Source organism: Talpa europaea (genome assembly GCF_964194135.1).
Source record: "Talpa europaea genome assembly, chromosome: 13".
NCBI classification, from domain to species: Eukaryota; Metazoa; Chordata; class Mammalia; order Eulipotyphla; family Talpidae; genus Talpa; species Talpa europaea.
The window spans coordinates 12546721-12618809 of record NC_140080.1 but is presented as its reverse complement, the minus strand read 5'-3'; the positions used below and the strand labels follow the sequence as shown (position 1 = coordinate 12618809).

The 72089-nt window shown below is 39.9% G+C and overlaps 1 protein-coding gene across 1 annotated transcript; it reads left to right on the top strand.

The window, feature by feature from the left end:
• Positions 1-16765: 16765 nt before the first annotated feature.
• TNIP3 (TNFAIP3 interacting protein 3) lies at positions 16766-47782 on the top strand (the record flags this gene model as incomplete). The annotated part of the gene is made up of 11 exons (XM_084252000.1): positions 16766-16843; positions 19836-19916; positions 21573-21638; positions 23707-23859; positions 27127-27255; positions 32828-32944; positions 34887-35012; positions 36482-36532; positions 37351-37452; positions 40227-40287; positions 47751-47782. Exons 1-11 carry the CDS (start codon positions 16778-16780, stop codon positions 47780-47782), a joined length of 984 nt encoding a protein of 327 aa, XP_084108126.1. The 5' UTR covers positions 16766-16777.
• Positions 47783-72089: the final 24307 nt, after the last annotated feature.

Below are 72089 nucleotides of genomic sequence, written 5' to 3'. Positions count from 1 at the left end.
ATATAATATACAACTGGATGAGTAGAAGTAATAATATTCTATTGTGTGCTTCAGTGACTAAAAGAGTAAATCTTAAATGTCATCAATCCTACTGATTGCCTCACAATATAACATTATTTCCCCTTTTAATCACTGAGAAATTGGATTCATAGACATGTGGGACTCACCCCAGATCCTACTGTTATGTTCACTCTATAAGCTGATTTTCTAGTTCCCACTGTGTGGCATCTGGAAAATGCAGTTAACAGTGGATTGTAATGTCCATTGAATGAGAAGATGCATGCAAATCAGCTGATTCATGGTGAGGGCTCAGTTCTTGTCACGATTAGACTCTGAAAATCCCGAAACTTGTCTATCTCTTACTCTATGACTGTACAAATATGCAAGTAAGTGAAGATGAGATTCCAGTGCTTAAAGTGCTCTTACGGCACGGACCAATGAGTGAGTACAAAGTGACAGTGGAGATTCTGGAGACCCTGGAGGGATGGCACCCACAAATACATACACAATGGCATACACAAGTAACATGTCCATGTTGCAACTCACTGTACCCTTGTATAGGTTTTTAAATATGACCTTTGTGAAATGTGACTTTCCCATGTGGGCAGATGTGAAAGTGTGGAGCTGGACAATAAAATCCGTGATCTGATCGGGAAAAATGGCTCTCCTTGCACAACAGCAGTCACCCCAGGGACCCTGCTAGGCAACAAAAACTCATGTCCTCTGAAGGTAAGAAAACACCTTTTATCTACTTTTTCTCAATACATCCTTCAACAGTTTGTAAACCAAGAAAAATGCATGGGGACAGTCCCCTAGTCACTTATAGTAATGTGCTTCCTTGGTGGCTGAGAAGATAATGCAAACCAGTATACAACTTCTTTTACACAATCACTTCCTGTTACTAAAGAAACCCTTCAGCAGACAGCTCTTTCCAGTTTAAAGTGTGGTATATCCGGCACCCGTGACTACAGGAAATCGAAGAGATCATGCTACCAGAATGTCTATTATAGTGACAACAACCCTTTGGGGGTGCAACCAAACTTATGTAAACCCGGTGCTCCCTGGTGGCGCAAGGGAATAAGATGCAGCCTATGATGCTATCTGCAGCCACTGCAGCACAAGTTTGATCCCCGCCAGGGTGAACCCACAGGGCCCAGCAGACCTCTCCTGACTTGCCTGCTGCTCCCCTCAGCAGTGTATTTCAGTCAGTCTGCCCATTCTGCTCCCTACTCTGTCTCTGGTGAATCCTCTCACTCTCCACACCTCTGGCCTGCACCCAGTTCTTGTATGCATAAACAAATAAATCTTTAAAAAACACCCAAATTTATGTTAATCCACTTAAACTGGATTACTAAAATCAGCACAACTAAAGTCATCTTTTTAGAGGAAAAAAACAAGGCTTTCCTGATTAGAGTTGTTTGCCTTTGAATTTCCTCTTGTTTCAGAATATTTGTCTATGATGCTTCATCCAAGCAAATAAAATTCAAGGGTAAGCTCCAGCTAGGAACTTTATGGATGACTTTCAAAAATTGTATCATAAATGACAGCAGAAACTCTTATGCATTTCTGTCCCTCCAATTAGAAGCCATGTCTAACAATCACTTCCCCTCACCCCGAAGCAAAGTAAGTAGATTTGAAAGCAGGGCTGACATCAAAAACAATTACAGAACTTTTGCTTTGACTTTGGTTTTTAATTCTTAAATAAAACCTGCTCCCTGTTTGAGAATTACACTAAGCACAGAGAAAACCATAAAAATCACGTCGACACAGATTTACTATGGAGCTGACGAAGTTTGGATTCCCCTAAACAAATATTTCCTTTTGTACCTAACTTGCATTCATACGTTGGTATCTTTTTCTCTTAAAGGAGGCTTTGGGATTATATAAACATCAGGCCTCATGATACCTAGATCTGCCTCGGAAATCTCAAAGCCCAAGACTCCTGCAGTGTTTCAGCCTCTGTAGTCTTGGTGTTCCTCTGTCACATGCACAGCACCCTGCTTGTAAACCCACCTTTTCTGCTGTTATAGGATACTCCTGGGCCTTTTTCTTGCATTCACTTAATAAAGTGTATTATGCATGTTCTGTACCTATGCACTTTTTCCTATATACAAACTCATTCCACACCCACCCCCCCCCCAAAAAAAAACCAGTTTTTCTTCGAAGTAGAAATGACTATTTGCTAATGCTTGGGGGTTAGAAAGGAAGGCCTCTCTTGCCTTCCTTTCTTCTCATCCTCACGCCCAACCTCCTACACAGAGCTCTAACTTCCAATAAGAACCTCTTCCTTCAAGGAAATGGGTGTTTTTCTCTAATGGGGCCTTCTTGTCTTTAATGGTGAGAATTTTAATTCCCTCCACTGCCCTGATCCTCATATTCTCTGTACATCAGCCCCCAAAATGCCTCCCCTCACTTCCTGTTCATTCTGTCTTCTGGGTTTCTCCTTACAGGGTAAAAACCTCCACATTTTCATTGTCATTTGCTCATTTTCTTATACTCCACATAACCAGGCAAAGGATAACATGTTCCCGGCTAATTTTTTTTTTTTTCTTGTGACATCTGAGATGAAGATATGAAGTGAGTTCTAGGGTTTAAGAAAATTGGGGAAGATGTGAGATGGCCCCTGGAAGATAGAGGAGGAAACAAAAGGAGTCACTGAGTAGCAGTGAAGACCATGTGCAGCCTGAAAGCCACTCCTTAAGAGTAATCACTAAACAGTGTCTGGGTTCCAGTATCTTCAAGACCTCCATCACCGCTCACCTGAGTAAAGCATGCTCCATTCCCCTCCACTTTTTTTTATTATAAATTTTATTTTTATATTCCCCATAGAATTGTGACCCCCTTATTTTGACCCCAATCCCTCCCCTCCCCGCCCCCCCCACCCCCCCATAGAGTGTCTCTGGTTCATAGTTGTTTGTTGATTTTGATTTTTACTTTCTTATAGTTATTCTTTTTCCTGGTCCCTTATTTAGGTTTTCTAGATTCCTGCTATGAGTGGGACCATCCGGTATTTTTCTTTTTCTTTCTGGCTTATTTCGCTGAGCATGATCCCTTCCAGCGCCATCCATGTTGCTGCAAATTGCATGTGTTTATCTTTTTTGCATACTGAGTAATATTCCATGGTGTATATGGACCACATCTTCTTGATCCAGTCATCTATTTTTGAGGAGGCCTCATGTTCTCTTATGTGAAGTGTTCTAATTCACTTTTACATGTTATTAGCCAAGCCTGCTGCTCACAGTGTTCTAGAAGTTCCCAACCCTTACCCCAGCACTCAGCAACTCTCTCCTGATAACTGCAATGGTCATTTCATACCCATGTTTGCAAAATGTCCTCGCATCTGCATTTTGACATTTTCACTAATTCATATACCTTACTCCACTGACATCTGTAATTGTAACCCCCACACACATACACACCTTTTTTTCTCTGATCGTCCCTTCTCACTCACCTTCCCTAGTTTGTCTTACATCCCCTGCCTGTTTTATCAGTGTTACCCAGGAATCTGGCTTTAGCCCTTGCCACATTAAACAAGATACAGGCGGGCCTCCCCTGGTGGTGCAGCGTTTGAGCACTGGGCTGCAAAGCTGCCCGCAGCCTCTGCAGTGGCAGTTTGATCCCCGGCCACCAGCAAGGGTCCCACATGGCGCGACAGACCTCTCCTGCTGCCCGCTGCTCCCCTCAGCAGTATATGTCGTCAATTTGCCTGTTCTGCTCCCCGCTCTGGCCCTGGTGAATTCTCTCACCCTCCCGCGCTTCTGACTGTACCCAGTGCTTGTATAAATAAATAAAGAAATCTTAAAAACAACAACAACAAGATACAGGCCCATGACTCCAGACACATTACAAAGCATGGGGTTCTTTTCTACGTGCATGTCAACTTCACTCAACACAGCCAACAGTGAGCTCACTGTCTTTTCTGCAAGAAATACTTGGTTCCTACCCCAGCCCTCTACCTCTCCTGCAGTTAGGACATACCCGGATTCCTCTCCCAGTGAGGACATAACAAGGATTCCTCCAGGACCACTAAGATATACAATCCCAGGGGGCACCATTCATGGAATGTTGGCACCTTTCCTTCACCTGGGCTCTCAGGGACTTACTTATTCTGTCATCTCACTGCCTTCAGACTTTGTTCTTTTCCTTCATTTTTTTTAAAGATTTATTTATTTATGCATACAAGAGCTCTGGTACAGGCCAGAGATGTGGGGGGGAGAGGATTCACCAGAGACAGAGTGGGAAGCAGAACAGGCAGACTGACAAAATACACTGCTGAGGGGAGCAGTGGGCGAGACAGCAGAGGTCTGCTGCACCATGTGGGTAGCTCCTTGGCCAGCCGGGCATTGAACTTGTGCTGCAGAGGCTGCAGATTTCTTCATAGTGCAGTGCTTAACCCCTGTGCCACCTGGGAGGCCCACCTTTCCTTCATTCTTACTAGTCTTTCTTAGCTCCGATATTCATTATCTCATTATTCATTCCCAATGGTCTAACTGGCTGCCCTTCCTTAGTTTCCTCTGCATGAATTCACATTTACCAACACAGATCTTGTTGATGCACAAGTGTCCAAAACCTAAAATAAAGCTTCCTTTACCTATATCATAAAAGCCAAATGCTTTGCTTGCTCTATAAAGCCCTCCATATTTCAGCCCCTAACTTCATTTAAAGCAAAACATTAGAAAGAGGAGTTAATGTTTGCTGGGCACCTGTCATAACAGGTAAGGAGGTAAATATTTTATATTGTTTGCTATCTACAGCAACACTTTAAACATAACCATTTTTATTCACAATTCCCAGATGAGGAAACTAAAGTTCATAGAAATATTTTTTTTATGCTTCCTAAAATCACCAAGTTGTAAAAATCTAGACTCGATATTGGATGTCAGACTTGTACATATTTTTCTTAGTGTCATGCTATCTTCTACATTTTCTGGAACTCCCTAAAATGTTCCTTGTATTTAATCCACCCCATAATCACTTAACAGACCACACAGTTTCATGTTCTGTGCCTTTTCACATTTCCTTTATGGAAATCCTTGCTTCCTTCCCCATTGGATGAACTGTCTTTAATGCCAACTCAAACCTTACATGGTTTGAGTTTAATTACTCAACTACCTTCTGCAGTCCCACAGAGTCACTGTGGTCCCTCTGTGCTCTGTCCTAAATCTTTACCTTCTTTATACTTCATCGGCTTTGCCACCTTGATTTTATAATTTTCTGTATATAAATGTATTTTCACCATTAGTCATAGACTTGAGGATGGGGTAGAAAATGTTATGTGAAGCTAGAAAGCATAACCATGTAGATTTTTCCAGAAGGTACCAGTGTTAAGCAATGTGTTTGACTTTCTAAGTCATGGTAATGCTAAACTTATAGTCAACTTGTCTCTAGAATCCCTCCACATATCATTTTGAAAGTCTCCAGAAGACCATCGAATTCACATGCCCAAACCCAGTCTCTCATCTCTTGTGGGGAAGCCACCACTTGGTCTTGCTCATCCTGGTCTCCTAAAGTGATTGACTGCAGTTGGCTTAGGTGCTCTCCTGCCACTACCGCTTCTAGACATCAGCCACACCATTCTTGGTACCAGAATGGCCCCACTCACTGTGCGAAGTATGCCCCAAATGTGATATGCCCTCCAAAGCCCCATATGCAGCTAACACTGTTACGTTCTCCACTTCACTGGAAGGAACTTTTCTTTCCCATCTGCAAGTGCACAGATTTCCCCAGTGCCACCTCATATCCAGTGTGTGGCAGAGATATGCAGAACAATCGCGCAGTTTTTCATTGTTCAGATATTAGCTGTCATCTATTGAGCAACTACTCTGGATCAGAACTTTGCAAAGCATTTCTCTATATTAGCTCATCGAACCTTTACCCTTCTGTAGATGGGGAAACTGAGGCTCAATTAATTTCATGATCCTACAGTTAATTAGGAATTGGGCGTGAACCATTTCCCTATACTTTCTGCTTTGAATGCCCCCTCGGACAAGGGCCATTTAGCCATCGGTTGGAAGTCAAGCTGGTATTAGGAAGGGGGCAGTTGGCTCCCTTTCCAGGGCTTACAGTATCACCCTTAAATCAAGCCACTATGCTTTTCCTCTCTTTCCAAAAGTAAGTGTTGCAGGAACAACCCCTGGGAAGCTCTCTTCATCCCAACAGACTCCTGGCATATACTCCTCAATTATCATCCGAAGATACCGTCAAATAGTTGATACCTTGAATAAACACAGCTTAGTTTCCAGCTGGAATCTCTGCTGAATTACTATTTACACAATAGCCCTCTGCAGAAGGAAATCCTTCCTTCAAAATAAAAGGTATAGTTTTACATTCTCACTGAGATAGTAAAAGAAATGAAAAAGTTACAGGAAAATTTCTTTTTTGGGTAAGACAAGGGTGAGCCAATGACAAGGGAGCCTGTGGAGAACATCTTTGATTTCCCCACTAATGAAGTAAGCAGAAGAATGGTAAGTAGACACCCTTTCCAGGAGAGGAAATGAATTTCTTTATGACTTTATGAGATGGGAAGAGGGTAGCTGAATAAATAAATACAATTTAATGAAAGGGCCTGAGACATATGTCAAGTTCCATTTTTGCTCAACTACCTTTGCCAAGAATAAGAGGGAGAATTACTACAACAGAAAATAGACAGAGTGACTCATTACTTTGAGGAAACAGAAAAATATTATTGATGAGCATGAGGAAGTCCATCAGTATAAAAGAATGCTTTAATCATCTGGGAGACCTTAAATAGAAAATTGGGGAACAGAGGGCATTGAATGTCTTGTAGGCAAAGGAAATAATTGTCTAAGTAAGAGTACTATTCAGATTACAATATGAGTGTTAAATGGAAGTTAAACAAAATGAAGACAAGACCCAAATGCTCTGAGAAAATTAATATAGGAACATTAAATTCTGACCTGGTTACTGTATGTCTACAAGTATACAAATATACAATATATTTCTTCAACAAACAAATACATTTCCAGTAATGCTTGAAAACAAGAATGCAGCTTGGAAGTATAAATGAAATGTGTCCAATGTTTTTAAAAATCCAGCAGAACTGAATGTAGTAAAAGGCCTTGTATTATCTCTGCATTTTTTTTCTTCCTTTTTTGATTTTACATAAGTGATAGATAGCACCAGCAATTGGCTTTCAATAACTGTGGTAGAAGTTGAGGGAGGATTTCCTAATAACTGGTGGTACATTTTAGATCAGGACATTCTTTCCAAGGTTGAATTAAAAAAAAAAAAGCACTTTCTTGGGAAAGAGCTTTGGATGACTCAGAAAGTAAAATGAATTTATGAAACTTAGATAGACTATGAGGAAAAAAAACATCTTATAAAGTACAGTAAGTTGACACACGTTTTCTGTAATCATTGTTGGGAAAAAAAAAAAACTAGTTTCCTTTTCTTTACTTCCCCTTTTTGAAAGCTAAGCTCACTATTTTAATCAAGATAAGTTTTGATGATCAAAATCTTGTTTTCTTATCTGTTAAATGGGTTGTGAAATGTGAAAGTACTTTGTAAGTATGAAGGCTTAAACAATGTCATTTCTAATGATAATAATAATAATATTATTATAATAAGTATTATAATACTTATTTATAATTATTTATATTATATTTATAATATAATATATTTATATTATATTATAATTATTAATATTATAAGTATTATTATTATTATTATTGGTATTATGTTAGTAGGATTAACCTGACCTCAAGTTTTTCTTTAATGTTTTTCTCATACCTCTTGGAATGCCATTATTTATTTTCCATTAGAAAAAAAATGTTGCATTGTTATGTTAGGACCTGTTTACTTATTGTTAGGAAATGTTTGATAGAAAGAAAATGGACAGAATGACTCTGGAAAAGTGTCTGCTCCAATTTCTCAGGCAACCAAGAAGACCTGTTCTTAGCTGAGTTGTTGCACCTACGGCTTATGAAGCTCACAGCTGGCAGTCTACTTGAAGTCTGTTAAATAAGCTTTGGATCCTTCTCTTATCTATTAGTTCAGCTATAAGTCTCATTCTTCTAATTGGAAAAGTATAATTAAGTCTCAAACCTAAACACATTGGTGGGTAAAGAGGCCAGATTGTAGTTCCCAAAATATCACCATAGAGTTAGGTTAACCTCATGACCAATCCCGGAAATACTCGCCCTTCCATTCATTACAGAAGTTTTAAAGATCTTTCACTATGCAGGAATATCAGTTTTACATCCACATACAGAGATTGTGCTGTGTATGCCCACCTTGAACTCTGTTTTATAATAAGATATATCACCATGCACCAAAGGAAAATAGACATGAATCCATTAACTAAAATTGGACTCAGGCACCAAAATGAATTCTTTCTTTGTATTCAAATCTTGTCTGTTCCATCATTGCAAGATTTGTCCCAAGTTCCAGAGAGGAGTTCTAGAAAACCAATGATGAGGGTTGTCCTTTGGAAGATGTAAGCAGCTGGTAGCAGGGGATTTCTTTTGCTTCAGAGGAAATAACATTCCTGGTAGATCCACTTTAGGTACTTGAGTGGTCAGAGGAGAACATAAGAACACCAGGGAGGGTTGGTGGAGGAAACTGCCAAGTTTTGACGAGAAGGGTGGCATGTGGGTGAAGAGGGACATAATCAATTTTATAATTTTAACTATTTAAAAGAACATAATGTATCCTGTAAACTGCAAGGAGAAGAACATTTGGAGTCTCAGCATTTCTAGTGAACAGACACCTGAAATCACAAACATTATCCTAACTTTTGGAATTATTATTCTACCTTTATTGTCTTCTCCCAGACTTGTATAAATTTGGCAAGGAAATCTGAAACAACTTTAGATATGTCTTATTATGCAAAAGGAAGAATAATATGAGCCTCTGAGTGAAGAAATTTGTAAACTTGTGACAATATTCAGGAAGCAAAATATTTGGCTTGAGAGATACCATGAATAATGTGTAACACGTTCACAAGAGTTGTTTAGCAAATGTGTTCTTATGTTCTTGATCTGTTAACTTTGTGACAGGATGTGGATCTCTCAGAGGGAACTCCAAATCCATGCTGGATTTTGGAATCTAATGCCTCAATAAGCCTTCTTTCTCAAGCAACCCTTCCCATTTCTGGTTTGGTTGGAAACAATTTCTTTTGTGGGTGTGGAGAAAGTACTAACTAGCAAATGGTCACCGATGTCAATGCTCATATCATGTAATGTCTGCCTTCTAGGAGAAATGTATTATAAGACTTTTTATTTTGTACTTGTGAGGAGAGTGAGACTTGATCCAAAAAGTATATAAATATCTTTTGCTATAGAATTCTGGGATAAGTAACCCCAAAATAAGAGCAACTTGTAGATTTTTACTTCCTCCACTGAAGGAGATTTGATTTTTAAAATAAATTTTATCATGAAAGATTAGTTAGCAAATTTTGCAATTTTTCAGATTAGCATTTTCAGATAAGAATACTCCTGATAGAGTCCACATCACATGTGTTTCTATTGAGTCAGCACTGTGCCTTTATTCCTACATCATCTTTCTTTTTCTTTCTTTTTTTTTTTTTGCTTCTCTCTCAGCTTCTTCTACTACATCATCTTTCTTAATCCTTATAAAGTATTATACTTTTTTGTTACTTAAAAATGGAATGTCTATGGATATGATGTTGAAATGTATCACCTCAGGAAGAGTAGTCTCTGCTACTTGAGATGTCCAAGCTGATCAGTTGGGAGAAATGATGTAGAGAGAACTCCAGCATCAACAGTACCTTCAAACTTAACATTTTACTTTCAAAAGGCAGGGAATATGTGAAAAACGTGTCTGTTTTGCTCATCTTTATATTCTAGAATTCATTATCATAGTACCCACAGTTGATTATCAATTAATATTCATTTTAAGAATGCATCTGTAACTGAAAATGAGAACAACACAAGAGTGAAACACAAGAGAAAAACAAATGTATTGATAAGGAGGGATCAGGGGTTAATGTCTCTGTAAAAAAAGAGATTTTTTTTTTAAATTCAGATATAGGATTATAATATTTGAAGGCTAAGTTTCTCTTCTCTGATCACAAGTTGTTAGCAGTAGATATTAACTGCAAGCAAGGGATAAGTGTAAGATTTTGTTTAGATATGACCTCTCAGGCCAAGCCAGTTTACATTCTCTGGAAACTTTCCAGAATTAGATTCTTTATAGGAAGACTCCTTCATCAAACTAGTATATGATGTTTCATCCGAGAATTTTTAGCTGTATTATTCATATCTCTCCACAAAGGTGAAATGTTCTTTGAGAGGACTAAGACAGGAGTACTGTAATGACCATGGGCAAGTCATTTCACATCTCCAAACTTCAACTTGATCCTCATTAACATGAAAGATGCCTCTCGTGACAACCTCACAAGGCTGATGAAGTTCAAATTGAAGCCGATAAGCTGTTTCAAGCCAAAGAACCCATGTGTGCAAAATTATGATTTTCTTTGTTTTCTAAATTGAATTTAGGTTCAGTCTAGGACCAATTCTGCCATTTAGAAAGTATTTTAATCTAGTTGACTGCTGGGTAATCTCAGTAGCTTCAATGCTTTCTCAAGCAATTTACTTTGTCAGTTCAGTCATATGTATATTTCTTTCCTCTTGCTCCTTCTCCCCTGGGTGGAACCTGGGATCTGTAAAGCAGATCATGCAAGCAGTATGGGTGGAGCAGGGTTGTTATATGTGGCAAATAAAAATATCTAATGTCCAGTTGAGTTTGAATTTCAGATAAACAACAAAATATTACCTGGGACATGCTTTCAGGGGGGAAATATATTATGGGTCTAAAATTTAAAGTTTTCTGTTTATCCTGGAATCTTTTAAGCAACATTAGGGTGAAGGAAGGCTGCAAAACTCCACCATCTTACATGGCCATTGGCACTGATGTACTATACTCCTGGTGGTCTTTCCACTGGCCTACACCCTCACTGGCACTCAGTGGTGCTTCCAGTCAATTTGTGTCCTGTCCTCAGGCCCATGTGGTAAAAACTGCATCCTTCTCAGTCTATCTGAGAAATAATTAGGCTGTAATATAATCAAGAAAACATGTATATGAGAATAAGGATCGTGATCATGATCTACAACCAAGAGGTAGACCCAAGGTGCACTTCACCAGGGAAAGGAAATAGGGGATTTTAAAGGCTCAAACAAGAAAGTGAGGTGAACTTAGGTCATCTGTTTTGAAATTTCTGGATTGATTCTTAAGCCCATTTGTCTTTCTATGATTGGTTGCCAAGAGTCGTAAGACAGATGGCTGCCGTGTGGTCTCCTCATTTTTCCTCAGGCTGGCTCAGCAACTCACCCAGAAGTCTCAGCCTGGCAGTTAGAGACAAGATGGAGTGTGGTTCAAAGCAGGTTCCACAGACCCACTGAACTGCAGTTAAACATTTATGCATCTTTCTCAGAAAAGGAAACATCTGGCTCTGCTCCCACACCACTCTGGGGTTAAGCTGTCTCAGGACCTTTCTACCTGGATGGGCCACAGAATCTCAGCTGTGTAGCAAGGTGGCATGTGGAAATTCTCTTCAACAACTGACCTTCCCCAGACTGAACCCAGGGAGTGAGGCCGAAGCTGTCTCTGCTCTTGGATGCTTGACCTGAGCAGTCGGGTGATGGGTGAGTCCCTGGAAGTAGGGGAGCAGGGTTCCATTTCCTTAGCATAACTTACAACAGCCAGGTGCTCTTTTTTTCCCTGATTCTTTAACCATTTTCCCTCAAGCTCTTTTCTATGGAGGTTGGAAAGTGGAAGAGGTGAGACATGGATTATGTTGTCTCTTCAGTTTGTCCTCTTTTCACAGATTGGGTTTGGGGTGCAGTGTATGTGTGTCTGAGCATTATATGCATATGCACAGGCACTAAAGTAATTTGCCCTACTTTAGATTTGAGAAATATAGAGTGAACCCAACAAATTAAAACTGTGATCATGGGTTTCACATTCTATTGGGGGGAGGCAACCAAAAAAGAACAAAAATTTTAGTATATTATACACATACTGTGGGAAAATAGAGGGGGACAGTGGATGCAACGTGCTGGGATGAACAGTTAGTTGTAAATAGGGAGGGCAGGTAAGGCCTCATGAAAGAGACAACATGAGAAACTGCCCTCGAAGGGGAGGGGGTGAGCCATGAGATCTTCTGGAAGAAAGCTGGTCCTAGGACAAAGCAGAGTAAGCAAATGGAAGGAGACTGAGAAAGAGGTCAGGGAGCATAGGCTGGACCATGTCGGACCTTGTGGTCCACTAGAAGGACTTCTGCTTTCTCTCTGAGTGAGAGGGGAAGCTGCTGAAAGGTTTTGAACAGAGAAGTGAGATGCAATGACACATTAAAAAGATTCCAGGTGAGTACTGAATTGATTATAGCTGGGGGAGGAGCGGAGTGTGTCAAGGAGGCCATTATGTCATTGCAATAATGCAGGTAAGACGGTCATAAAAAAGAACGAAGTGAAGGAACAGGAAGAATTACACCTAAACAAACCCTTGAAATCTGTAGCACTGAGGCTACTTGAGTGGGAGGGGACCCTATGGACTCTGGTGGAGGACTAGTGTACTCTGATGGTGAGTGGGGTGTGGTGACATACATCTGAAAACGGGTGAACCTATACCCCTAAATCACATACAGTGCTGAAAACCCATGTCACCTCAATGAGAAAAAACAATTTAGGGCCTCCCTGGTGGCACAGGTGGTTGAGCGCCACACTGTGAAGCTGTCCGCAGCCTCTACAGCGACAGTTCGATCCCAGCTGGTGGGCAAAGCAGACCTCTCCTGTCTTGCCTGCTGCTCCCCTCAGCAGTGTATTTCATCAGTCTGCCTGTTCTATTCCCTGCTCTGTCTCTGGTGAATCCTCTCACCCTCTCGTGCATCTAGCCTGTAGCCCGGTTCTTGGATAAATACATAAATCCTTAAAAAATGCAATTTAAAAAAATAAAAGGTGTGGTCAACCCAAAGATGCTAATAAGCATCTTGCCCAAGCTCACCTAACTAACAAGTGGTAGGACTGGGGTTTGACAAAGACAGATAGCAGCCACTACTGGATGCACTCTTGACATGTTTCCATGTGGACAAAGTCAGGAAGCAAACATGAAAGTTCCTATTTTTGAAGAAGTCACTTACAAAGACACATGTATTGTACCCTATCACTCAATCTTTAGCCTCTATGGCAATGGGCTTCTCTTCTTTCTGGACCTGTCTTCTAAGTGTCCACAAAATGCTCATGAACATTGGATGTAGAAATAGAGAAGGCAAGGATGACCCCATGATGTTCAGTATGGAGAATGAAAGTTGTCACTGATGATGACGTGGAAGACAAGTTTCGGGGGGATGATCAGGAAATAGAGATGACAGGTGGGCAATTAATACAGGGATGTGAGTAGTTTGTCCTGATTGCCCCAGATGATGTGATCGTAAAATTTAAATATTTTGATTGCCACAAGTTGGTTCAATATTCTGAATATTACTTTTTTTTAAAAGATTTATTTATTTATACAAGAACTGGGGTACAGGCCAGAGGTGCGGGAGGTGAGAGGACTCACCAGAGACAGAGTGGGGAACAGAACAGGCAGACTGAAGAAATACACTGCTGAGGGGAGCAGCGGGCAAGACAGGAGAGGTCTGCTCTGCCATGTGGGTAGCTCCCTGGCCAGGGATCGAACTTGTGCTTTAGTGGTTGACGATAGCTTGATAGCTCTGAGACTTAAACCCCTGCATCCCCAGGGAGGCCCCTCTGATTTCTTACATGTGGGTGTGCATGTGCACACATGCACGTGCATATGTAAGTATACACTTATTTCATCAGAAGCAGGGACCTCTGCTTATTTTCATTTGGAACCTATTCAGGATCGAGTGCCTAGTGATGATGCATTAGTGATTCACAGTCCTTTCCCTGTGGTTGCATTATTTACTGCATAAATGAGTTGATTTGATGGCCTTCTCTTTAAGATTTTGCTACTTTTATCTCAGTTCTTACATGCATTATCCTGGGCAGAGAACAGTATTATCTCTACATTACAAATGTAGAAATCGATCCTCAGTGGCCATAAGCATCTTCCCAAAGTCACAAGTACTGGAACGGCAGAGCAGACAGGAATCTGGATGAGCTGGTGAAAGTCAGATCTTTTCATGGTCACTGGCTGCTTTCTACAAGCCAGATGGCACATTCACTCCAGTGTTCATGCAGATAGATTCCGGGAGCAAACGAAGTTTTTCAAGCCTCATTCTAAAAGGAAAAAAGCTAGGTTTTTCTTTCCTGCCACATATGCCTCCAAGCATTCATAGAAATGTGAAGACCTCTCTGGGCCTAATTTTATAGAAAATAATCATCCATTCAAATGATAGTTATAAACCAGTGACCGGTAATTCCTTGGTCTTTTCCTTCACTGTATTTCTCTTCATTAATTATTTTCTTCTATGTGGTATCCTAGTCATTTGAGAAGTGAGCACACTTCAAAACTGCTTTGGAAATACGGAGTGACATGTGTGTTTCTCTGAGTTATTGAAGCTGATAAAGTAAGACTTGCCCTGAAACAGAGCTTGGCTAAAAGCCAGTCTCGTGAAGCAAACAGCACATGTGAGGATGTGGAGGTGAGACAGAGAGGGTGTATGTCACAGAAAATATCCAGTTTATTCTTAGGAGTGGCCTAGTGCAAGTTCCTTTTTCTCAAACCCAACTAGGGGCTCTCCAAAGAGTTACTGTTTATTCATAAATCACATGGCTCTTTAGAGCTAATAGAAAATATGTTTATGTTAAGCTGCATGGCAGAAGAGGCAAAGGAAATGTAATGAAAAAAAATGCTAAGGTATAGAATTTCCAGTCAACAGAGCCATCATACCATGATGGGCTCAACACTGTCTCTACACCAGGACCCCAAAAGTCATAGTGCCAAGGAGAGTGCTTCCTGGTAAGAGGACGTTCTTTCAAATCACTTCTCTAGGTCAATGTTATGTCATCCACTGGGTTACTATTACCGAATACACAGATGAGGCTGCCATGAACTAAACCATAACTATGTAATTACGGGGTGTGTGTGTGTGTGTGTGTGTGTGTGTGTGTGTGTATGTAAGAAAAATATTCTTACAACGTATGTACTTTTTTCTTTTCTGATGAGCAGATTTTAGTGTTAATGGAGTGTGAATCTTCAGGAAATCTCTTTTATATTCTCTAAAATCAGATCATCTGTGAGTCATCACTTTTACTTTTGGGACTCTGAACAATTTGATTCCCACCTGTATTTTTTGGATATTGCTTAAGGAAACATCACTCCATTTCACTCAAGCATACCTTCAAACAGACCAAGGAACCAGCAGAAAGTAAACAAACACACACACCCTTCCTTCATAAAAACTCTAAATTTAGTATATAGCTGTTGATCAGTTTACTCATTCAGCACAATGTGTTGGACACATGGTTTGAGCTGCGGTACTGTGGATAGACGTGAATGCACAACACGTAGAGAAACAAGTATAAATGCCAGCTGAGAGCTCAGCTGAGACACTTACAGGTCAGAAGAGGTCGGGCAAATGTGGCACTTCCAAAGACCCCCTGATGACCAAGTTGGGTTTTGGGACTCAGGGAGGGCACTTTTTCAAAGGGAGAAAACAGCATGTATTAGGACACATGAGGCATTTCAGTACACACAAGGAATTCAGTTTGCCTTAGGCACTGGGAATTGGGGAGAGGCAGAAGACACAGAAAGAGGAGGACCAAAGCTTGGACACCCCCATTTAGTGACCTTATAAATAATTTGAATTTTATGAGATTTAGGATTTATTCTCCACAGATGTGGCTGTCTCGTGTGACGGTATAACGGAAATGTAAATTAAATGATTGGCCACAATTCTTTCTCGTCTCCTTTCAGCCACACCTTCCTTCCTTTTTCTGTGCTTGCCTATTTGTCTCCCTCTCTCCCAAGGGTTTTCTGCTCCACAGCATCCCAGGATGTAGTTTAACTGCACTACCTACTGCTGTCTCAGTGCCTTGTAAAATAACAAGAGTAAATGAATTAAAGCTAAAATGCTAGTAGTGTAAGATATATTTCATTTCCAATGAATCATGGAGAAAATCTGGAGCTGACCACAAAAAACAAAATCATAAACTTGAGAACCAAGTTTAAACTTCGGCCAACAGAGAAGAGTGAATTGGCAAATAATGCCCATTTTCATTGTAAGGAGTTATTTTCTCTTTCAGTCCCGAAGAATGAGTAGCACTTCTAGAATTATGAATGACTCACTAAGTTCTCAAGGCGAAGCTCAGATTATAAGGCACTGCCAGAAAATCTTGCCTTTGGGGAATCAAGGAACTCTGCTGTCAAAAAGTCATCAGTTAGTTAATTGCTCTGGGAAGTACAATAAAGTTATGATAGGTAGACTACTGAGGAAAGATATGCTTTTGTCCAGGCTTTCTGTGGTAACTTCCTCCTGCAGTGGGAGAAACTACCAGTAAAGGAAGAATGACAATTTACATACCATAGTAAGGTTAATCTGCCTGTCTTAGTCACGGGCTACTTGAGAAATCCTGGGAAATCCCTATTTGGAAGAGAAGAAAAATTAAAGCCACGGTTGCTGTGCTCATAATCTTATTCTGTGTAATTCACATACAGAGTTACTTCTGTTCCTTCTTAATGAAAAATTATTGCTGTTAACCCTTGTGTGGTCTTTAAATTTTGGTGTATTTCGTATTTCGTCTTACCCTAAAAAGAAACCATCGGAAACATCTCTCTCTCTCTCTCTCTTTTTTTTTTTTTCCTGCTTTCCAAGATTCCAGGAAAAACTGCTTGCATGGCACACAGTGTACAGGATACCAGTAGAATGAATGCTGCAGAAAGTTCTACAGAGGTTGCAGAGGTAAGAACACATGTTCTAGGGGAGGAATTGGCCACAGCTAGCACTATGGCACTTCTCATGGTTAACTAGGCAGTGATTAATAAGAGCAGAATTGACCAGCTTGCTTTCTTTAGCTATGATCTGCTCTATAATTTTAACCAGTGTTATTTAACAAAGAAAAGGTATCTGGGTGGTCACTGCCTTTCCACTGACCTCTCTAAGCTGTTTTCTTCTTTTACCAAGTGAGATTATATCCTGTCCAAATTCCTTTAAGCTCCCCAACTCTATGGGCTTCCTATTCTGCTCTTGATTTGGAGAAATGTGCTTCAATGTAAGATTAAGAAAGAATAATATGTTGATGAAATGATCAATAGAAGACATTATAACAGTAGTCCATAGTAAAATAATTTTGTATACACAATACCAAAGTATTTGTTCAATTACTGTTTACTGCTACAGATTCTTCCTAACTGAATAAATTAATGTGCTTTATAAAAGTTGTTTTTTAGATAACCAAGGCATATAAGAAACTTAATGAAACTCTTTCATTCATTTAGATATTTCATTTGAGTCAGAATCTTAATATCTTAGTTGTCACTCTGTGTGATATGAGAAAGAAATAGCCAGATAATTTAAACACAGATTACACTTAAGAATAATTGATCTGTAAGTTCTGGCTTGATGATAAATCTTTGAATTTATAGCAATAATAGATGCCTTCATTAGTGACTGTGAAAGGCAAGCAAATACAAATGAAAAAAAAAGTCCCTCTAAAACTCTGTGTTTGATTTTGCTTCACTTGAATATACACTTGTGATATGAACCCTGGTAAAATGTTGATTAATCTCCAGAGAAATTCCTGGTGACATATGGATGGCTTAACAAACTATTCCTATACTTTCCTCTCTCTGGCAGATTTAGTCTAGCTTTTAAATATTTGCTATTATAAAATAAAAATCAAGGGTCAAATTATTTAAATTTTTTCAGATAAAATTATGTAAGGCCAAGAAAATACACATCTAATTACTCTTAGTCCAGGTTATCAGAAAGCAGGGTCATACGAATGTCTGCTGGGTAGCTTTTTTGGGGTCTATATTACAAATAGAAAGGAGGTTTTTTAGAACACTGAATTTGTGTTCCAAAGCATAGTGTGAAATGGGAGAGGCTTGAAGTTTAGTATGAATCATGATATCCCATGAAAGTTATTAAAAACAGAGTTGAGGTGAGTAGGTAAGCACAAAGGATATTTGGGGCAGTGAGACTATTCTGTATGATATAGTAACTATGGATATATGTCATTATGCATTTGTCCAAACCCCTAGAGAGGCCACCGAGACTGAACCTTAATGTAAACTACCCGTTTGGGTGACAAAGGCCATGCAGGCTGTTGTAAAGGTTCCACCCTGGTGGGGGATGCTGATAACTGGAAGATTACCTATGTGAGGGTGCAGAGGGTATATGGGGAGTCTTGGTACGTTCCCCTCAATTTTGCAGTGAACCTAAAATTGCTTTAAAAAATAAAATTTATTACAGAGAACATAGAGGTGCTATGGCATTTTCTCAGAAATTCTGATTCAGGTTCAGAAATTCTGTGCTAAATTTAGTAAGCTCCCACATGTCTGTGATGTGCTTCTGTGGTGAGACCACTGGGCTAGAATCCAGTGTCGTTACACTTCTGCTTTGCTGAGTTCAGAGCACACAAAGTAGGGCAGGTACCACATTTCCAGATAAAAGCTGTCTAATATTTAGTCTGTTCTGAACCACAGTGGGTTCTTCAAAATCTTCCTAAAAAGGGGGAAACCCAGTTCAGAAGCCAATGCGATCACTTGTAATTGACTGACCGATGGAGCACTGTCTCTTAAAACGTGATCTTAATTACACACGGGTCTGAATAGGAAGAAGCTAAGACAACTAAGAACAGCATCAATAGAGATGTAAAGCATCCTCAAACCCTAAAATGTTGCGACATAGGTAAGTAGAGAGCAAAATCGTTTTATAAATCATTTAATTAAAAAAAAAAAAGTCTTGAAATCCCATGATATTGCCAAAGAGCATTTCCTGTAAACGTTTCTGGCAAAGACCAACATGTTTTGAAAATATTTCTTAATTGTTGGTGAATCTCTTTAAGCAATTTCATGATCCACAATAATTACTGAACCTAAAACTGAACAGCAGAGCTGGGGACGACCCTCATCACTGGATTCATTACATTACTTATGTGACTCAGAGATGACAGAGGAACAAGACTATTGAGTTAGAAGGGGAAATAGCACTTAAATGAGCTTTGTTGGTGGTCGATTTAGACAGAGTGGAGGCAGTTTCCAGAATTGCTGGGTTTGATTTCAATGAACACCCCACTGCTGGGGGGAAAAATAAACTAAAAAAGGTGGTTAACTCTTATATGGTGTCAATAATGTATTATTAATACAGACTTGTAACCTAATGGTTTTATTCAAAGACTAGCTAAAATTCCACAATACAGAAAATCCTCACTCACCTCTACAATGTAATTGTATGGCGGCATTGAGGTAACTTATTTATTAACACTTAAGAATCAGTTTGCTGCCCTTTTGCAGTTTTTTTTTTTTTCTTGATGTGCTATCATTCCTCTGATTTTTCCCAGGGTCACTTAAGATCATGGACACATCTATAAAAATGCTTTTTAGAAATATGTACTGTGTAAATACCTAAAGTGTATTCATGAGACTTGCCTGATTTCTATGCACACAAATTTTCATTTTTTGGGAAAAGCAGCTGAAATCCAAATTCATGAAATCCTAATTTCTTGCTGCATATAGTACAGATATATTTATAATTTATTAGAAAATTATTTTGGTAATTGATTCACATGAAGAAATATAAAATAAAGCTTACTCATCAGCAGGTTTCTGAGGGACTGGGGGAGAGGGTTGTCATAGCTACAATAAGACATGTCTATAAATCACAACATAAGAGGTGAATAAATGCTGTTCAGCATTTCACCTGTTTATTCTATTTCACCTTTTTTTTTAAGTGTGCTCAACCATCAAGAAGAAAGAACTTGACAGATTCTCTTGAACAAAAGATAAGGTGCTTCGAAAAGCAGAGAAAAGAGGTAATCTAGAAATATTAACTGAAGCAACTAATATTGGACTAATGCTGAGAATAAGGAGTATCTCACCTGCTGCCTTATGCTCCTTGTACAGGCTCACGTTATTGGCTTCAGGGATACTGGTCTATATTATTTTGAGAACAAATGCTTTTTTTTTATTCACCTACATACCTCTTACTTGATAAGTGTTTGCCCAAATGAATAAAAAATGACATCATAAATCTGATAATTAAAATCTAAATGTGCTCCATACTTAGAGTTTCCTCCACATGGACCATGTGAGATTATCACCTGTGCTCTTTGCATCCCTACAATTTGACACACCTTGAAACTCAAACTGTCAAAGGCTTTTAAGTACAGTTGACTTAGGTGCTATAAGCTCATGAGTTAGGCATCCAGAAGGTTAAGGAGCAAAGAAAAATGTTAGTTTCCACAAGGTTTGTTTCTACAATTTGGGATTACGATGGCTATGACTTCAAGTTCTGTTTTTTTCTGAGTTGAATGAATATTAGAACCTATTTTTCCTTCTTGACAGAGGAAGAGGTGACAAGTGGAACAATTTTAGCACTGTGTATGCTGTCAATTTTGTAATTCCTTTCCTAAGCCATTCTACAAAGAACATTGTTCACTTTCTCTTCTGTAGTGTCTACTCCCCCTCTTTGATACTGCATAAAATGGCAGGCCCTTCTGGAAAATCCCTGAACTATAGCAGAGTAATGATACCATAGCATAGAAATGATAACCCCCCAAATGCTAACAAATGAGGTATCTTTACATAACATCATATAGTCTAATACTAACTTCTCATATCTGTTTCCAGCCTGAGTTACCTAAAACCGGCATGCTTATTTGCTAATTAGGAGAAAGTCCTCCTAGTTTTTGTCACTGTGACTCTCTTCTCGATGTCTGTCCCATATTGATATGTGTTAGAATTTCTTTCAATGTAGGAATTTGTAGACTTCCCTTCTAAGAAAACTAAAACACAGGTCATACTGCTTTTTTCTCTTCTACTCAGCACTTTGTCTTAAAACTTCAAATTGGTTGGAGCCAAAATTATGTCGCACTAATGTCTTATAACAAAACTATTCCTTGAAAATCTTTACTTTGTGAAAAGGTGGTATTAGTCATTCAATGACTACATACTACAAATTATGTGTTGTTTTTTAAAAGCATGATATTATAGGGAAAGGATGCTCTGTTAAGGGGTTTTAGAATTTTTTATTATAAATTCTGCTTTTTAAAAACTGGAAGAAATATCTCATGATGGTCAGCAATGTAAGTCTTTAGGAAAATATGGAGAAGTTTTTTAAAAACCTTCATATCTTAATAAAATCTTATAGAAAGCATATGTATAAATCTGCCAGATTCTGGTTGAACAAAGAAGATAAAAATTAAAGTAAGTGAAAAGTTACTGCTAAACTGTTTAGCCTACTAACCAAGTCCTACCTGAGACTCGCTAGCTTTTCATATGTGAACCAGTTATGAAAATGTGAGAGTGTGCTCCATTAAATCATCCCAGCCCAATCAGAACTTGGCGGAAGATATACTGTCTTCTCCATGGCCCCCCTACTTAAGATACTACAAATGTGGTTTAATTTTGGCCAAACTCCTGAATGGACAGAGATCCTGGATTGATTTGCTACATTTTAACATTTCCAGCTCCTGGAAGTGAACCAGCAATGGGACCAGCAATTTAGAACTATGAAAGAGTCCTATGAAAGACAGGTAAAGACCTTTCTCCTGTGGTATTTGTTGAAGTCAATGATGTGGGCGGGTCAAGCATGGGAAGATTCTCATTGATTTTACATGAAGGAGATTTGTGGGGTGTCAGCTGTTGAAATAATGGAGAAGAGGGTACCAAGTACATCATAGGCCTATTGCTTTTTTTTTTTTAAAGATTTATTTATTCATTCATTTTTTTTATTCATTTATTTAATTATACAAGCACTGGGTACAGTCAGAAGCGCGGGAGGGTGAGAGAATTCACCAGAGCCAGAGCGGGGAGCAGAGCAGGCAGAAGGACCGAAGTACACTGCTGAGGGGAGCAGCGGGTGGCAGGAGAGGTCTGCGCACCATGTGGGACCCTCCTCCGGTGGCCAGGGAGCAGCTGGGGATCGAACCGGCGCTGCAGAGGCTGCGGGCAACTTCGCAACCCAGCGCTCAACCGCTGCGCCACCCGGGAGGCCCGGCCTATTGCTTTGAAGATTAATGAATAACATCTGAATTGTCTTGAGCCTGGCAAAAGAAGGGCACTAAAGGGCCTCCCTGGTGGTGCAGCGGGTTGAACACAGTGCTGTGAAGCTGTCCGCAGCCACTGCAGTGCTGGTTCGATTCCTAGCCAGGCAGGGCGATTCCCACATGGAGGAGCAGACCTCTCCTGCCACGCCCGCTGCTCCCCTCAGCAGTGTACTTCGGTCCTTCTGCCTGTTCTGCTCCCTGCTCTGTCTCTGGTGAATTCTCTCACCCTCCCACGCCTCTGGCCTGTACCCCAGTGCTTGTATAAATAAATAAAATCTTTTTTTTTTTTTTAAAAAAAAAAGGCACTACAGAGAGCCTCCAGAGTAGCCTGGGCTTGGCTTCCTTGCACACAGCCGTAAGTACGCAGGTATATGTGAGCTGACACATGGCTTAAAGTTCATGCTATTTTTATGCAAAACTAGGTTTCTCATCTTTCAGTGAGGTAGCAAAAACCATTTTCCACAGATAAAGAAACAAACAGTGGTGACAGTGAAAGTGTGAGGGAAAGTGGGGACATCCCCTCTTCTCTCTGAAGTTCTCTGTCCAGAAGCGTTGGCTTTGGTGACAAAGGCATTTTTTTGGAGATGATATGTTTTAATAGATAAGTGTTCTGTTTGTGACTTAAAATCATTCCATGTTCAAAAAGAGAGGAAATAAAAGTAAATCCCCCTGTGTAATTCCGAATTAAGAAACCTGACCACAAATGAGGAATACAGGGTATTGCTCTTTACTTCCCCATTTTGATACTTAGAAGGACTAAATTTAGGCAATGCAGGATACTATTTCCTCTACACCAGGCCACGGTCCCCGTCACCTTGTGATTTTTCAATCTGGTGTAGCCTTGGGGTCTCCAAACTGTAAAGACTGGGGGCACGAGCACAGATGCAACAGCAGGGCTCCATCCCCTGCACCTGGTGCGTTCACAGGGTGTGTCATTCTCATCTCTGGTGATGCACCATTGCCACAGCTTCTAGACCATTCCTCAGTCTAATCTGCCATCTAGTACCAGGTCAGTGGGTTCACAGGGTGTGTCATTCTCATCTCTGGTGATGCACCATTGCCACAGCTTCTAGACCATTCCTCAGTCCAATCTGCCCTCTAGTAGCAGGTCAAGCACTGCAGGTTACTGAGGAGTGAAAGACCAAGTGTGTTTGCTCTGGGGTGGAAACATTCACTGATACTGTACCCCCAAACCCCCATCCCTCCCCACCAGCCCCTTGTAGATAAGGCAAGGCTAATGAGAGTGGAGAATAGAAAGACCAGCCTAGTGCAAGGTCCAAGTCTTTATTCTGCCTCAAAGGGTGCGATTTGGAGAAAAGAGGGAGGAACTGGAGGCCTCCAGGTGTTCCTTGGGCTGCTAAGGGGAAGCACCTTTTTATTTATTTATTTTATATTTATTTATTATTTTTTTTAATTTTACACATTTTTACATCATTTTTCATTTTTGCACAATGGAAGCACCTTTTCAAATTCAAATATTCTGATCTGTGCGAGACCCTCAGGAAGTGGGGCGTTTCTGAAGAGGTCTACAATTGTCTGCTCATGACTTCCTCAGGTGGCGGAGCTGAAAATGAAACTGGATGCCTCGGAAAGATCGCTCAGCACCATGAAGAAGGAGCAGCAACAGTTGAAGAAGGAGTATCAACAGTGGCAGAGAGAGAGCACCCGAAAGACTGACCTGACCATGGAGATTCTGCATCGCAAAGTGGTGGGTGGTGTGGGGAGGGCGGGTGGCTCTTGCTGGAAAGCCAGTGCTTCATTAAAATCATCTCACTGCCCAGCAATAATGTGCAAGGGACTAGGGTTGTGCAAGTCTCCAGAGACAGAGACAGGGGTCACTTCTCTGGAATCTGAAGGAAGGAGATGCCTTTCAGCAGAGAGAACTGTTCCCAAGATTTGGTGATAACTTCCTAGGCATTTCTTCAGGAGGAGAAAAATGTTCTGCTTTTACTTTTACCCATATTTATGATTTTCATTACTAGTGTTAAGGATAATATGATACTACCTTACATTTGGACAGTTGCCTTTCAGCTGACAGAAAGCTTACAAATGAGCAAGACTTTTGTAATTTTAAGGGTTAAAGTTTCATAATGCAGCACATACCGTGAAGTAGGTACTGATATCAGCTTACCAAGATGAACACCCAAACTTATGTGTTTTAAATAATATTTTTTAAATAATATTTCACCCTCGTTATCTGTTAACCTTGTAGCCCACCTCTGAGGAAAGCATTATTTTTGCTATTTTAGAAATGAGAAAAGTGAGCTGCAGGGGGGCTGGTGATTTGCCAACATTGATAACATAATCCCTGCAAACAAGGGAACTTGAGACCTGCCTCCAGATCCTAAGCCTCAGTTAATCATTCCTGTGCTGAAAAGTAGAAGGTGGCCATTGAGGTGATAAGATTCTCCTAAAACAGACTCCTGGCTTTACTTTCAGTCATTGGACTCCTGGATAATGCGGTGGGCAAAAGGGAAGAAAAACTGAGCTCTAGTGGCTTCTCATTTTTATTAAGAAAAAAAAGACATGCAAATATTCTCAGGTGAAGTCTTGTGACTGAAACAGCCAGGCATTGGTTGTATTTTTAAAAATGTGCAAATGTTGGGCCTCCTTGGTGGCACAAGGGGTTGAGATGCAACCTATGAAACTATCCACAGCCATTGCAGCATGAGTTCGATCTCCAGCCAGGGAGATACCCACATGGCACAGCAGACCTCTCTTGTCTCACCCGCTGCTCCCCTCAGCAGTGTATTTCAGTAGATCTGCCTGTTCTGCTCCCCACTCTGTCTCTGGTGAATCCTTTCACCACCTCCCAACCCTCTGGCCTGTACCTCAGTTCTTGCATGCATAAATAAATAAATATTTTAAAAAAATGCACAAATGTTAAGGCATTGTGTAAAAATCACTGCTGACATTGTCATCCCAGAGTTCCCTACCTGGCTAAGGATATCTTTGTGACAGTGAGTCAGGAAAATGGGTTTGGCATTTCCCTTTCTATCATGCCTCAGTTTTGTCCCTCTTCATTCACACACTGACCATGAATCACCGCAGTTGTTTGTTGTTTTTTTTTTTAAAGATTTATTTATTCATACAAGAACCAGGATACAGGTCAGACATACGGGGGGGAGGGGGGGAGGTTGAGAGGATTTACCAGAGACAGAGTGGGGAACAGAACAGGCAGACTGACGAAATACACTGCTGAGGGGAGCAGCGGGCAAGACAGGAGAGGTCTGCCATGCCATGTGGGATTCTCGACGGCCGGCTGGGATCAAACCCGCACTGCAGAGGCTGCAGACAGCCTCACAGTGCAGCACTCAACCACCTATACTACCAGGGAGGCCCTGCAGTTTTGTTTTTTTTTTTTTCCTCATATAGTTGGTACTATTTTCTAGTTAAAATAATTTTCTCTTAAATTATGTTCATTTGACAATTATTGGTTCGTGTTATGAAATCAGGAACTGAAACCTGGTCGAGATGGAACTGGAACCATAGTTTCTGTCCAGGGCTTTAGGACTGCAGCTTAAGACAAAAACCAAAGAAGCCTTTGACCCCTGCCTGGAGTTTGGGGAGATGTAGAGGACTTACATATGTAAAGAAAATGTGGGCTAGGTCACACTCAGGTCCACTATGCAAATTTGGCTAAAAGTCAGTCAATTTCTGATTGGTGCAATTACATAAGAAGTATGTGAAGAGTTAGGCCTGCAGTGATTGGGTGAATTTCAACCCTGGGTGGTGTGGGGCTGACCAGCTTGGTTTCACTTTCTACTTGGAGGCGGATGAAGTGGGCTGCTTGACATGCCCAGGACCCTGGATAACATCTGCAGCTGACCCTCAATAGCCAACATAGATTCCTTTTACCCAGATTCGACAGCTCCATTTTCCCTTTCTGTTTTAAAAATATCTCTTCTAAATTTTGTACAGGTATAGGCCATTTTATTTAAATACAGGCCAATAGAAATGCTTTCATTTTTTAGGAAAATGAATCCTCTAAGATAGGTTTCTTAAAAGAAACAAACTACATATAAAGAAACTAAAACACTAAAATAATAAGCTTTGACATGTACATTAGCTATTTTGTTATCTTGAATCAACTAAATTCTGGAGTATTTCTTTTACTTGGTTAACATTGCAATCTCATTAAAAGTCCAATTCATACCACACAAAGTTTACTATCTAGAAAATAATAGTAAGAGTTACAGCCTCCTTGAAGATGATCTGAAATGGAAGAGTGGTAGCAGTTGGACTAGATGACCTACATTTTTTAAAAGAAATAATTACAGCAATATAGTGTTTTGAGTAATTCTCACTAGTGAAGTGTTTGATTGATCTTAAGGTCTATCCTCTTTTTCCTAACTCCAGTCCAAAATGATGCAAGATTGGGCTTTGAGATATTCAGTATGTTGGTTGCAATGATGCTATTTTCTTTCTAGGACTTTCATTTATTTTTACAGAGTCACTTATCCATTACCTATTATGAGCACTTGGCAACTAGCTGATTCTTCAGATCTATTTGATTGTTGAGAGTGAACAATGGGCTCAGCGCTATCACTGCTACTGCCTGAGTTTGATCCCTGCCAGGGAGCTAACCCACATGGTGCAGCAGACCTTTCCTGACTCACCCCCTGCTCCCCTCAGCAGAGTATTTCAGTACATCCACCTGTTCTGCTCCCTACTTTGTCTCTGGTGAATCCTGTCACCACTCCCCACGTCTGGCACCTCTGGCCTATACCCAGTTCTTCTACACATCAATCAATCTTTAAAAAAAAAAGTGAAGACTGGGGATTGTGAGGAGCCTTTTCTGGGGCCACAAAAACTAGCTACACTAAGGATTAAGGAAAAAAAAAAAACTCCTCCTGTCCTAACCTTCTCTGCAAATAGAATTTGAAGTGAAAATGTAGCAGATCCTGTTTTTATTGTATTTCAGAAGAATTCCTATAATAATATCTTGGTATTATTTTCTTGCTCTTTACTCCAGAAGGAAAAGGGGATACTAACTGAGGAATTACAAGAGTTGAAGAAAGAGAATAAGGTTTTGAAGGAAAAAAATGCTCTTGCAACCAGGAAGAAGGAACATTATGAATGTGAAATTAAGCGGCTCAATAAGGTATGGGGCGGGGCTAGTGGGACGATCTGGAGAGAGGTCTCTGCATAAAGACCATTTTCCTGATTCAGCACCAAAGCTGTCCTGTGGCTCTCAGGCTAGCACAGGAGTTTCTCTGCAATTTTATAAACCACTCCTATCTACATCTTTCACCCATATTTGGCTAAGGACACTTTAGGGGATTCTAGGTCCTGCAAAGAAGTGAGAAGAAACAATAAAAGTAAAATCTTCTTTTTAGTTTGAAGAACCACATAAAGCAAGTGGGTGTTTGTCAAAATAGCGTATCTTTTGGTCAACCACAGAAGTTTCCTGAGAAAACAGACTGCTCTTTAAGATCAGCACTATGGAGCTAGGTGTGATACTAACTGCAGGGAAGTATATTAAGTGCCAACCACAAGCCTGAGAAGGCTGCCTTCGCAGAATTATCTTCACATTCACCTTTAATGGAGGGGTGGCGGAAGAGTTCCATAGGAAAATGAATGGGTTTAATGCCTCCACCTTAACTATTCAAAGGGGCCACCTCTACTCGGGTATTGTTAAAGAGTGATGATGATGATGATGATGATGATGATGATGATGTGTATGTGTGTGTGTGTGTATGTTTGTGTTTAAGGACTTAGTGATTAATTTGCTATCAGAAAGGATCCTTGACGTTAATCAGGGAAGAAAATGAAACCTTTGACTGTTGACTTTCTTCAAGAGCCATAGGAATATGTGTAATGCATGGCTGAGTCAGGATGGGCATCTTTCAATTTTTTTTAAAGATTTATTAATTTATTTATCTATACAAGCACTGGGTACAGTCACAAGCGCGGGAGGGTGAGAGAATCCACCGGAGACAGAGCAGGGAACAGAACAGGCAGACTGACAAAATACACTGCTGAGGGGAGCAGCGGGGGCAGCAGGAGAGGTCCGTCACGCCTTGTGGGACCCTCGCCACCAGGGATGAAACCGGCGTTGCAGAGGCTTCAGTCCAGCTCTCAACCGCTGTGCCACCAGGGAAGGCCCATCTTTCAGTACTTCTTGATAAAAGTTACAGAAATCATCTTCTAGAGTAACAGTAGGTGATTGACTGGCCTTGAAAATGTGTTTAGTGTCTGTATTTTGGACAACGAGCTATGTTGTAGTTAAACAGAGCCCCAAAGTCACCAAATACTCCCCACCCCAAATGGTTATGTAGTTCACAGAGTGCTTTACAAATGTGATGCTTTTTTAAAATATTTTTAAAAGATTTATTTATTTATGCATACAAGAACTGGAGTACAGTCCAGATGTGTGGGGGTGAGAGGATTCATCAGAGACAGAGTGGGGAACAGAACAGGCAGATTGACTGAAATACACTGCTGAGGGGAGCAGCGTGTGAGTCAGGACAGGACTGCTGCACCATGTGGGTAGCTCCCTGGCTGGCGCAGGAAATCGAACTCATGCAGCAGTGGCTGCGGAGAGCTTCATAGGTTGCATCTTAACCCCTTGAGCCACAAGGGAGGCCCCACAAACGTGATGCTTTATTTGACCTGTTTGCTAGGCAAATTATTACTCGGGAGACAATGGGAAAGTGGAGATTGGGTTCATACACAATGTACTTCTCTATCCTCTTAGAAAAATTATGTTCATAGATATAAATTCAGGGCAAATGAATTCTCCCTTTTAGTCTCTGCTGGAAATTCTCCATCAGTGAACTGTCAGTAGAGGAACTGACATTGATTGAGATTATATTTGAAATCCTTCACATTTTGGACATAAGCTATTCTACATTTTCCAGTTCATTTAGCCAGCCATAGGACAGGATATAAAACCTGTAGAGATTAGAACAGTTTAGAGGGCCTCCCCCGGTGGCGCAGCGGTTGAGCGCTGGGTTGCGAAGCTGCCCGCGTCCTCTGCGACGCCGGTTCGATCCCCGGCTGCTCCCCGGCCACCAGAGGAGGGTCCCACATGGCGTGCAGACCTCTCCTGCCGCCCGCTGCTCCCCTCAGCAGTGTACTTCGGTCCTTCTGCCTGCTCTGCTCCCCACTCTGGCTCTGGTGAATTCTCTCACCCTCCCGCGCTTCTGACTGTACCCAGTGCATGTATAAACAAAAGAAACAAACAAATAAAATAAATAAATAAATAAATAAATAAATAAATAAATAAATAAATAAACAAACATGCCTCTATAAAAAAAAAAAAAAAAAAAAAGAACAGTTTAGAACTCTCTCTGCCCTTGTTCAGGTGAGCCTTCAGTTTTCTATATTTGTATTTATAGCAGGAAAAATTCTAAAGTTAGAAAAATATGAAAAATATGGGCCCTCCCTGGTGACACAGGGGTTAAAGACAGCACTATCAAGCTATCACCAGCCACTGCAGCATGAGTTTGATCTCCAGCCAGCCAGGGAGCAACCCACATTGCGCAGCAGACCTCTCCTGCCCTGCCTGCTGCTCCCCTCAGCAGTGCATTTCAGTAGATCTGCTGCAATGTTCTGCTCCCCGCTCTCTCTGGTGAATCCTCTCACCCCCTTCACCTCTGGCTTACACTCCAGTTCTTGTATATATAAATAAATAAATCTTTAAAAAATATGAATTTTATAATTCTGGTGTTTATAATGTAACCTCTCAATGAGAAAAAATAAGTTGAGTAAAATTCAGGCCTTTCTACCAAAGCCACCTTCTCAAAGAGGATTTTTCTGCCATCCTAATTAAATAACATACTTCACTCCTTGTGTTTACTTTTTAAATTTTCCTAGGAACTTACAACTATCTAATGTATCATATGTATTATCTTATTTGTTTCCTGTCTCCCAAACTTGATTATAAGTTTGGTGAAGGTAGGATTTCTTGCAGGGGTACCTCTTTTTTAGATGCTTCAGGTACAGTCAAAGACCCATAATACTTTTAGATGCCCATGAATATGCTTAATTTCTCTTAAAATCAAAGAAAAAGGGAACTTTCAGTTTGCAAAAAAAGTTTTCATATTCTTATACTCATTTTTATAATAATGTAGTAGTAGAATATCATTTTAACATGGTTATTTGAAGGAAGAGACTCACAAAAACAATAACCATAATGTGACCTTGAGTTTTATATATTTTTTTTACTTTTATACTATATATTCTTTTATGTTTTATACCACTCCTGGGTCCTAGCTTAGGGCCCGGCTCAGAGTATGTTCTTAAACATTTATTGAATGGATGAATTAATTAATACACTTAATTAGCTAGTGCATAATATGTTCAATAGCCAATCTGGACCTGATTATTGTGCTGTAACAACCATAACTCATTACGTCTGAGTGTTCAAGGGTGTTCAAACCAGAAAAGGTGGCATCCTTCATATCTGTATCTTAAGCTGTCACTTCAGAAACATAGCTATGAAGTGATGAGTTGTAAAAAGTGTTTCTCATTTAGCATTTGTATTCATGTCTAATGAAATGTAAGGTATTATGATTCTGTTTTATACTGCGGATTGTTCTTTTCTTTTTTAACCCCCCTTGGTATGGACTAGTTGCTCAGAAGTTTGCTTTGGGAGCTGATGGTACACAGCATCATCCCAGCATGGTGTCTGGAGCCCACCCTACTTGCACAGCCCCCCCACTCCGCTCCCCGCCTGCTGAGACATTCACCCTGCCGAAATGTGTAGCATGTCAACTTAGTAATTAACATATGGTTTTCAGAAGTTCTCACAAGTCTGTGTACTCAAATCCACTTATTTGCTTTGAAGGGAAATACTCCAGGGCATTGTTTTCATCAAGCTCTTGAAGAGAAGCCAGATGTTTCACTAAAGGGAAAGAAATTACCTGAGGCTAGTCAGCCAGAGCCACGCTAGGGCAAAACTGATTTGCCTGACATCTCACCTTTGTGAGATGATTAGGTCTGTCTAGTATGTCTGTGCTAATATTAAGTAACTCTTCTAGAACAGGTTACAGGTATTTATTCAAGGAAGTTGGAAAACCCCATGATAAAATAGTTATTGGACACATCTCTTATTTATGACTCATGTGCAAAATTTCTAGAAGTCCAAATAGCATGAAAGGCAGATCAAGAAATTCATATATAGGGCCTCCCCTGGTGGCGCAGGCGGATGAGCACAGCGCTGTGAAGCTGTCCACAGCCTCTGCAGTACCGGTTGGATCCCTGCCGGCCTCAGAGCAACTCACATGGAGAGCAGACCTCTCCTGTCTCACCCGCTGCTCCCCTCAGCAGTGTACTTCGGTCCTTCTGCCTGCTCTGCTCCCCGCTCTGTCTCTGGTGAATCCTCTCACCCTCCCGCACATCTGCCCTGTACCCCGGCTCTTGGATAAATAAAATAAATCTTAAAAAAAAAAGAAATACATATATAATGAGACCCACAAAAATAGTCTAATTACACATGTAGGGTATGAAACTGGCATATTTGATTGTCTTGACGCATTTGCTTCACCCACCCTAGATTCTCTCTGCTGATATGAACACATTTTTTAAAACTATAATTATTACAGTACTCCCTAGACGATGTGGCTTAGCAACAAACTCTAACAAAACATCAATTGTAAAACAAATGTTGTTTAAGTTCTCGAAGGAAGAAAAAGTTCTTGTTTCTCCTACAGCTTCCTGAAAAAACTGGTATTTATTGGACATCAGGCTGACAGTCTTGTAGTCTTTAAGACATTTTATTAGGAAATCCCCAGTCTGTCCACACATATTCAACACCATAAATTTGCTTTTGTCCTGTACCTTTCAACTATATAATAATGCAGGGAAGTAAGTTATTAATATTGTCACCAAAAGGACATCATTGCAGCTACTCAAATATTTACAGAGGAAGTAAGTTCTTCCTGAACTCATTATGAACCAAAGGTCTTCAGAATAGAGGAAATGTATTTTTACACTTAGACAAAGTGCAGAATATAGAAGAATATCATGGGCTAACGGCAATGATGATAATATGTTGGTACATTAAGTGTTTCTTCATTCCTGCACCTCTTCTCTCCCTGGTGGAAACCCCAAGTTGTTCCTCATCAGAGTTGAAGAGGACAGGGCAGGAGAAGGGATCAGCAGATTTAAAAGTGAATCTGCCTGAGTCCGCATTTCTGTGGATTTCCCTCCTTCTTTTGGGGGATGGTTGCAGAATAGGATATTACTCAGAATGTCATCTGAAACCAATGGCATCAGCTTTTGAGGATGCAGATTCTCAGATTCTACCCTCAGATGTACTGATTCAGGATCTGGTGGCAGTGCCCAGGGATGACTCACATGATCTTTACAGTTTGAGTCTTTTTGGTAGAGTTTATATTTGACTGAAGCACAGAATCTAGAGAAAGATTTTTAGCTTTGTTTTCCTTTCTAGCTCTGTTGGTTAGAGAGAGGGAGCCTCAACACCAATGCCCTCCCGCATAACAAAGAGATGAGTAACATCATGGAGAAAAGACAGAAATTCTGGAAAAATTAAAAAAAAAGTATTTCTTGAGAATCAGAATGAATAAAGTTATTCAGGCATGTGCTACTTCTGTGCACTAAAAATAAAATTCTGCTACTTGTGAGCATTTGAGGTGACTAGCAATTATAGGGAAATTCACATGACGTGGTAACTCTTAGATCAACAACATGCTTCTCTCATACCACAGGCTCTTCAGGATGCCTTGAAAATTGAGAGTTCCCCATTTCCTGAGCACTGCTTGGGAAAGTCTGAGGAGTGCAGCCACAAGGAGCTGAGAACCGAAATGGAAGTTCTCAAACAGCAGGTGAGATGTTGACAGTGGCAGACGGTGTAAGGACCATAGGTCCCATTCCTCATGCTCCTTTGAACATTTTTGGAAGCCTTGGCATCCAAGGGTTTTGCATTTATTTTCATTGGAATTACCTACTGTTCAAGTTTGACCAGAGGATATAGATCAGTGAGTCCAATTCACACTTTATTGAGTATCAGATGGATTGTATGGCTTGCTTAAGATCACACTGTTAACAGAGAGGCATTAATTAACCTTTCAGTGAGATTCTATTAGTACTGAGCTTAGAGAGTTTTATGTAGACATTAACCCAAACTCTGGGATTTTCCAGAAAGTTGTGGCAAGTGGGCTGTTATTCTGTAGCTGTAGACCTTCAGACCTTCAATGAGATCAGTTTTAAGGGGAATGCTATGCACTGACTATAATCACTGAAAAACAAAAACATTGAATCTACCTTAGACATCACCAAGCAGTTCATCAAGGTGTTTTCCTCTTCCCCATCTGTTGCCAAGGGGACAGTATATACAGAGAGGACAGGGTAACCTCCTAAGCCTCTGTATGTATCAGCAGCATAGTGCTTTGGGGTCATAGCTCTGGCCACACTACTTGAGTGTAAATTTAGTTCAGCGGGCAGGAGCTGGCTTAGCAGAGGGCCAGCCATGCATATCACATGCCTTCTCCTGTGAGAGGCTCAATAAACTAATGTAGGTAAAGGCTGGAGTAGTTCATGGCACTATCGATGAATATAGGCCACATCTAGGAATTCCCATCCCTGAAGCACACACTGTCAGCTGCAGATGAGTCATGGAGGAAAGGATGTCATAAAACAAAGGGTTGGAAAGTATTATTTTTCAGATATCCCTGGGTATAATTTATTAGGTGATCTGCTCCAAGCAAGTGCCAATTACAAGGATTCTTAATGCAATACACAAAAGCATTGAGCAAATGTGTTATGGTTGTAGTTATTTCCTTTATATATAGGAAATAGTCTACCTAAAAAATTTTTGGGAAAGTTGGATTTTCTCTTCTATCAACCCTATTTGTAGAGTCTATTTCCTTACATTCGGGATAAACTTCTAGTCTAGTTTCCTATCTAGTTAAGATAGATTGCACTGTTGGTGATGAAGTTGCAATGTGTACTAGGTTAATAGATTTCTAATGTAAGTTGTGATTTGAATTATGGTCTTAAAGGAATTCCTTTGCTTCATTCCCTAAACTTCATTTGTTTTCATAGTTACAAGTCATTAGTCAACAGGGTACCATTTAAAAACAATCATAAAATTGCATAGTTGGCTTTTTTTTTTTTTTTTTTTGGTTTAGTTACTCTTCTGCAATATTTGGAATACCTCTCCAGAGGTATTCCATTAAAATATTACTGTTTCTTTTTTAAATTTGATATACCTGTCAAATCACTGGGGTGAGACTTATGAATACCTTTCAACCATTACTCTGTGTTTTTCCATACATAAGGCTTTCCTTTCTATTTTGTATTCAAAGTATTTGGAGACTTTGGCATATCAGAGTAAGCTGTCTTTTAGAACTTCAAGCTGTATTCACACAAAACAATGGCACTTAGTATTGTCGTTGTTAAGTGTCAATTGTAGTTGAACATCACATCACATCCACCACAGGGGATCCTCACAGTATGGAATATTTTGGAACATGCAGCAGAATAATGGATGAGGGGAATATTTTCAAAATGACTGTTATTACTATACACCTAAATTCCTGATACATGCTGATGGAAGGAAAAAAATTGAGACCTTCCATTCTCCATAAAGTGAAAGATAAAATCACTGCCCTGTATGTCAGGATGGAGTCCTACCTTGAAGAAATATTCATGAAAAGAGGGTAGAAATGTCTCAAATAGCAAAAGCCCACTAGCACCTCTCCTGAAATCATTTAAATGTCTTTAAGAGGAGGCAGCTAACAGTAACATCATGTTAATATTTCCTAGGTACAAATATACGAAGAAGACTTCAAAGAGGAGCGATCAGACAGAGAAAGACTTCATCAAGAGAAAGAGGAGCTGCAACAAATAAATCAAACTTCCAGATCCCAGTTGAACAGGCTGAATTTTGAGGTATAAGTCAAAACCAAATACTCCTTAGCTGCACATATGTAGTTTATTTTTATTTTATCTTTTTTTAAAAAATCAAGAATTTTTGCCTCTTTTAATTGACCTTGGATTTTTTTTTTTTTTTGAAAGGTTAACACCCGAGATGAAATCATTCTTAAGCAATCTTGTAAGGAATTGAAAATGACGGGAGATTTCTTTTAACTTTAGTATATTAAGGAGTTACCCAAGAAATAGGACTCCAGAGTTTTTTCTAATAAAATCTATTTCTTTTGATCTGCTTCTCATAATATTTATCTTGCTGGAATGGGCGTGGACCTACCTACTGTTGAGATTCATATCTGAAACATTCAAGTACAGTGAAGCCATTTCTAAATTCTTGTCATTTTTTTTTTTTTTGACGGGCAATGTTGAATGCTTTCCAAAAACACAGAAATTTCTAAATATCAACTTATATATCTAGTGAAACCAAGAATTTTATTCAGTGGATTCCTAGATTTAATGTAACTGGAGCAGTCTTCAGGAAGGCAGATAACGCTCACCACTTTACTGGGCCAGAACATAGTAAATGGAAGCATACCCAAATTAAGTCTAAGAGAATATATTCAAAGTAGACTCAGGAAGTTGCCTCCATGGGTCAATATTGATGTGAGAGAAGGAAAATGCAGCTAATGCAGTTTTGGCATAAGAAAATGAACCACAAAATTGTTGATTTGCAAAATCATGCAATGCTTTTCAGTAATAGGAAATGGCTGTGGGACATGCTATGGCAGCCCAGTAGCCTCAAGATGTTTAGTTTTAGAAGAAATTTTAAACTATTTGTCATTTTCCTCTTCCTCATACAAAATAGATTGTGAATTAAATTTAATTTCTTCTGTGACATGTTTTCAAAGATTAACTTGAAGTTCCTAATTTTACATGGAAAAATTGACAGTCTTTTTTTTCCCTAAAGAAATTAAGTGGGATAAAATATAATAAAATGCTTTTCTGAAAATAATTCATGCAGCCTACTTATACAATAATAAGTGAGACAATGTTCTGATTGCTCTTGATGAGGAAATCATTCTCTTGATTTTTATGTCTGCAATGTAATGCTACCATAATTCCTTTTAAGTTGTCATAGCACAAATTATCTTACCACTTGTCATATTTTAATTTTGTTCACTCTATTACATTAAGTTCGGATTAGGATAAATTTCTAGTATTGGTAATATCCTTACAGAAGTTCTAATATAGCCAGAGGAACATGTAATCACCTACTTACAGCCTATAATCCGCAAGTAATTCTCATCCCTTTGTCATCTGTAAAGTAATTTCTGATGGATATCAACAAAATAAATGTGTTAGCTAAGTACAATTTGGTGTAATTATGCTTATGAGGAAGGGACAGTCTTAGTGGGATCTTAACACTATGAAAATTGGAGCAAATGATTTGAATTCTTTTTAATAAACAAATGCCTTTGTTTTGTTCATAGATCAAAGCTTATCAGAAGAAGAATGAAAAACTAGAAAAGCAATTAAAACAGGTAAGCTGATCCTCACCTACATTCACCAAACCCCCTCATCATAGTTGAGCCAACAACTTTTACTTCCCAGACACATTTATTCCCAGGTAAAGCTGTCCCTCATATCCCAATTAAAGAATATTCAGGTTCTCCTGCAGGTGATCTAGAATGACCCACACTTCTAGGCCTCTTGACCCTCTTTTCACACTCATGAAAGACCCAGGGGGTGTGTCACCAGGAGCAGGAGCTGACAGTGCAAACAGATTTCTTCATAGCCACACAAAAGCCTGAGAAATACTTTTCCTTGGCATTTCTTACCGTTGCTCACATTACTCTACAGGGGAAAGCTACATCCAAGACGTTTGTGCCTTTTGAGAAAACAGAGCATGTTGCACACTGGAGCATTCTCTTCCCTCAGTCTTAAGGGATGAACATTCTCTCTCTTGATTCCTAATTCTTTCCCTGGATTTTAGTTCTACCAAGGGAGTCTTTGGTTGCAACTTAAGAAAACTTACTTTATGGCTCAACGGCTTCTTTTTTAACAAGGACCCTCTGTGGAGATAACCTGGGAACATAAAGTTAACTCTCTTCCTTTCGAGTGCTTTGAATTTCTTTAAAAGGGAAAAACAATAATAATTTCCACTTAAGTAAATAAAATTCGGCCAATGAGCCTCATCTTGACCAGTCCAGAGTCCCCATGGATAGGCAGCTATTTTGAGTTAGGACAATGCAAGAATCGAGCTAACCCTTAGGATGTAAACCCAAGCTGTGGTTGTAAAGCAAGTATCAGAGTGAATTGGCAACCACCTCTGGCAAACTGACAACATTGTTCTCCTCAGAGGGGTATCTCAGGCTGTAAGTGCGTCTTTGGTTTTCACCACCCGAGGGACCCCAGCACACCTCCAGGACCTGGGGCCAGGCAGGAGCCACAGAAGCTTCAGGTAAGTAAGAGCTCTCATTTCAACAGATAAATGCTTCGTATTCTCTTTGTATAGAAACTCTGCCTGCCTCAGGGTTTGCACACAAGTATTGCCTATTTGATGTGAGTCTCTAATGTGCTGGGTATGCTGGCCAAGTACTCTGGATTCATCTTTGGGACACTGTATTCACAGGATTTATAGACATGAATAAATTGACTAAAGGGTACCAAAAGGAGCTATAATTCTTTGACCACATAGATAACATTTTATCGAGATCCTTCTTCTCACCATACCTAATTTAATAAAAGGGCATTTTTGTGCATAAAGTGAATACAGATTAAGAGTCCCAGAGATGTTTTATTCACTTGGAAATGTATACTGAACAACTGGGTATTGCTACATCTGTGCAACAGTTCTTGATGTTTTCCAACTGGAAGAATATTCTTAAAGGAACCCAGTAAAGGAGCTTCCTTGAGTTGCCTTCTATGTCTGTGTCTAGCCAGGCAAAAGCAAATGAATCCTGGAGCAATTATTTGTGAGTGGAATTGATCTGGATACTCAACCTGAATAACCTGCTAAGACCCAAATCTTCCTTTCTTCTTTACTCTTTTCCTTCCTTCCTCTCAGGAGCAGTGTTTTACATGCTCCCCTCTCTCCCAAGGTCTCGGTACATGTCTTCACTCTCTATTTTGCCTACACAGACAGAACCTTTATCCAGAAAAAGAAAAACAAAAAACAAATGACCCATTTGTCTGCACTTTGGATTTGCTCAAACAAACTCTCCCCCTTCCACACCCCACCCCGCCCTTTGTCTTTCTTAACTGTGTTTCTAATTATGCAAAGAATCTGAAATGTTAACTGGGTTTTTCCTAGCAGAGCTCTTACCGACAGGAGGGCTCTCTTGCTTGCCTGTCACTTCCCAGAATTTTGTGTTGGAGTGTGACTCAGGCCTTGACCTCAGGGATGTGACGACCATTGGGTAGAAAAAGGTGTCAGGATAGAGCGGGCATCTCTCGCTTGCCCAGGTGTGACACAGAACACTATTGAGAATTCGGTTCTGGTTAGGTTGCTGCTGGCAGCCACTTCTGTCTCCTCTCCCTCCCTCATTTCCTTTTTCGCTTTACCTGTTTGCTTTCTTTTCAGTCTTTACCAGAAACATTTCTGCAAATCTCCAAATGCAGTTATTATTCCTTAAACTTAATATTGTGGGAATTTACTTTGGAGTGAGCTCCTACAGGTGGGGAAATTGGAGAAATATTCTTGTAAATGGTTAACTGTAAAACCAGTGAATCATTCAAGTTTTCCTAGGAGTAAAAAAACTGTTTCCTTTGAAACTTCATTTATGGGAAGAGGGGTGAAGTTCACCTACTAAAAGAGCTCACCAAATTTCCCTATCAATTTCAGGGGGTGAGAGAGTCCATATAAAGGTCTGTGTTTGAAAAAAGTTTCTGTGCCACGTCCAATGGCTTGTTTTCAAGCAGTGTTCATTTAAAGAAATCTTGGGATAACAATAGAATGTACCAAAACTCTCAGATTTAATTTTACAAGAATACTTCACGCTTATTTCTAAGCCTGAATTCAAGCACATGCAATTGTGCTTGTAAAATAACAGCATATTCACCTTCTTTTGGCAACTCTCCTGGAATATAAAACTGAGGCTCACGTCACTTATCCTATGTGTTATGTGAGACATCTAAAAATAAACGAGGAGATAAAAAACAGAGGTGATCTCATTTCCTCTTGGAGCTTTTTCATGGACAGAAAGGAGCCAAGAGCCTAGGTGTCTGAGAGTGGGGGCAAGGTGGGGTGTACTTGGGCAGTCCCTCTGAGTGTCCTGTCAGGTAATGGAACTCTTCGGCTACTTTCAGTGGTCAGGCAGCCCTGCAGATGGCCCCTGTTGGCTCATAGGTAGAAAATGATCCCGAGATATTTTCAGGAGGTAATTGAATAACAGAACAAAAGGTCTGTCTGCTTTGTATTTGGGAGGGGGGGGAAGTAGGTGGCAGGGGTGCATGTTCAGAGCAGGAAGACAGCCCAGCCTTGTGGGCAGGCAGGCAGGCAAAACTGAGGCTGTTCCAAGTGGTTCAGTACAAAGATACTGGCCTGAAAACTGTATCATGAAATTCCAGTCTATAGTGTAGGATTTATTCAAGGCCATTTGTTTGACATGTTCCCTGATGTTCAATATCTAGCTGTAAACCTAGGGGGAAAAAATCCAAGAGAAAAATTCAAGCCTGCACTCTCTTTCCACTGCTTCCCAAGTCTCTCCTACCTGAGCTGGTAGGCTCTGCAGAGAAACAGGAAAGGGGCAGATCTCCCTGCCTGAGCTTCTATAAGCCACATCCCCAGTTAATGGTTGGCATTTCTTCCTGAACTTGTAATTTCCACCCCCACCCCAGGTCTCTCCTTAGCCTCCTTGTGGGAGGGCTTTAAAAAGAGTATTTGTTGATGGTAAATTGCTTTGTTTTATTTATGAGCTATAGTAAAATTTTACAAAAGTGTTTATACTTCTGCAGTTATCCAAAACACATCTGTTTGAAGAAAAAAAAAAACATGTCATAACCCCAAATTAGTCGACATTCTGGCCGAACACAGAGTGGGTTTAGGAGGGGTGGGGAGACGTGGTAACAGTGCTGAGGGAGGTAAGAGAGATGTGCAAGATTGGCAAGAGGCTTGGAAAGAAACTACCCTTGTGTTGCCTGCGTAATAAAAACCACACAGTATATTATTATTAACATAGCCCTGTTTTGTTTGAAGTCCATATTGCTATAATAATGTTTTATTGTTCCACGCAGCCAGACTATCAGTGGTATGCTCCTGACCAGTTTCCGCCAGATGTGCAGCACAAGGCAAATGGTAAGACCACAGCTGTACTGGGCATTCTTTCATGTTTACATTTTAATGGGATCTTGGGGGGATGTTTACTCAACGTACATTCATTCATTCTCAGGGAGGACCTACTAGAAAGTTGTGTTGCGTACACATCTCTAATTTGATGCATCTGGGGTTAAATCAAACTCCCGAAGAAAGAGAAAATGTTCAAATGCAGAAATGCCTGAATCTCAGTCATGGCTTCTGTTTCTGGTCCAGACTCGGAGTCAGTATCCCATCTGGGGGTAGAAATGAAAACTTGCAGCGGAGTTGCATTATAACAGTGACACAGGGCTGTGATTCTACTACCTAGGATGATGTACACCCACTCTTCCAGGTTAGGTTTGCTGGACAGATGTTCTAAATGTCACGGGCAGACAGACTGAGGAAATAACAGGCTCGAAAGTACGTTCCCTACGACTAAATGTCAGACGCCAAGGTTAGACCAGGATTGCCCACAACACCCACGTCCGTGCATGCAGGAAAAACTAAAAAGTCAGCTATCAAGTGCTCACGTCTAAGAGTCCCCTTTTATCTTATTTTTCTTTGGTTTCCTCATTCTCCTTCCCTCCAGAATCTGCTGTACTTTTTAACTTCTTGTTACTGTGTGTCATAAGGCCCCCCAGGCATGTGCTATATCAAAGGGGCTATGATCATAATCCCACTTCCATTCTCATCACCTCAGATCAAAAGTCAGTAATGTCTGCTCCATGTATAACGTCAGAGCAGGGCCCACAGCTGTTGTAAGTGGTACATTTCCAGAGATTTCAGGCTGTCTAGAAAAGCTGAAGATGAACCATATTCTAATTTCAGGCTATATCTGGTCTGATCTCATTTAGTGCAGAGCTGAGAACTTTGAATTCTAGTTTTTTAGTACAAAAGGTCTATTACAGAGTGGAAGTGGGTGCCTAGGAGACCACATGTAGCTTTGCAGGTTGTGAATTTCACAAGTCAAAGGGGCTCTTCAGTGTAATCTAAGTAAACGGAGCCTCCTGGGGTTATGAAGTACATAACCTGGACAGGGAACACAGTCACCCTGGGAAGGGACAAGGTCATAGCTGATAATAACATCACAGAGAAGAAAGATAAAAAAGTGAGAACCCTATAAAAATATCTAGGTGTTTATCAGAAAGTCATAGGACTTTTTCCTTTCCTTTCTATTACAAATACAGTCATTGGTTTGAGTGAAGCTCATGGTTTCCAGACATAATGGAGAATTTTATTAGAAAGACATACAATTAACCATAATGATTGTTGTATAATGTCTGTGTTTTTGAAATCCATTGTTGTGTAATAGCTGAGTTGCCACCCAATTATAATTTTCCATTTTCTATTGGTCTGGAATGAATATGAAAAATGTTTCTCCCTCCCTGGAGCTTAATCACTAGAAAATATAATTACACAGTAGAGAATTCAGTAATATCATAAAACCATTTATATACACTATGGGAATCTTCTTGGAGCAAAGTGAAAGAAGATAAAAGTTATGTAAAATGGAAATAAATAGTGATGACCTTCAGAAGCTAAATAAATATGCAAAAATAGAATTTTAAACTCGGTATAGGAAACTGCTGATAGTGTCAACCAGGGAAGAAATACACTGAATTTTGATATATATAATGATATATAAACATGTTGTGTGACAATGTCCACAGATTAAAATTACAGAAAAATTAAGCCTGTGTTATGTACCAACCTATTTTTAAAACATTGTTTTAAATATTCATAACAATACTATAAAGTAGGCTTTTTTATTATTCCACTTCAAGATGAGGAAACTGAGGCACAGAGAATTTAATAGCACATCTAATCACCCCATTAGTAAGACTTAGTCCTGGGATTGAATTCCAGGTACAGAACTCCCAAACCTGTGCTTTGAGATGCATCCTACAGTACCCTTGAAAACCTACCCCTCTTTCTATATTAAAACTTTCTGAAATGATAAATTCAAAGATGAAAATGGGGGCTTTCACTTGAATAATGATATGACTAGTATTGAACCTTTTCTGATGTGTTCTTCCCATGAATTCACAGCATATATTGCCTGTGCTACTAATTGGATATTTAGAGTATCACTATGCAAGAATTACTATGTGACATGTGTATTATGAACTAATCTGTGATGGGCAGCACTGGTGAAACTGACAAGTATGTTATCACTTGAAACATGGCCTTCTCCATAGCAACCCAGCTCTGCAGCTGAGTGTGGCTTATCTGGAGCCAGTCCAGTAAAGGGCTCATCACATTAAGGACACTACGGAAAGAAACCCTTACATGCCAAAATCTACCTGTCTGGCATTCCTGTTGTTCCTCTTCTAGCTTCCAAGCTGAGGGTAGTTCAATTTCCAGCCTGGGTGATAAGAACTGGCAGAAGTCAGAATTACGCTTTTGCCATTATTTAAATTCAGTTGTGATTCTTGCTGCTTTTTGGCTTCATTTATAGTAACTGGAAATCTTCTTTTGATCTGCAGATCCAACCCTAGTGCTCAGAATTCTTAAAAATAACTTTGCAGTAGTGATTGTTAAGCAGATACAGGTTTAGAAATCTTTTGATTATCTAGATGTTTTGCTATGATAGTAGTGTTTTGTTATATGATTATGTATTTATTCTCCACTTTTAAGACTGTATTATAGCCAAACTGCTATGTTTTCAGCTAAATGTATCAAAAAATGTGCAATGGAAGGAAAACTGGGTGAAAATATCATCATCTATAAATAAACCCAGCTAAGTTTTGTTTGTGTAACACTTAGGATATTTTACTCATATTTAAATGCAAATGAACCTTACAGAAATGTGGATATTTAAATTAATATTCATTAGTATGTTGTGTATTATAGGTTGTCCTAGATTTTATTAATTTCCTATGACTCCTGACAATTTTACTTTTCTGACCCCAATACATGCAGCACTTTATATTTTTATCTTAGTCTCTTCCCTTATAATTATTCTTCTTATGGTAACTTAACCTGAAATAGCAGCTCTGGGATCTATATATTAAGTGGTTAAGAGAAGCAGCCTTGCAGTTTTTGAAATGTAGAGTAATGGGTGATTACATTTTTTAAATTATTTAATTGTTTTCAGTAAAAACAAAAATCTTAATAATTTATCTATAACCATAATTCTGACTAATTTTAGTATTGTAGATATTTAACTCCTAGATATTTTGTTTTCTTAGTCCATCAGGGCTTATTACCTCAATTGATGTAACATCGGTTTGCAAAATTGTCCATGATTTAGAGTTACACATACCAATAGATCCTCATCTAAAATTTTGGAGGCCTAAAACAAGAGAATATGAAGAACCTCATGTATATAACTATGTAATCATTATAATCAAGCTGAGAAACAGAAAGTGCAGTCTATCTACCTGTTGACAAATAGGCCTGGAAAGGCCCTAGTAAACTTAGGATTCCCAGGTTCTAAGCAATTCTGTGCAAGAACACTGTCGCACAGCACGTCAAAGCCACGGCCAATCCTCTTCTCGTCCACCTTCCCACTGTCAAGGGTCTTGGGTCTTATGTGCAGGTTGGAGGACAGCTAAGCTGCACATCCCATACATGCTCTCCACCCTGCGTACACAGCACCTGTTGCCCTGGTGACAAGGACCACATGAGGCTAGACACAGACCCACTTGAGAGAGAATTTTAGTTTCTGCTTGGGGAGAGGGGACCTGCCAGGAGCTTGGTCCAGAGGAAGACAGGGTCACTCAGTGAGGGGCAGTGTGATGAGAGGGGGAACAGAGCAGGGTCCTCTAGAGTGTGGGGGCCAGTGAAGGTCCCGCTAGGCAGGGACTGAGATCAGTAGGTACTAAGTGCCACATTAACCAGTTCTCAGTTGAGCTATTTTCTAACAATCAGGTACTGTGACTATTTTAGAGTGTTTTGGGGACATATTGAAAATCAACTCTTCTTTCAAGAAGTAAAGATTTAAGTAAAGGTTTTCAAGTCTTTTGGGATTTGCTTGGCTTTCTCTCTGCATAGCATTTAAGAATAGACTTTTTATACATTAAAGTTCAGTGAATTGACATAGTTTACTCTTTAGAAACATGTGACTCTACAAAGAACATTTTAACCCATATCATCTGTTATCAGAATGGGATGTGAAATGATACCCATGTTTCTAGAAATTATGGTGGAGTTAGTATAACCTTGAAAACATGTCTGTTTCTTCCTCTGCAAAACCACAAAAGCCCATGTTTTCTGACCAGATTGCATGCCAGTCACTCTGTACCTTCCAAATTTTTCATATGGTACAGAGCTTAACTTTTTTGAATGAGCTGGAGAGCGCAATTCTTACATATTTGGAAAGGCATGACATGGAGGCATGTGAGATTGTGTTGAGAACAAACATAATGATTTCTTTACAATATAGATCAAAGCTCAACTATGATAATTGGCCTGTTCAAATGTCTAATAATAACTGGTTAGCCGAACACTGACTGGATTCATTTCCTAGGGCTGCCATAACCATTCCACAAACTGGGTGGCTTAAAACTTATCCCCTCACCACTCTGGAGGCTGGGCTGCAGGTGCTGGCAGGGTCATATTCCTTCCAGAGCCTCAAGGGAGGGTCCTTCTTGTCTCTTCCAGCCTCTAGGAGTCCCAGATGTTCCTTGGCTTCAGACAGCATAACCCCCACCTCTGCCTGTCTCCTCACACAGTCATCTTCCCTCAGTGTCTGTGCCAAAGTTTCTTCTTATAAGGACATCAGTTGTATTAGGTCAGGTTAATCCAGGATGGTTACATATTAAGATGATTCTATCTGCAAAGTGTCTGTTTCCAAATAAGGTCTCCTTCACAGATACCAGGAGTTAAGGCAGCCCTATCTTTTGGGGGACACAATTCAGCCCATAATACTAACTATATGCCAGAAACATTTTAGGTGCCATATATGTAAGTCAGTCTCTCTCTCTCTCTCTATTTCTCTCTCTCTCACTTCTTTCTCTCTCTCATCTCTCTCCCCACCCCCAATTCCCATGAGATTTTTATAGCAACTCTAAGTCTATTTTTATAGCAACTCTAAGACTAAGGACACCAGACAGAGTTCTGAAAGCTATTTAGGAGCAATGTTAGCACTAGAGAGCTTCAGGGGAGGAAGGGCTTAGGGAAAAAACAAACAACATAAGAGAGAGCAAGAACCTTATAACAACCCTCTGAAACAAGTACTGCTATTGTCCCTGTTTTATAAATGTGTAAATTGAGGAACAGAGGGAGAAGGTGACTTGTGCTAGCCTACACACTATTTGTTGGCAGACCATGGACAGACCCAAGCAGTCTCACTCCAAAGTTCACAGAGTAACTATTAAGCACGCTGGACATTAAGTAAATGATAATGGTGCCATAGCTTGCTTGTATTTTATTCAAATATAGGTTAATGTTCTATGTCAAAAGCTTATTCCTTTATTTCTCAGGTTGTATCTTTTTATAATTGTTAGTCTAATAGATATTAGATAGATAAGGCCTAGATGAGAAAAATGTACAGTGTCCAGACTAGTCATAATTCCACCAGGTAAATAAGATTGCAATAATTCTCTTAGATGAGTGATAAAATTCTATAGGGAAGGAAAGTAAGGTATATACTACATAGTGTGCCCCAACTAGGAAGAACATTGAGTTCCCTTCTGCTCGTGCCTAAGCGTCCACACTGAGAGTTCAGCAGGAATGTAGACAGCAGGACCACCTCTAACCTTTCAAGCACTCTGCTGCACGGGTGCCCCCTCACCTCTTAATCCCAACCAAATTTCAGATTCAACTGCTCTTTCATGTCCCTTGAAGATACCTCCTCTGCCAAGATCTCCTTGGTCTACTGTAGCTTCATGCTATTCACCTGCTCTCCTTGAACACAACAGCATGGAGCATCACAGACACCACTAACAGTCAGGCACACAGTAGGAAGTGGCGTTCTTCACCAACTAGCAGGGCAAAGCCAGCTCTTCTAGCACCTTCATATATCTGTGAAGGTCCCCCACACAAGGCTCTTCTACCTTACCTGTGTGGGGACATTGCGACATCCCTTTACAGAACTTGTCTTTGCTTTTGTTAAGACTTCCACTCATCTAAAACATGGGGAGAAAGACCCAGCACTGTGTACCTATTTCAAAAAAGCATGGCAAAATCTACAATACAGTTAATTTTCCTTCATGTTTTAAGATAACTGGGGTAGATATCAGGAGCACATTTTTTTAATCTTCATTTTTTTATGATCTTCATTATTTTTAACCATATCATTAATTGCATGTATAGGAAAGAGAAAGAAATGTCAAACAGAGATAGCATGGGTCATGCTACAGAGTTCAGATATCAATAAAATGAATTCACACTGTGTTTTTCCCCTTGAAATCCTTCTCTTTGGGGTTACTGAGAGTGGAGACTTAGGAAAGGTGTCTGGGGTCATGTTCTTTTCTCTCCAAAAGCAAGCATTTAACATTAAAACCACAAATACATTACTGTGGATTGTGCCAGAAGAGAACTAGAGTTGTCCTTACATCTCACATATTTAAAAGATGCAGCTTTCTTTAACAGAAATTTAAGGAGGGCTGCAGGAACTTCCCTCCCAAACAATATTACTCCTAAGTAAATTCTTTGGAACTAATAGGCAAGTTACTATGAAGTTCATCTTCACAAACAGAATCATGTTAAATGTGTTCATTTGTCCCTGGTATGTGAAAAAAAAAGTTTTGTTTCCAGTGGACATAATAAAGGAAAAAAAAATAAACAGCTCTACACTGAGAAAGAGGTATCTCAACAGCTCCCTTAGGTGAGGTGTTTTAAACATGGAAAAGTAACTTATTACCTTCCAGTTCTCAAAATGTTTGCTTAGGACTCTTTGAAATACCACAGGACAGCAAGTATGAAGCATTTAACATGTGCTGAGTTATCATCAGTGAGGAAACACCTTATTTCTTTGCATTAATATGTAGCTCTCTTTGATTTTGTCTTCCTAGTGTGGCACTCAATCCTGTGGTATATTGGTAAAATATACCAAATTTTATTATCTTGGTCTTCACAGCACACGAACACTTGTTAAGGACCGAGATCTTTCCTATGGTTTTGGCTCTCAGGTAACCAACACCAAATTTTAACAGTAGTTATTTGGCAAGTTATCTTTCTGTAGGGGAGCTGCTGAACCTATTCCAGCATGCACAACTAACTTCCATAAAAATGCTAGAGCAACTCAAAAACCAAAAAGATAAGAAGTATTCCAGAACATTCTTCTTCAGGCGTGATGAGAATGAGGCCCACACTGATTTTACGAAAATGGTCAGCATCCCTCAACGTTTAAAATAATAACCCTTCATTTCCCATCTCTTGGTTTCTCACTGTAAGCTTGCGGGGAGCTCAGAAATAGAGTATTTGCCCACCTAAAAATGTACGGCAGCACTCTATTACAAGAAGAGAAATACATCTTTAAGTTTTAATCTTAAATATTGTCCTGCTCTTTTTCCTAGGTTTCTCCTCAGAAAAGAAAGTCAGTCAGTAGGAGCCCCACTGGAGGAGAAGCACACGAGAAAAGGGCGAGCTTGGCAGGACACCCCGGTTTCTCTTTCCTGTGGCTTGTGTCTGTGGCAACTGCACTTCATCTGCTCCCTGCTCTGTGCCTAGCTGTGTTGCCTATTGGCATGAAGAGAGGGGGAGGCTGTAAGAGCTGAGATCCTGACCAAGACTGAGGAGCCAGCATTATACAACTCTTATATAACAGTTTCCTTGGAATGCAATTTGGCAGATGGATTATGTGCCACCCCTGCAAAGTTCCTCCAGCATTTTGCTCTGGGGTTAACAGAGATGATTTCAGCAATGCCACCTCCGGTGCAGTGACAGTGCATGTTCATGGAAGTATATGTTCCCAGCAGGAAAATTGTCTGCAGTTGTAAATTGCTAACATTGCTCCCATTATTTTTATAGGGACTCGGTTCTTTCACCGGTTTGATTAGCAACTATTAGCTTTTTTCAGCATCATTGACTTCTATAAAAAGAAGTACATAAGCTTTCTTCAACTAAATGAGTGACTGAATCTTAATAAAATGTTAAACTTGAAACTGTTCTTCAAATAGATCATTTCTGAAAGATGACGAGAAAGACAAGTCATTCATCAGGAAAGACAAGTCCCAGTGTAATGCTGATGGCTTTTGCCGTGTTCAAGTATAGAGCAGTAGTTCAGAGATACATGAATTTGAATTAAATCTGGGTGTTTCCTTTCTAAGGACTTCAGTAATAATGAAAAACATAACTCTGACTTCTCAAACCAATTCAAGTGGAAAATGAATATACTCAAATTTTATTGCAATTAAGTGACACAGTGGCCTGACAGATGTTCAAAGACTAAACAGATGGAAAAGCATTAACTCCATCCTTTTAATATGGATTCTGCCATATTATTTAATATGGATTTCCACTGGAAATCCTCTTTGTCAGAAGATACATCGGGAGTGTCATATTCTGGGATGTCTGCACTTCTAGAAGCATCTAAGGAAAAGCAGGCACTGTAGCTTAAGATGCTGTCACAGAAAACAACCCTGACACCCTAGCTCCAATTTCCAGAAGTCATGCTGCTTAATTCCAGTTCAAACTATTTTTTTTTTCAATTTCTGGAATGGGAAGGTGAAAGAACCATAGGAAGTTAAATGCTTTCAGCTTCAGTTTTGGGCTACTCAAACGTAATTCTTGAGAAAGAATTATCCCTCTATTACATTAATTCTCCAAAGCTTTGTTTTTGCTACCACTTATTAAGGAGACAAATCATTCTTGGGCAACCCCTCCGCCTAAGTGAACCAGAAAAACAATAGAGTTAACAAGTCCGTGGCACTGAACAAGTTGGCAATTTTTTGTTTCATTCCCCTTCCCTCAAATCAGTGAAAAAGTTGTAATATCGACCTCCAGTAGTGGATTAAGTCTGCACCCCCCACACACACACACATACACACATCCCCTCCACACACAGAATAAAAGCTAGACATCCACACAAGTATCCCTCTATAGGTTCGTTCTAGGGCAATTCAACATCAGGAAGACGTGCTTTAGCCATGCTATTACTATGACTGAAGCCACCCTCTTACTAATTAGCAAGTTGCCAAAGATTGTGCAAATGCTAATGTCATGGGAAAAATCCAATTTAAGTGGGACTTAATTGAATCTGAACTCCCAGTGAGTGATGGCAAATAGGGGAAGAGGAACAGAGAAAGCCTTGCTCAGAGTCCAGCTGCCATGTCAAGAAGTCAGATTCCTACAACTCCGGCCTGAGAGGAGCAAACTCTCCTGTGTTTCCTGGAATCATTTGTTTGGGGATTTCTCTCTCTACTCATTATAAGGCCAGAGCTCTCGGTGTGGCACTGGCCTCATTATTACACACAGTGTGTGAGGAGGAGCTGTGTCCCTTTGAAAGGAGGCAAAGTCATACCCCATGATCTCTCCACATCAGGAAATAAGACGAGACATGTTCAAGGCTTTTGATGATCATGGAGAATTTGATCTTTGACTTGAAGTCTCATATGAAGAGAAAGGTGTGTTCACTCTGTCTTAGTTGTGATGTGAGGTCAGAAGAAAAACCAACCTTGGGGCGTAGTTAGGTCAGAGAGTTAGGCCAGCCTCTGGTTCACTCATGCGTTTTGGAATACATTGTGAATATTAAGTGTGAACTAACTTCCAGATGATTTCCTTTCATTTATTAATAGTCTGAGCTCTCCATCACCCAGCAGGAGAGAGATAACTATTCTCTTTGTTACAGACACATGATTAATCCATGCCACAGCCTCAGTCTTTTTCCTAAGATTTCATGGCAAGAAAATAGCAGAGCCATGATTGAAAACTGAATCAAACCACCCAGTCAGTTCTGTGCCTGCTGTAATTCTGCATTCTGGGTCACCAGAGCAAGTTATACTTGTTTTGATGGTTCTACGTGGGAAAAGGACCATATAAGTGTAATCATTTCTCGCAGGAGAGTGGTATTATTTGATGCCATCTCTGTATTACCGCCGCACCGTGACCCCCAAACCTCACATTAGACTGGATGCAAAATTCAGCATCTCGTCCCTGCAGTGATTTTCTCATGGTTTGTACAGTCTTTCCTGAAAATTTGTGGGGTCACGGGGAGAGACTGATCTCAGGGGAGACATTGTTTTTATTATGCTAGACAGTAAACCTCTGTGCTGTTTACTCCAGAAGGATATACTCATTCTATCCATAAAAATGTTTTTGAAAGATAATCCAGAGGGAGATCAACCAGTGCCTCTGTTATAAGTTGTTTAAAATGGGGAGGATTCCAAAGGGAATGATCTCCCAGTGGATATTTGTGAATAAAATCACCATTTTTCCTAAATACTGTAATAGAGTTACATATACAAAAAACTTTGGGTTACATATACAATAACTACTTCATTTAAAAGTAGGATAATAGTTCCTATATCTCAATTTTGGATATATCCTGATATCCTCTGTGAATTATGTTTTAAACACAACTATTAGACAATTTTGTTCCTTATAAATCTTTATAGTTTTTATCACATATGCATAGTCAAAGAATGACAAAAAAATAAATAGAAGATTTTCTGATTCTCTAAGCAGAGCTAGCATAATGGTCCATTAAAAATATCAAAGGGGGGGCCTCCCCGGTGGCACAGTGGTTGAGCGCTGGGTTGCAAAGCTGCCGCAGCCTCTGCAGCACCAGTTCGATCCCCGGCTGCTCCCCGGCCACCGAAGGAGGGTCCCCCATGGCGCGCAGACCTCTCCTGCCACCTGCTGCTCCCCTCAGCAGTGTACTTAGGTCCTTCTACCTGTTCTGCTCCCTGCTCTGGCTCTGGTGAATTCTCTCACCTTCCCGCGCTTCTGCCTGTACCCAGTGCTTGTATAAATAAATAAATTAAATAAATAAATAAATAAATAAAAATAAATCTTCAAAAAATATATATATATCAAAGGGGGAGAAGGGATTAGAGTCAAAATAAGGGGGGTGGGAATTGTATGGGGACTGTAACCAAGATGAAAATGCATGCATTGTGCAAAAATGAAAAATGATGTAAAAAATACATAAAATAAAGTATCAAAGAGGAAGAAGGAATTTTGAAGGATGAAGTTAGGAAATGGGTAGAGGCAGTCTGTTAGGAACAGGGTGTCCCAAGCCCCCAAGTCCATTTATCAGCCTGACTGAGAATTGCAGACCAGGAAGGGCCATCTGCCCCCTACAACATGGTAAAGAGTAGAATGTTCAGAACACCAGCATACTAACACAGTGCTAAAGCAACAGACCAAAGCTAGTTTCAGGAAAGCAGGCCAGGTAACCTGGGAGACTCAGTGGGCCTCAATAGCCTAGGGGACCCCACAGGCCCCAAACAATCAGCCAAAGACACACGCTGAGATATTTAACAGCCGAACCCCCACTCCTTGCTCATTATACTCACCTAAGCACAAACTCCTTGCCCCATCAGAGGCTACCCACTTGGAACCCTCTACTGAGAGAGCTTTCCTGTTCTTCCTCTTGTCTATCAATGAGTCTCTTGCTTTTCTGTAACTATGGTCTCGACAATGAATTCTTTCCATGCTAAAGACATGAACTGAGAAAGCACTTACCTGGAGTCCTCGGACTCCAGGCCTGTTCCCAAAACCCCAATTCACTTTCTTGCTTCCAAATATTCATTCCATCTTTTTTTTTTGGAATAGCACCTCTATATCCTCTAGGAAGTTTCTTTCCTTACTAAATGCAGTTTGATCAAAAGTGCCCAGCTGTCTCTCTCAGAAGGAACAACCATGTGGTATAAAGCAGGCCATTTGGATCGTCCTTTGCTAGAATGAACTTCACACCAGCGAGTGTCTTGGGGAGGCAGGTAGTGGTGGTTCCCTGAGCCCCAAACACTGTCCATATTATAAGGCTTCCCTGTCAACCCTGTGAATAAGCCAGTATCTCTCCAAAATTAAGTCAATTAGTTTCTTTAGGGTGAAATAACAATCATAATTACTTGCAAATGGGGGATATAAAACTTAGAGAGTCTATATTCACACATATATAAACACATACTTTTCCTTAAGGTATCTTTGAAAATGGAAGGTAGTATGACGGTAAACTTATATTGTATAATTAGATCCATTTTAATTAGACAAGTTAAATAATTCAAATGTTATGCTTGCCAGTCTTGCACAACATTACTTTAGATCATTGTCCAGTATGTTTTAATATGTTTGAAAGTGGGAAATGCCATGATTAAAAGTAAAATACAATTTTTCATTTGAATTTTCTCCTAAATTTGACAAAGTCCCTTAAGAAGATATTTTAATGAAGCAACCTTGGGAAAGGTTCCAATGAAACAAAACCACCAAAGCCCATGTCTCATTTCCTTATTTCTTTTTCTGAAGTGCTTACTTGCATATAACCAATAATTTACATTTTAATGGGTTGTTAATAAATAAGTCATAGGAAACAATTCCTTTGTGTAAGAACTACACCAAATGAATTATGCTTTAAAAGTCAGTGGTGGTGATGATATTTCTTTGCCAGCAAAGTTAAACTCTTGCATTATAAACTACAATTCATTCTGCAGCAAAATATTAATTCATATACAGAGCAGCTACTCAAACAGAAGTCAAGGAAAAATCCCTGATGGCTTTAAATTTTATATGAACTGGTACATTACAAAATGTGGAATTGGTTAATTCTACACATACCCTGACTTCTATCTTGATCAATTACCTCTTGTGGATGTTATTATTTGTCAATATTTATTAGAGATTTACTTTGTTGACATAGGGTTGTATAATGTGCACAGTCATGAGTGACACAAAAGAAACAGAGTTTTCATTGTTAAGAAAAGTCATGCTATCAGTTGGGGAGGATGCACTGAGACCAGGGGAGACAGATGCTCTTTCAAATTTCCAAAATAATCCTATATCTTTCAATGTGTCTAGAATTATAATTTTCCTTATAAGGAGATAATCAGAAAATTTTGGCAGTTTGAATTGAGAAAACTACTACATTATTCAGGTATTCTAGCAACATGGTGTTAGCTTTTTTAACAAAAATACATTATTACAACAATGAGCAAAATCTAGAACCATTTTCCCAAAAGGACATAGATTTTACTTTTGTATTATTCCTAGTTCTATAAGCTGCTAACAATGTGACAAAAAAATTCATCTTTCCCTATACTATATTAACAGCTACTCCCAGAATACAGATTAATTATTGACAAAATTTACAAGTTAAAATGAATTTTTTTTAATCGAAGGAAATAGAAGATCAATGTTTCTGACTTAACTCATTTAAGGATCTTCTAGTTTTATATGTTTTCCACGTGATTATTAACAATAAATGTCAAGTTTTTAAATTTACTTTTGGATACCCATCCTTGCCTCATTACCAAATAATTTAGCATCTATCACCTTCACATCCTCTACTTTCTGGGAAGAGAAGGCGTGTACAAGTTGCTAGCCAGGAAGATGAAAACTCATCAGGTAAAATTAAGTTTCTTTTACCAATAGCAATCAAGGTAGCTTAAGAGCTTTTATCCTCAAGTCCTGCAAGCAATACACTTTTACCTGAAGAGGTGGTCTTCAATATTTCTAAATCACATACAGTATTGTAACCCAATATTACCTTAATTAATTAACTCAAAAAACACACATACATAAAAAAATTCTACTTTTCCCAAGTAAGAACATAATGCATGAGTGCAGCAACATTTTGCAGAAAGATCACTGGATTTAGAATCAGGTATTAAATAAATAAGTTCCTGCAAAGTGAAAGAAACTACATTAAATGAAAAAGATGAAATCTTGCCTTATTTATTTATTTAAAGATTTATTTTATTTATTTATGCACATAAGAGCTGAAGTGTAGGCCAGAGGTACGGAGTTGGAGGGTGAAAGGATTCACCAGAGACAGAGTGGGGAGAAGAACAGGCAGATCTACTGAAATACACTGCTCAGGGGAGCAGTGGGGCAAGGCAGGAGAGGTCTAATGCACCATGTGGGTCAGCGCCCTGGTCAGGGATCTGGACTAGTGCTGCAGTGACTGGCAATAGCTTGATACTGCTGTCCTTAACCCCTGCGCCAACAGAGAGTCCCCTGCAGAAACTTTTGATTTAATGTAGTCCCTTTTATGTTTTTTTCTTGTTTCCCTTGCCTTTGTTGAGTACTCACAGAGCAATTTATCTTTAAAAAGGACTTTAATAAGAACATGAAAACAGAATTTGCTCACTTATTATTAAATACTTACCATGTTAGGCAATGTGATAAGTACTTCAAATGGATTATTTATTTCATTTAAGCATCATAATAAGTTTTTCAGGTAGATGCCTTAAAGGCTTATTGGATGTAGAAAAGGAGCCTCAGAAGGATAAAGGTCCTCATATAAGACTCTAAGCAGGGCCTCCCTGGTTGGTGCAGGTGGTTGAGCGCAGCACTATGAAGCTGTCTGCAGCATCTGCAGTGAGGATTCAATCCTGGCCAGCTAGGGAGATACCCACATGGCAGGGCAGACCTCCCCTGACAGTGTATTTCAGTCAGAGCTCCTGTTCTGCTCCTCACTCTGTCTCTGGTGAGTCCTTTCACCCTCCCACACACCTGGCCTGTATCCCGGTTCTTGTATAAATAAATCTTTTTTAAAAAAGAGTCTAAGCAGTTAATGACTCCCTCTAATGTTACTCTGTAAAATGCCACACTACATTGTCCTGATTAATGTTTTTGGTTTCTGGTAATGTATTCAAATATATCTATTTTCTTTCCATAACTTTTGTGCCCTATTTTTTGATTAATAAAACTTTTTGATCCCCCCCACAAAAAAAATAGAATCAGGTATTGATGCTATTCCTGCCTGTACTAGATGTGAACATGAGCTACTGTGTCTAGTATTTGTGACCCTCAGTTTCTGTGAAAAGGACAATATGAAAAAGTCTCCATTTTTGTAAAGATCACAAAATCAAGTCAAATGTGTAATGTTTGGCGCTTGTGTGGAATTCCATACATTTTTTGCCTTCCTGTTTACTGTGCTGGTTAAAGAGATTTCTCCAGGGTAACAAACACTTCCTAAAGGATATTTGATAGCAGGGAGATAGGAACTGTTCAGGGAAGGAGTTCCTGTCCTTGTAAATGTAAGCAATGCTTTATCTGACCCAGCTTTTACTGTAGGGCACCTCAAGACTTTTCATGTGAAATTGTCAATTGCAAAATCACACCGTGACTTGTTCCCAGCATGTTAATATTTTAAGTCACGTGGATAAACAGAACATAAATAGAAGTGACACAAAAACCTGATGCCTATCAAAGGCTCATCTCTGCAAGACAGAAGCATAAAAAATGGGTATTCTGTAGTAAATTTAGATTATATAGATGTTTATGAAGAGATGAGACTAAACCCTCAAAGGGTTATCATATCACACATCACCTGAAGACAGAGGATTAGCTTCAGTAAGAAGGGCCAGGCAAGGGGGAGGCTAGACATATCTGAGGTTAGGAAAAGGAATTATACCCCCCTGGGTGGGTAGCATTGATCCTGCTGGCACAGACATAGCTGCAGGAGGAACGGGTGTGATAGGCAATAGAAGGTAATTGATACAAAGGCAGACAAAGCTACATATAAACCCAGGGAAATTCAATAAGGAGCAACAATGGTATTCAACTTGACCAAAAGTGGATTGAAACATGCAAATCAAACTTCATCTTAATCCAGACAGAATGAATCAGAAGAAAAGCTAGACACATTCTGAAAGACAAATTTATATTACAAACATATCATAAAATTCTAAAGATTCTTAGATGAGAATGTTTCCAAGATAAAAATATCAACTGGTCTACAAAGAAAATTGTAGAAGACACCAGTCATTCCTATACAACCTGGCAAATAGGAAAATAATGGAGCTGTGATTGTCATCTTTTTGACATTACACTATATATACACTATATATTATACTAGTCTACATATATACTGTATATTATACTATCCTGTGTATACTATACATTATACTACCCTATATATAGACTATGTATGTTATACTATCCTATATATACTATATATGTCATACTATCCTGTATATAATGTGGCCTATTAAAAGCATAAATTTATAGTCCACGGGGGGGGGGGAAACAGTATCTTTGATGCTCCAGAGTCTCTGACCTGCTGTTTCTCCCACTGCACTTGCCACCTTCTATCATAGTATGTCTATTAGTTTATTACATTTATCATTCATTATTTTTTCCCTCTAGAGTATTTGTTAATCCCCATACCCCTCTAGCATATAATTTCACATGGGTTTGGATCTTGTCTATTTTGTTCCCAAATATAACCCAAGCCTCAGAAGAAAACCTCAAACATACCAGGACCTCAAGAAATACTTACTGAACTAATGAATACATATATCATTTGAAAATATTCAGTAATGAGGAGAACACATGTTAAGTAATTCACAGAATCACAGAATTCTCAGAATCAGATTTGAATGGAGCCTGAGCTCTCTTTAGTATAGCTAAATATGGATTTAGGACATTAGTCATTGGAAGATACCCTGATGCAGCATTTTGTTTGACACTAAGAAAAATTTATAACCAGTTTTCTAGTAGAAAATTTTCTTGAGGTTTACCTTTCATGTTTGTCAAGTTTCCAAAGAGAAGATTAAGAAGTTGTCTTCTAGCGATTTTGTCATGTGATTCTGGCTTAGTGATTTAATCTTATCTGAGACAAGATTTTATTTGCAATAAAATCCAAAAGCAAGCTTCCTCAGCAATATGGTAGCAGCTAATTTGCAGACTCTTGAGCCAGGTTTGTTTATTTGTTATAGTAAAGCATCTTTACACATTTTCATTTCATATTGTTGTGAACTGCAGTCTATGACTTTATTTTGAGCAACTGGAAATTTTGAAATGATCTGTTCATTGTTTATTGAAGTTTCTCAGTCCCTTTGTTTTCTAATAAAGCAAAGCAAAACAAAAGGCATGTTAAGAAAAAATCTGAGATTTAACTAGCCGCAATCAAATAATAAACAGCCTCACCTATGATCTTATTCAGTCATTCTATGAACTTAAAAATTTGGCCCAGGGCCTTCCTGGTGGCTCAGGGGGTTGAGTGCAGCACTGTGAAGCTGTCTGCAGCCTTTGCAGTGCAGGTTCCATCCCCGGCTGGCCAGGGAGATATCCACATGGTGAGACAGACCTCTCCTGTCTCGCCCGCTGCTCCCCTCAGCAGTGTATTTCAGTCAGTCTGCCTGTTCTGCTCCCCGCTCTGTCTCTGGGAATCCTCTTACCCTCCCACACCTCTGGCCTGTTCCCCAGTTCTTGTGTGTGTAAATAAATAAATCTTTAAAAAAAAATTTGGCCAATTGAGCATCCTTCATTATATGGAATAGATATTTCTCAGACTGTTGACTGTTTTACCAAGCTAGTGCTGGTGTTTTGTTTGTTCACTTACATGGTGAAATTAAAGGAAAATTCCTGAGCAAAACTACTCCAAATAGAACAAAATTGAAAAACTTCCAGCAAAAAGAAAACGATGTTTCAGTTAAAAAAAAAAAAAATGTTTGCTCTTGAACTGTTACATGTTGTTCACGGTTCTTTGAGATCTTACAAAGATTTCTTAGATGGGAGATGTTTATTCTAATACCAGTACCAATTTTGCATGAATTCAAAATTGTGCAACTCCACATTTCCAAAAGTCTTTGCACCACATGTTTGTGATTCCTTAAATTGAACATTTCTATTTTTGATTGGGTATATTCAATACAAGTGAAGATCCTGTGATGAATTCAGACGGAAAGAAGAGTCTGTAACTCTGTCTTCTCGACCCAGAGCCTGAACATTTCTTTATCTTTCACACAAAAGAAGTGAGCTAGAGCCAAAGATTCTTAAATCTTTCCATTAGTGACAAGTCAATAGGGACTATATATTTGAACATAGATCCGCTGGAAGATTTCCAATACAGATTAAAAATTCGGGTCAATTTTACAATTTAACTTATGATACATGTTTTTATACACTTACTTATGGACTAGAGTTGAAATCTACACATTCTGTTACTGTACTCCAGACATACCATATTACTCCAGAAATGTCCATTCTTTAGTTTTCAAACTTACAGAATAGTTTCTTTCTACTCTAAAATCTTAAAATGCTTTTGCTTCTAATGACGTCACATTGCAATATCATACATGGTCAGTAGGTGCCACCACTTAACATAATTTACTGGAAGGTGGAAATTCATTTAATGTCTATAAACTAATTAGAACAATATATTTATTCATTTTAAAGGATATTTACTGAAATAATGTTATATGTTTCATGTGTGCCTCAATATGTCATATATTACTGCATATACAATAGTAAATTCACTATTAAAAGTTCAATTCTACCCTTTACCCTACAATTATCCCTTCTATCAGATTTATCTGCCCTCTTACCTCTTCCCTTCTGGCACCCACTAATTTGGTTTTATATTCTAAAAGTTTACTTATGTTTAAATTATTTTATTCATTTGCTTTGCTTCTTTATGTAAAAATGGTGTCATAAATGTAGAAGATCCATAAAGTAGCTTTATTTAAAGTAGAGACATTTTCCATCAGGAAACTAGAGAAAGTTAAATTCTGTATCCCTCCACTACTTCCCTTGGAAAGATATCCAGGATTTTGCTGGAGTTTGTAATACCAAAGTTGCTATTATGATAGAAGAGGCCCTACTAATTCTTGCAAAACTGTAAAATAAAAAGGTAAGGCTGTTTCCAAATATATTAAAATAAATCTCTCTTCTTCTTAAAAGAAAAAAAAAAACAATAATGGCCAAGGGTTATGGAAACCCACAGAATTTGAAGTCAGATCCCAATGTGAGTCCAGCTCTTTCCCACTCACTACTTGCACAATCTTGAGCAATTTATTTAGGCTTATTATTATTTTTTTAGCCACAGAGTCCCTAACTCTTAATTGCAAGATTTACAAATCTGAGAAGGATTTAGGAAGATTAATAATGTGTGTAAATCACCTGACACATAAGAGGCATTCAAAAAACAATAGCAATTAGTCATAATTCAGCAGACTCAGAAATGACATTATCACCACTGCATAAATAGGGTAGTGCTGAATGTTATTATTCATGGTGGTAATAATACCATTAATGTTAATTTATTCAAATGCACTGTCAACCTAACATTTCAGAGGTTTACATGTCTACAAAGAGTATACACAGAGTGGAGCACAAGATTCCTCAAACTTGCATGCATCGAAGTTTCTCAGTAAGCCTGTCAAATACACAACTATTCCCCAGAGATCCACTCAGTAGATCTGAAGTGGGTCCAGATATTGACATCTTTGAACAAGCACCCAAAATGATTCTGATGGAAGTGAGCACGCTGGTGAAGCTAGACAGCAAAGAACACGACCCTGCCATTGCATTTCTCAACCACAGCTCTGCATCAGGCCTCCTACATCAGACCCCAAACTAAATTCTTTACTCTCAAGTTGGACCCTGAAAATCTATTTAGATGAGTTAATCTGGTGATGAAACTTGAGGGTAGGAGAAGTGAACATTTAGTTCAAAATTCAAGGAAAAACAGAACTCAAAGCAAGGCCCTCCACAGCTCCCAGCATGAGCTCCTGCTCCCACACCACCGACAACCCCCAGGTCTGGGCATCCCTGTGGGTAATGTTAAGGGTGGAAAAAATGAGGAAAGAGAACGTTCCCCCTAACCCCACACCGGGACTGATGTACAACTTGAGCCTAGAGTTCCTCAGAGACTATTTCCCAAGTCTGGAAAAATTAGGAGAAAAAGAGCCGCAGAGATGACATCCTCATGTGCCTGCCTCAGAAACTTCTTAGCCAACCTGGACCTAACCAAGGTTAATAGGAAGGACCGTGCCCCACCACTGAGGAAATCAGATTGTCAAATGCTGCAAGCCACAGCCACCATCAGCTGAGCCAGCCCTGACAGGTGGTTGCTGATCCGCAGCTCAGCAGGGGCATGGAGGAAGAGCTGCCAGGCACTGGTGCCTGCGTCCCTTGGCTGGTGAAGGGGGAAGTCAGGAAATGGATAGAGGCAGTCAGTTAGGAACAGGGTGCCCCAAGCCCCAGCTCCATTTATCAGCCTGATTGAGAAACAATTGCAGAACAGGAGGGTGCCTCCCGCCCCAACTCAATTAAAAAAGGAATGTTCAGAACAGCAACATAACAGCACAGTAACAGTGGGCACTTTTCTGGTTTCAGAAAAGTGTGCTAGGTAACATGGGAACCCTCAGTGGGTCTCAGTAGCCTAGGAGATCCCCATGGGTCCAGCAAGGGAGACAACAATGAGACACCCAATGGGCAAACCCCCACTCCTTGCCCACTGGACTTCAAAACACCTTCTTTTTGCCTCCTCACTGGCTACTCACTCAGGACCCCACTCCACTAGAAAAACTTTCCTGCCCTGCTTCCTATCTATCAATAAATCTCTTGCTTTTCTATAACTTTGGTCTTGACATTGAATTCTTTCCTCACCCAAGACAAGAAGCAAGAAAGAGCCCACCTAAGGTCCTCAGATTCTGGGCCTCCTCCCAAAACCCCAATTTACCCGGACTGCCCACGCCGGACCACAGACCTCACGGCTTCAACTGTAGAACGTTATTGTCACGCAGTTCTGCAGCCCAGGCATGGGGGCTCACAGAGTTGTTTCTTTTGAGGGCTGTGAGGAGGAGTCTGTGCTATGCCTCGTCCCCAGCTTATGGGGGTTACTGGCCATCTTTGACTCTCCTTGGTTTGCAGAAGCATCACAGAGCCTCTGCCTTCATCTTCCCGTGGCGTTCTCCCCGGGCGTACAACTTTCTCCCTTTTTAAAGGACATTAGTCATGCTGGAGTCAGGATCATCCAGCTGCAAGATGAGCTCATCCCAACTTTGCTAATTACACCTGTCATGTATAATTTCCAAGCTAAGTCATATGGTGAGATACTGGAGGTCAGGACTTCAACATATACATCTGCCATAATTCAACCTGTATCAGCGTCCTTTCTGACTTAACAGATAACCTGCTTGAAGGTGTTATGGCCTGAATGCTGTGTCCTTCCCCCCAATTCCAATTACATTGTAAGGTGACTGGCTAATAAGTCTGGCCTTAGGGGGCGATTCGGTCACAAGGCCTCTCAAGCATGTGAGAAGTGCCTTATAAAGGAGACTCCAAAGAGCTGGCTCATCCTCATGCCACATGAGAGCAGAGTAAGAAGCAGTAAAAAGTTCTGCAACCCAGAAAGGGGCCTTCTCCAGAACTCTACCTGCTGGCTCCTTGGACTTCCAGCCTCCAGGACTGCGAGAAATAAATTTCTGTTGTTTATAAGCTACCCAATCTGTGGTGTTTTATTATAGTGGCAGGGACAGGCTGAGACACCTGGTGAATACCAGAGAGGGGAACAGAGGTATGAAGCAGGCCTCTGCTGGGATTGCTTTTCCTTCTGCAGAAGTCCTGCCAGTAGGAAAGGTGAAACAGATAGAGGTCAGTGAAGGTCATGGGGCAGAGCGTGCTCCTAAGGTGACAGCACAGGGGCTCAGCGCTCCAGCCCATTGGAGAGGTGTCCAAAACCATGTTGAGAGAATCTCAACATGGCACCACTGGGCAAGACTATGTGATCTTGCCATTGTGAATTTTGTGAGTTCTGTTTCTGAACACTCCACACAAAAATCTTTTCAGATGTCCTTATAAATGCTTTAATAGCAAAGTTAAGATCACCATGCTAAAGTGAGGGTTTTTTTTAAGATTTATTTTATTTATTTATACAAGCACTGGGTACAGTTTGAAGTGTGGGAGGGTGAGAGAATTCACCAGAGCCAGAGGGGAGAGGAGAGCAGGCAGACTGATGAAGCACACTGCTGAGGGGAGCAGCGGGCAGCAGGAGAGGTCTGCGTGCTATGTGGGACCCTCGCCGGTGCCTGGGGATCGAACCAGAGCTGCAGAGGCTGCAGGCAGCCTCACAACCCAGCGCTCAACCGCTGCGCCACCGGGGAGGCCCTAAAGTGAGATTTTGAAGTATGAAAACAAAAGCCACATGCAGGCCTTTATAATACTTTTGGTCATAGGTTTTGTAAAACAAGTTTCCTCCCCCACCCCCTCATCCTTTATTTTTAATCATTCCAGAATCTCCTCATTGAAGATTTTCTTTATTTTTAGCTCCTATCTTGAAACCCCCACATTCGCTAGCTAGTGCTTTGTCGGTGGTGCTGGAGATTTTTCTTTGCAGATGCTTAGATTCGACTAGAACATGACAGGTAGTCAGGCGTGGGGCTTGAGAAGCAGTCTACCTGAGCAATAAGCAATGTCATGACTGTGATGGCTCAGTCTAACCCCTTCCCTAGACAATCAAATTATAAAATTCCTAATACTGACCCTCCCAAAAAGGCAGAGGGTTGCTTAGTAATCAATATCAAATTACGGAAACAATCTCAGTGCCCAGTGACAGATGAGCAGATGCAGAAGATGGGGTATATATACACTATAGAATATTACTCAGCTTTCTACAAAAAAAAAAAAAGAAATCTTGACCTTGGCAACCACATGGATGGAATTGGGGAAGATTAAGAAGTAAGGCAGAAGGGGAAAGACAAATACCAGATGATTTCACTCACAAGTGGGATACAGAGTTGGAACAAAACAAGAGAACAGACAAAATCAATCCTGGAAATGTGACTGCAGCATGGAGGCTACCAAAAAGGGAAGGCCGAGGGTAGGGAGCAACAGGGGCAGGCGGCCCAATGGACTGTGATGGGGAATTATGGGGGTTTTTGGTGGTACGTGTGGTGTGGTAACATACAAGGTTATCAACCTGTAGAGATATCAACCTGTACCTCTAAATCATATGCAGTGTTGTAATCCAATGTTACCTCAATAAAAAAAAATCATACAACATGAATAAGAAAAAAGTAAACAACATCAACAATGTGTCACTGACATACAAATGAAATGGAATGAAAGCAGAGGGGAAACACAGTGGATGGTTGGAGACATGAGACCAGGGACAAGGCCATTCAGACCCTGCAATGTATTGGAATCAGATCACTAAACTTGTGGCACTGATTGAAGATAAGAAGAAAAACTACTTTACAGATGCCAAACATCTGGCAAGAATTCTTGTTTGGCAAATTGAAGAGCCAGTATTGGTGTCGATAATAGATATTCTGAGAAGTTGACTGCTTTGATGCAATAAACAAATCTCTTTCCAGAATCCCTTCAAAGCAACCAGAACTGGGAAGCTCTGAAGGTGGACTCTGCAAACCTCCTCACTGTCTGTCATTTCCAGCCTCCGGGACCCTCATGCTGCTGCTTTTTCTCCACATACTATTCCATTGTTCCCATGGCACTTTTCAAAACATTTTTTCGTTAAGGCTCTACAAACGTGCACATGATATCCTCAGACCCTCCTCATGAAAATAGTCCTGCAATATTAACTTTCTAGCTTTGAATCTGATCTTTTCCGTTTGACACATGCATTTTGGGATGGTCACGCAGTAGGCAACTGTAGGGACCAGGTCATCCTCCAGGTGGACACAAGTTCTGAAACCATAAAGATGGTGAGCAGGCTGTAAGTGCTTCAAAGAACATGAGCTACCTGACTGAACCGGGCCACAGCAAGGCATTCCTTATCAGTCCATCAGGAGTTTGTGGTCACCCAGCTCTCAACTCCGCACAATGGGTGGAGAAAGACACCATGGAAATGCTCACCCCATAGGAAGAGAGCTCACTGAGGGGCCTGTGTGTGTCCAACCGAATAAAACTCAGCATTGTTCGTAACATCTTGGGGACATTCGAGATACCCACACCACACAAGCAGAGTGTGCAACGAGAAGGGAACAGACCTGTATTTTCTAGCATGCCAGAGCTGAAGCCAGAGGGTGCTGTGGAGGCTGGGTCACATTGATCTCAGCTAGTCTTTATTTTACCATCTGGCTTCTTTCTAGGGCTCCCTCAAAAGGGATATCCCTAACTAACCCATCAGGGCCTTCTCTCCACATAACAGCCCTAGTGGAAACAAGAAAGGAAGTCGATTGTGCTGATTTGCTGTGTAAGCCCCCATACCAGGCTTGTTAGCAGAGCCGCCTCCTTCACCTAGCCTGGCTGGCCTCCCTTCGCAGTCAGGAGTCTGCATTTAAGTCCTGTTTAATGAGGGGCGCTCAATAGTCCCTACCTACCCTTAAAGGAGCTGGGCTCCCCCCTCACACCCCAGCTCCCTCCAACAGCATTCCTAACGAGACGCTAATGCTTTCCTATGATACTTATTCAGGGTCTACATGTTTTTATGTTCAGATCTAGCAGTTATATTTCAGAATAAACATGTTCTTGTAAACTAATCCCATTTGAAATAGGGATCCCATCACCTACTGATTCCCCAAATTAGCTTGTAGATTTAAGGTGACATACAATAGGCCAATTTTTGTAAGTAATATATACCAAGGAAAGCTGGTCACTCACAGATAAATATTGGAAACTCCACCAATTTGAGTTCATTTTACAGATGTTCTGAACCCTTATCTTTTCATAGGGTGAAACCTGTTTACCAAAGAGATGTGTCCAGTAGTCAGAGAAAGAAGGAGAATGTGAAAAAGCTATTTCTGTTTCCAATTATTTTAGTGATGTATTTGAGGCCAAATAAGCCACTTCATCTTGGAGTGCTTAAATAATGCATGGGTGAGCGGTAGCTGGCTGGATCTCAGTGGTGGTGCTTTTGATTTAAGATCCATACAAGTGCCCAGACCTGCCTGTGGAATCACCAGGAAGTCTATTCTATGCTATTCTCTTTGTGCCTGTTCCAGCAGACAATGTTCTTCAAATACGGAGGGGAAGTTCAAAGATCTATGTAGTACACACTTTGATTTGATTCATGACTAGAGTACATATAGGTTCTCAAATTGACTTTTCGGATATTAAAACAATTTCATGGAAGTGTTGGTTTACAACATTATATCGAAAGGATTCTTTTTATTTAATAGAAAATTGAAAAGAAGTTTGTCTAGGTTTTTTACAACCTCCATGTACTTGCATGATCCCATCAGCCTTGCCTAATAGAATCAGCTCTCAACTTGAAGAACCGTGTTCTATACAAAACCCACTGCAGCATCGTGTGCAACAGCTGAGATATGGACACAGTCTATGTGTGCAGGGATAGAGGGCTGGGGAAAGATGTGGTCTATATACACAGTGGAACACTGCTCAACTATAGCAAATGGTGAAATTTTGCCATAGGCAGCAAAACAGAAGGCATTCAAGGAGATTATAGCAAGTCAAATTCTTCATCTAAAGACAAATACTGGATGATTCACCTACATGGGCAATATAAGGAAAGTAAATGGATGAACTGACACAGCAAAATAAATATAAACTATAGGACAGTGACAACCAAACAGAAGCTACCAGAGGTGAAGAGGGTCGGGGGGTGTGGGGGTGGAGACAAGAGGAGGGATCATAAGAGATGATGATAGGTATTTTTGTTTTTAATTTCTTAAAATGTGGTTTTGAGTTTTGCTTTTTGAAAGAAGAAAAAATATAATCAGCTCTTTTCCACTGAAATAAAATTTGTGCAATGCTTCCACATTACACCTGTCATTCTGTGTATGAAATCTTGGGTAAGCCGGTAAAATTGGCAACAACTCCTAGGGGTTGAGTGAGCATTTACTCAGGTGCAGATGCCATCTTCACCTGGTGGCTTTACACACTGTTTTGTGACATGTCACAATGCTTTGTGACTTTTGTCATTTAAACACTGATTTCCTTCTTCTAAGGAATGACATGGTTATATTTTTACAATGATGTTCTTTTTTTTAAAGGTTTATTTATTTAGTATAAAAACTGGGGTACAGGCTAGAGGTGCTGGGGGTGGAGGATTTCACCAGAGACAGAGTGAGGAGCAGAACAGGTGGATCTACTGAAACACACTGCTAAGGGGAGCAGCAGGCGAGACAGGAAAGGTCTGCTGTGCCATATGTGGGTTAGCTCCTTGGCTGGGTATCAAACTCAGGTGGAGACTTAACCCCTAGGCCACCAGGGAGGCCCCCAAACAGTGGTTCTCAAAGTGTGGTCCCCAGATCAGCTGCATCAGCAGTAGCAGGAAACTTGTGAGAAATACAAATTCTCCAGTCACATCCCAAAAGTTGAATCAGAAACCCCAGGGGTGCCAACTTACTGAGCTGTTTTAACTGTCCCTCCCAGGGTCTGGATGTATGTTGGGGTTTCACATGTAATATACTTAGCAGATTTTATGTGCACTTGTTTGGATGACAGAAAAGTCTATTTTGTGCTGTTCAAGTCTTAACAATGCACCTTGTTTTTTGCAAAACAATCTCCCACTGGCTATTCAGTTTTAATCACAACTCAAAAATACTCTTATCAGCTTGATATAGACTATTGCGCTGTGCTGGGTCCACAAACAACACTCAGTTCTCATGAAAGGAAGCCAAGAAGGAAGACACCAATGAGCAAACAGACAAAGGATGGTTGTTGCCAAGCCAGGAATCGATACCTCCCCAAAGGACCTTGTGCAAGCCGTTTTCTTTGTATAAAGTTCTTTGTTCAAATTCCAATTAAAAAAAACTAAGTTCAAAAAGACATTCCCTTATTGCACCTGAAATAATGTGTCCTTCCACATTCTTTTGCTTTGTTTCATTGATATGACTGGTATTTGACTTTCTCCCTCTGACTTACATTTAGCATAATCCCCTCCAGTTCCACTCATGGTGTCACAAACGTTAAGAGCTCATTTTTACAGCCGAGTAGTATTCCATTGTGTGTTTGTGTATACCACATATCCATCACCTGCTGATGATACACTAAATTGAGAGGTGGCCCCTCTTCTGCAAATTCACTGTAGCAATGGCCAGTATCCCATGTATTAGAAAGTGACCAGTAGGTATTTTAGGCAAAGTCAATAAATATCGCCGCTGAAATGAATAAATGAATGATTCCTCAAACTGTATTTTTTTTAAATATTTGTAACAAATTCTTTTCAACATCACACAGTAGTTTGTTTATCATCAAAGTCACCCCAACATTATACAACTCGGCCCTCTACGTTGATTAGTGACTTTTTTTAAACCAAATTTCTAGGGTGTTCTTAAACAGAACCAAATGTTTTATTGGCAGGGAAACTCTCTTGGCTTGTTTCCCAATTTAATAATTTAATTTCTTGCTTGTTAATTGTGGATTTAATATCTTAAACAAATTCTGACTGCCATTATCCTTTATATTTTCCTTTCATGGTGATTTCATGAAAAGAAAAAAAAAAAAAAGTTCTCTGCTATTTGGAATCCAAGATTTGTTTCTAAATAAAATGTCCACTAGATGGAACTATTGTTTCAAGAGAATGAGAATGATGTCTTGGAAAGAATCTTTTTCTAAAACTTTCTCACTGAAAGTTACATCAGAAATAATGATAGAAGATGCCCTTGTTTAAAACAAGTTTTTTTTTTTTCATCACACAGGCATTTTATTTAACATTATCTTTAGAAAATGGGCCATTTAAAGAAACAACATTCTTACATTCTGTAAGTTGCACTTAGGGTTGAGTACACATGAAGTCAGCTTTTAATGCATTAAAATCACAGTGGATAGCAGCAAAGGACTTGTGGGAAGAAAGGGTGAAGGATAATCTGATTGTTCACACTGTGATTATTTGCACATTGATGAAAAACAATTCACACTTCTAAAACCTCAAAACCTCCCTTTTTAAAGAGCCAAAATGAATCCAAGAAATCTTGCCAACACTCTCCCACTCCTAACAAATTGATTACTCTCACACATAAAACTGAAACAGCATGGCAGCAAAAGATTTTGATAGCAATGAAAGTTTGTAAACTATATTCCAATCCCTTTTTCTTGTGCCTAAAGTGCAAGGTAGAGTTCTCATAATCTCGCAGTAATGCTTCTCCTCTAATAATCCTATATTTTGTCTGGCACAGGTAATTTCCGAATCAAGTCTATTCTGGTACGCTGATGTCTAGGGAAACTTTGCAGACCCTGTGAAGGGTCACCTGCATGAAGCCTATACTGCAAATCCCAGCCACTGAGACCACCACAAAGCCCCTCTTTGAGAGACCCTGGTTGAATGCAAACTTTTTAAAAATATAAATGACGTGAGCAGTTAGAATGCATGCCATTTGAGAGCTTCCATTGTGAAAATCTTTCATCTCTCAGATGTTAAGATGTGTTAATGCTGAGTTGGTTTAATGCCAACAAATGAAATATCTAAGTTATAAAATCAGGGAACTTGCTCAGTGAGTCAGAAATTTTAAAAAATAACACAATTCATAGGGATTTAAATAAAAAACCTTATGGCTAAAGTGCTTATCATAAAGATCATAAAACCTCAAGTGTGGAAGCACACACGCAAACTTTCAAGGTGGTATGTCTATCAAAGAGTCTTTCCCAGCCCAGGACACACAGCTGCATTTAAAAATGCCTATTTTGCCATTTTTTAATGCAAATGTCACAGTAACATTGAAAATGGCTATTCCATCCCTGTTTGCCATTGCTGACATGAATATAAAAATTCCCTTCATTAACTGAAATTTGTCATGGTTTCCCCTTTTATATATTTAAGGTAGCTTCTAAAGCAATTTTTCATTTTCTTACCATGTTTTGACTCATATTTTAAAGTATTTACTTAATGTCTTATGGCACATACTGTTTTATAAGTAAACATGGCTTGGGGATGCATTATTAATGTATTGTCTTGAAAAATTACAGCCCTGAGGGAGCAAAATCAAGATGCACTGTAAATGCATTTTATTGGCAGCTTAAACATCGAACTTTGCGACAAGCTTCCTCCACATGTCTTCCCACATAACCGATAAGAGAAATCAGTCAGCCCCTTGGCAAACTCTTTGAGGCAATAACTGGAAATATCAAAGAATACATATTTCATAACGCAAGCTGAGTCACCATGACATCACTAAAATACTGTGGTTCTTTTTTCCTTGTGGAAGCTGAGGGGAGTGTTTTTCTTTCCTTATATTAAATGGAAATCATTATAATAACTCCTCCAAGTAATTTTCAAAGCCCTCACCACTGAAAAGTATTTTTTAAATTTGTGAGAGTAAGCGTTCTTCTCACACAATGCACTTCGTAAAATGTAGCAAACCAGTTAGGGTCTCAAAAAGTAACATGGAATTTTATATTCACCTTTAAATCACTGGACAAAATATAGTTTCAAACATTAGCTTTCGACTTCATATTATGTGTACACACACAAATGCTGTTCACACCCTGTAAATTTTTATTTATAACACCTCTGTAATTTGAACCATCTAGAAGCTCATTCCTTAATCCTAGGAAATGAGACAACTTGATTAGTCTATGAAGGGATAGTGGGCTGGTTTATAAGATAAATGACAACCCATTGTTGACGCCTGGCATAAACAGGACAGGTGGAACTGAAGTCAGCCTCATCATTTAAGCAGTAAAAGCAAGAGAGTGTCAGCTTTTAATGTCAGTGTTGGGATGACCATGGGACCCCCTCCTTTGTCCACACATTTAGATACGATACTCTTCAATCATTAATCAAAATTTATCAGATTCTGGTATCTTTTTTAGTACTCAGTGTTTTCCACAGGATTTTTATTTTTTTTGAGTCTGCTGTCACATTTTTCTAACTTGAGTCCTAAATGTTCTATTTTTTTTTTAAGACTGATTTATTTATTTATGCAAGCACTGGGTACAGTCAGAAGCGCAGGAGGGTGAGAGAATTCACCAGAGCCAGAGCAGGGAGCAGAGCAGGCAGAAGGACCGAAGTACACTGCTGAGGGGAGCAGCGGGCGGCAGGAGAGGTCTGCGCGCCATGTGGGATCCTCACCCGGTGGCCGGGGATCAAACCGGCGCTGCAGAGGCTGCCGGCAGCTTTGCAACCCAGGACTCAACCACTGCACCACCGGGGAGGCCCGAAATGTTCTACTATTTAAGCATTAACAAAAAATCTCCCTCTCTCCTCCCACCCTCTATGAAATCATGTCCAAGTCGAAACTCCTTGACAGACATGAATTCCTTTCCTCAAAGTCCTTTCAACTTGCAGATTGAGATTCACCACCTATTATTCCACATGTTTTGTTCAAACATTACTTGCTTGCCATCCCCTAAGCACTTTCTCTTCATCTTTCACAGTAGTTTTCTTTGGCTGAAACTATTCTCTTGTCCTGTGATGGCTTACACTTGAGTTCCTCACTTACTTGAAGACATCGCTCAGATTTTACCTCCCTGATGAGACTCTACTCCAAAGCAGAGGCTAAGTGGTCATTCACTGCCTTTAGGTCTCTGATGTCACTTACCACTGTCTACTTAATGACTGAATCATTTGCCGATATTTATCTCCCTCTTCAAACATGAAAGAGACACTGTATATTCCTCCTTGCATCTTGAAAGCTCTTCTCACACTATCTCCCATCTCCACCTTGTGTTCCCCTGGACTGTCGGTGCTCTGTCCTCCTGATAATTGAAGTCAGGGCTGCATTCTCCTCATAAAGGCTACTGCTTCCAACAGGACACTACCTCTTAACTTCCTTCCTCCCTTCTTGGGGCTCACCTGCCTCTGCCTATCCTTTTTCTTTGTTGGCTTCTTCCGGTGGGGATATAACCATGCTTAAATCTCTCCTAATGCATTTTTTTTTCCAACCTGAAAGACTATTTTCTATATACCTTGTCACCAAGTGCATTACTCCAGGACTTTCTGAACCCTGTGTGGTCTGGCTTCTATCCCTGTCACTGTCCCCACAAAAGACACCAATGACATTCTAGTTGCTGAACCCTGTGGGCACATCTTCACCCTTTCCTGATTTAGCCTCTCCAAGTCACCTAACACTTGACCAGTGTTTCCTCTTTCAAGAGCACTTTCCCATTGAAATTCTAGGACACTGTATGTTTCTGCAAATCCTCCTGTGTCTCAACCCAGCTCTTAAACTGCAGATTTCAGTCAGTTTTCAGCCCTGGCCTGTATGACTATCTAATCCACAGCTTCAGATGCCATTATACTGGGGACTTAGGTATCTTTGTTTTGCCTCCAATCTAGATTTCTCTTCTGTGCTTTATACCTACATACTTGCCTGCTAGATCTTCCTGTTTGGACATTGCATGTGTACCCAAGACAAACTCATCACATTTTCTCCCTCCACCCAAATGGATTGCTTATTTTTGTTCCTCATAGCATTGAATGGCAGTACTATTTTTTCAAGCTTCCCAAGTCAGAAGCTAGAGTATCTTCCCTGGATTGTCCCTTTCTCTCATTCGACAAATGCAGTAAAACACTGAGCCCTGCTAATTCTACCAACCGCAAAGTTGGTCCCCCACCCTCTTTTCAAGCTCTTTCTTATTACCATGGTTAAGACTCCTGTAATTTCTCACCTGGATTTCTGCCATGGCCTTCTAACTCAACACTCTGCCTGAGTCTTAGTTTTTGGCAATCCATTTTCCACACTAAAGGCTGAGTAAACTTGACAAATACAAATCTGATCATCTCCCTGGTTAAACACATCAATCACTCTAATGACTTGTAGGACAAAGTCCAACTTCCTTAAGAGAGTTTACAAAGTGTACATAATCTGATTGCTGCTCACCTCTCTGGCCTCATCCATGTTTTACTCCGGTAGAACTCTATATCCCAGCCCTGGAAGATCTTTGAGTTCCCTTAACATGCCATACTCTTTCACTTGGGGTCTTTTATCTGTGCTGTCCCATATGTCTATATTATCCTTATTCTTACCTTTCAACCCTTTCACAAGGCTAATTCTCATCTACCATGCCTTTGAGCTTATGTATCTCTTCCTCCAGAAAAATCTCAACTAACCTACCCCACATGGATCAGGTTATTTTTCCTATATACAGCTGATGGCAACTTA